This window comes from Chenopodium quinoa, unplaced genomic scaffold (assembly GCF_001683475.1).
Source record: "Chenopodium quinoa cultivar QQ74 unplaced genomic scaffold, ASM168347v1, whole genome shotgun sequence".
Classification (NCBI taxonomy): Eukaryota; Viridiplantae; Streptophyta; class Magnoliopsida; order Caryophyllales; family Amaranthaceae; genus Chenopodium; species Chenopodium quinoa.
The window spans coordinates 15,557,114-15,617,595 of record NW_018742204.1 but is presented as its reverse complement, the minus strand read 5'-3'; the positions used below and the strand labels follow the sequence as shown (position 1 = coordinate 15,617,595).

At 34.3% G+C, this 60,482-nt stretch overlaps 5 protein-coding genes across 7 annotated transcripts; 3 read left to right on the top strand and 2 right to left on the bottom strand.

The window, feature by feature from the left end:
* The first annotated feature begins 10,138 nt into the window (after nt 1-10,138).
* LOC110719717 (14-3-3-like protein) lies at nt 10,139-14,784 on the top strand. Of its 3 annotated transcripts, none has more exons than XM_021898707.1 (5): nt 10,139-10,295; nt 10,917-11,408; nt 11,499-11,621; nt 14,197-14,313; nt 14,439-14,784. In XM_021898707.1, exons 2-5 carry the CDS (start codon nt 10,926-10,928, stop codon nt 14,499-14,501), a joined length of 786 nt encoding a protein of 261 aa, XP_021754399.1. In that variant the 5' UTR covers nt 10,139-10,295; nt 10,917-10,925; the 3' UTR covers nt 14,502-14,784. The 3 variants fall into 3 exon arrangements, with proteins under 3 accessions (XP_021754399.1, XP_021754406.1, XP_021754412.1); XM_021898714.1 differs by having other exon boundaries at nt 10,146-10,295; nt 10,922-11,408; XM_021898720.1 differs by lacking the exon at nt 10,139-10,295 and adding an exon at nt 10,576-10,594.
* A 4,306-nt stretch (nt 14,785-19,090) lies between these two features.
* LOC110719702 (transcription factor PERIANTHIA-like) lies at nt 19,091-23,474 on the top strand. Its single transcript, XM_021898687.1, has 9 exons — nt 19,091-19,221; nt 19,339-19,545; nt 20,488-20,559; nt 20,674-20,733; nt 21,795-21,872; nt 21,957-22,011; nt 22,177-22,448; nt 22,554-22,799; nt 22,985-23,474. Exons 2-9 carry the CDS (start codon nt 19,483-19,485, stop codon nt 23,129-23,131), a joined length of 993 nt encoding a protein of 330 aa, XP_021754379.1. The 5' UTR covers nt 19,091-19,221; nt 19,339-19,482; the 3' UTR covers nt 23,132-23,474.
* Nucleotides 23,475-23,680: 206 nt separating this feature from the next.
* LOC110719707 (protein PLANT CADMIUM RESISTANCE 3-like) lies at nt 23,681-26,136 on the bottom strand. The gene is made up of 4 exons (XM_021898699.1): nt 25,608-26,136; nt 25,341-25,412; nt 24,220-24,426; nt 23,681-24,071 (listed from the first exon to the last, which is right to left on the bottom strand). Exons 1-4 carry the CDS (start codon nt 25,708-25,710, stop codon nt 23,992-23,994), a joined length of 462 nt encoding a protein of 153 aa, XP_021754391.1. The 5' UTR covers nt 25,711-26,136; the 3' UTR covers nt 23,681-23,991.
* A 10,335-nt stretch (nt 26,137-36,471) lies between these two features.
* On the top strand, nt 36,472-38,361 carry LOC110719692 (probable carboxylesterase 6). The gene has a single exon (XM_021898675.1). The coding sequence runs from the start codon at nt 37,044-37,046 to the stop codon at nt 38,100-38,102; it is 1,059 nt and encodes a 352-aa protein (XP_021754367.1). The 5' UTR covers nt 36,472-37,043; the 3' UTR covers nt 38,103-38,361.
* A 642-nt stretch (nt 38,362-39,003) lies between these two features.
* Nucleotides 39,004-48,762, bottom strand: LOC110719684 (serine/threonine-protein phosphatase 2A 65 kDa regulatory subunit A beta isoform). Its single transcript, XM_021898665.1, has 13 exons — nt 48,617-48,762; nt 47,588-47,998; nt 46,785-47,031; nt 44,502-44,614; nt 43,930-44,009; nt 41,609-41,750; nt 41,418-41,498; nt 41,034-41,138; nt 40,375-40,557; nt 40,068-40,160; nt 39,669-39,808; nt 39,520-39,586; nt 39,004-39,422 (listed from the first exon to the last, which is right to left on the bottom strand). Exons 2-13 carry the CDS (start codon nt 47,978-47,980, stop codon nt 39,303-39,305), a joined length of 1,764 nt encoding a protein of 587 aa, XP_021754357.1. The 5' UTR covers nt 47,981-47,998; nt 48,617-48,762; the 3' UTR covers nt 39,004-39,302.
* Nucleotides 48,763-60,482: the final 11,720 nt, after the last annotated feature.

The window sequence follows — 60,482 nt, the reverse complement described above, 5'->3', positions numbered from 1 at the left end:
CATGTGTCAGCCCAAGGATGGCCCAAAGCGGACCTATCCCAGCTTGACACGTGTTACTCCAGAAACCTGGGAGGAAATCGCGGCCTTCAGGCCCAAATCCCGAGAAAGCCGCAATGCGGCGCAACCCACCAAGGGTTCAGTGACCTAATCAAGGGCACAAATCCCGAGGACCCTATAAAAGGGAGATTCTCCTCTTTTGGAGGGCACGTTTTACCACGATTTACCATTTATTACAAATTGTCCCTGTGATAGAGACATCTGAGCTTGGAATCCGAGCAGATACCCACCTAGATTTCCGCACCTTTTTCTCTTCCTTCAAGTTACTAACTTGTTCGTCGGTGGCGGAGCACCACCCAACCGTGTCTCCGTTTGTTTTGCAGGTACTGGCCGCACCGGATCAGTCTTCGTGTTGTAACTCTCCCGAGGGACAAAAATACCCAAAACATCAGCCAACAAAAAAAACTATCAAAATTTATATATATATATATATATATATATATATATATATATATATATATATATATATATATATATATATATATATACATACATACAGCTAAAATAATATATTAGCCAACACGAAAATTATATAAGTCAACAAATGAAACATGTCAACTAACACATAAAACATATAAGCCAATAAGTAAAACATATCAGCCAAGCCAGACGCACGAAAATTTTGCGGGCATCCGCACGCAATAGCTTCTCAAACTTATATTATCTTAACTTAGTGTTTTTTTAATAGTAAAATTAATTGATTAATAAAAAGTCATAGGACATCAAAGTAAAATACATATATTGAATTAAATGAAAATTTCCTTCATAAAAGCTACAATCATCAAGCAGATTTTGCAATGTGGAACATCTTCCACTTATATCGCTGAAATATACAGCCTTAAGTGTAGATTCCTGAATCAAAAACACTTAGGGCATGTTCACTTCGGTTTTATTTCAGTTCAGTTTCAATCAGTTCACTTCAATCCATTCCTAATTTCATTCTCTGATAAACAATTCATTTCTCTTCAGTTCAATTCAACTCTAATCAGTTCAGTTCAGTTCCATACAGCTCAATTCAGTAAATCAGAATAACCTTTAGTACTAGGGGTGTCCATTATTTGGATTAAAACCAAAATCTAATCTAATCCAAACCGAATTATCAATTCGGATCGGATCCGAAATTTAAATCAAAAAAAAAAAAAAAGATTTTCGGATTGACCCTAATTGGATCCAATCCAAACCGAAAACCGAATTGTAAAATTAAGCTTGCATAAATATGTATTTCTTTAATTTTTGAAGTTTAGCTCAAATAGTTACTACTACAAAAAAATATATTAGGGAGACTTTGTATTAATTAATTAATGACTTGATGTTGAACTATTTATTTTAATAATGATTTTGAAAACTTGTAATAATATTAAAGCTTTATTTTTATAATAGTATTAGGCGCAAAAATATATTGTATTATAATTCGGATTTTCGGGTCGGATTCAAATAATTGAATTTTAATTCGGATCTTTACTCGGACGCTTTTGTTGGGATTGCAAAATGCGACGGTGTAGCAGATGAGTTAAGTTAATGGTAATGCCAACTAAGAAAAAAACCATATTTGTTGGAAGACAATGTGATCTGCCAACTTTATTAAGATAACATAATACTTTTGAAGACAAAGTTGTCGGCTAGGGGATTTAAGTTTGTATACCAACCTGTACTAAAAAGTACACCTAACTTACCATGAATTCTATTAATATGAATACATTTACAACTCATTTCCAGTTGAGTTTCCTTTGGCAGCACATAGTCACATACTGAGATTATGGGATAGATCACAACTTAACATCAAGTTCTTTGAATAAATACACTTTTTATAAATGCATGTCTTTTACTAAGATGGATCAAACATACAAGTATATATATTAAGAATACTTTCATGGGATACCCTAGATTGAGATGGTAGGTGTTCGAGACATGTTTGTTTCGGTTTATAGCAACTCTTGGGTCATTCAAGTCGAGGCGAGTCAAATCAATTTATCTTTTAGATCGAGTTTAGGTTCAAGATAGGGCAAGTTAAATCAATTGCCCTTTCAAAACCAGACCAAGTGCAAGTTGAGTCTAGCTTAGATCGGGTTTAGTTAGTGTTACTGGTTAGGTTTAGGGCAGTTGTAAGGTTAGTAATGATGATTTGAGCCCAAAACTTATTGATGATTTTTTTTAAAACAAAAACTTATTGACGAGTTAGGTTACCATCAAATGTGTTTCTTGGATTTTGGTGAATTTCAAACCAGGGTAAAGTCAAATTTATATATTACGTTTTTTTATACATATAATTCAACCATGTATTATCATATACTAATATACTCTTGTATTATTTAGTGCCCGACTGCCTATGCAGCTTTGCTAACACACGAGACATAGATAATGTAAGAATTCATAAAGAGTTGTACATACAACAATTATTAAATTTTGAAAAATATTTTTTGTAGGATCAATATGCACTCGTATTAATGTTGTCACTAAATTTTCACCTAAAGAATGAGATTTCAAATTTTATGCACTTAAAGAACGAGACAAATTTTACACTCATAAAAGACTCCATATATATATATTCACCCATCCATATATTAAAACATATACACAATACAAAATCACAAATTAAAATAATAAATTGCATGTAACAAAAGGAAAGAAAAAAGTACAAACGTAATTCATGATAATTTACCAAATTAATGATTTAGGGTCTATTCAGATTTACTGAAAATAACTGAACTTATTGGGGCTGAACTGAACTGGATAGAGTTGAAATGAATTGTTTATGAGAGAAGGAAATTCCAAAATTAGGAACTAAACTAAATTGAACTAAACTGAAATTAAGCTAAACTGAAATTGAGCTGAACAGAATAGGCATTACTAAGAGCAATGTCAACAATGATCATTTTTTTCCTCATGAGGAAATTTGATCATTTTGGACATCACAATAATGAGGAAATTGGTTTTTCCTCACCACTTGCTACTTATTTAATTTTTTTGCATGCTTGCTATGTTTTTATAATGTGAACTAGTTTAGCACCCGGGTGATGCCTCGCATTTTGTTTAAATACAAAATGAAAAAATTACTTTGAGTTTAAATAATAGGGTAATGCTATATAAATGCAGCCTTAAGGGTTAGGGTTGCATATAAGCATTTAATATACTTCATTTTTTAGTATTAAAATAGAAATTTATCGACAATACACGAGTAAATCGGCATAATAAATGTTTACTTACTGTCAATTCTTTCCTAAATAATATATTAGAACCAATACCTTAAGTTTAAATAATAATATTAAAAATAGTGAAATTAGTTGGGGATAGAAAGAGAAATTCAGTAGTATTGGTTTTACAATTAAGTAGGGAACTACGTATAATGCTTAAAAACTTTTAGAATCCTTAAAGAAAAGTTACAATTCATATATGAATGTTACAGAGTAATTAAGTAATAAAGTGACATAATTGTAGAATAGTGGTAATGAAAAGTTGGGAATTTCAAGGGAAGTAATGGTTTAAATCGAATCCAAATATTAATGTGTTGTCATGTTATCATATACGTGGCGCTATGTCAAAAATTTTATGATGACAAAGTTTGACACATGTCGTGAACATGTTAATGCGTTGAGTTTTAATGATATTATAGATTATAGATATAGTGATTTATAAGAGAGGGAGAGAATGTTTGTGGGGTATAGGACTTTTTTTTAATTGATTATTGGCGGGATAAAATTTCCTCTACAAATTTCCTCATGAGAAAAATGAGAATTTTAGAGAGAGGATGAGAAAACCACTTTTTCCTCATTGTTGAGGCTATACATACAATTATTGTATGTGGTCCCTATATACAACTCTCATTTATCTTGAATGATGTTTAGATGCAATATTACAAGGGGGGGGTGAATTGTAGTATGGAGATTTCTAGTCACTTTTTGTGGAATTAAAAGAAACTTAACGCAATAGAGAAATAGTGCAAGAGAGATTTTACGAGGAAAACTTCCTAGGCCAAATATGAAGTGAAAAACCTCGACCCAAAGGGATTTTGACTCAAAACATTCCACTAAAATAGGCCAACGACTCTGTTACAACCTATGAGGAACTTGAGCCTCTACCGAGTTCCTCAACGAACTCATATCCCCAATAACTATTCCCTATAATAGTTGCAGCTCAAAATCTTCCCTCAAATACCTCTCTTATCACTCAAGACTTCCCTCAAAGCCTTACTCTTTCTTACTCAAGCTTTATCTACATACAAAGAACTCACTCAAGTTCTCACCTCAATACAAGAATTCACTCAAACCCTTATTAATTCCCCATTACAAGAGTTCACTCAAACCCTTAAACAACTCTCAAATACATATAAAAGATATAATGTATAAAACTAATACGTTGGACACTTTGAGAGATGTAAGGAACTTGGAACCTAGAGGAACTGGCTCACCAACGTGGAGAGAAAATATATTTCTTTTCTACTGCTCTACCACTTGGGACAAACTCCATTATGGAATTACTCACTTAAGCCAAACAGTTTGGAATGAATGAAAACATCTCTTTTTATAGTGCTTTAAAGACAAACCCATTCTTCCCATGATCTTCAATCATAATAGTAGTGCTTCCTAAATTCTATGCATTATCTCCATTAACTCCATGAACATAAGAAGTAATGGAAGACATGGATTGGAGTAAAAAAACATTTTCTCCATAATCTCCTTATTTTTCTCCTATAAAAAGTTGTTTCAAATTAAACGTGAAAAACAATTTTTATTTTTTCCAAAAACTTAATAAATAAAAATAGAAGTTACAAGAAAATAAAATACTAACCAAATCAGATTTTTATCAATTAAAAACTGATTCGGAATTTATTCATTAAGAATAAATAACTATCCTATTTAATTTGAAATATTAAACCAATTAGAAATTAGATAGGAAACAACCTAAAACATATCCCTAAAATATAGGAGAAAATAAAGAGAATAAAAATATCATTTTGACTAAAAAGAAAATCAGATTTTATTTTTAAAAACTTATCTTTTATAAAATAAAATCTATTTAAAATAAATTATACCAAGTCAAAACTAATTACCTAGAAAGTAAGCAAAGATAATGCAATGACTACTAACATGGAAAACTGACTTCAAGTGCTGTGTAAATGTGTGTTTCTCTTATACACGAATTTTAGACTCACCCGTAAGGAACTGGCTGGTCAGCAACACCCAATTCCTTCCAGATTGTCAGTTCCTTAGAGACTGAAGTTCCAATTTAGTTTCATAGGCATGTTCCAAACAATTTCTCGTGTCCAACATACTTACATGATTCCTAGAAAAATATACTTCTATTTTTCTATCTTCATGTTTCTCTGATGAAGCTTCTACTCCGATGAAGGAACTTCTCTTTACTTATTCCCCCTCAAGAACTGCTTCTCATTCCTTGCAAATAACATCTTCTCATTCTTCTTAGGAACTGCATGTAAAGTCTAACAATAAGTTTGTTCGTTTAGACTTCTTCTCTTTGTGTTCCCCTTGAGGAACTCAAGCACGATCCATACATTGTAAGTAGGGAACCATCTTCAATGATGATCTAACCTGTTCTCAATCATCTTCATGCTTCATGACTTGTTCATGCATATCTCAATACACATATTAGTTAGATAATCATCATTTGTTCAAAATCATCAAAACCTTACGACAATGAATCTATTGGCTAAAATAATAAGCAAAAGTTCCATTAAATTCAATTTATATTTGACTCCTAATTTTCTCCCATTTTTTGTTGATGTGTCAAGTTTCTAATGGTGTCGTATGTAGGGACAACATACAATGGTTGTATGTGTATCATCTCTCGTAATTTCCATTTGTCTCGGATTCTTGTCTATCAATCTATCGTACCATTAAATCCATCCTTAACAAATTTAATATATTTTCTAATTATTATTTTCTCCATTTTTTTAATTGACACGTTTCTTTAGTCACGTTTGTTGATGCACAAATTCAACCGTCAATATCTTTAATTACTGATCATCAAAAATTATAAATAATTTATATTTTGAAAATATATATCGTGACGAATCTAACAAAACCCCTCGTGACTATATTTTTCATTACGTATAAATCACAAAATACAGTCAAAGGGAAGTGTGTGATTAATGCTAAAGTCAAAGCGTGTCAACTAAAAAAATGGAGGTAGGACAAGTTTGTCCTTGTTTGGAAATTTTCATTTACTTTAAAATTAAAAAGATAAATTTACCTGTAATAAAATTCAATTTTCTTTCTCCTTCGTTCTCCTCCTTTAACCAATACCTCAAATAAAAAAAACTGCTATATACGGACATACCTATCCAAAGAACCTCTGGGCAATTAATTTTAAATAAACTTTTAAAAAAATCGGGTGTATAATAATTATTGTACATCCATTTTAAATCTCTCTTTAAGAGATCAAAAGTTACCCCTAAAATGAATAAAAGTTACCCTAATATGTATAAAAGTAACCCAATACAAATAAAAATAATCTACGTTTTATTGGTAAAGAATCACATTTTTAGTGACTAAAATTCAATTATTAGTGATTGAAAGTAATTTTATCACCCTTATAAAACTTTTCTTGTTCGATTTATAAAAAAAAAAATATCATATTATGTTCAAAGTTACCCAAAAAAGGCAAAAAGTTACCCTAAATTGGCTTAAAGTTACCCATATACTGCTCGATGTACACTAATATTAGTGTAAACCGGATGTATACAAAAGTTTTTGCTAATTTTAATGCTAATTACTTAGGAATTTTTTAGGATATTCTATATGTAAATAACATACTTCCTCTGTTCTTTTAATATTGCACCACTTGCCTTTTAAGAAAGTTTCGCAAATATTGCACCATTTTTATTTTAGGACAAATCTGTTCACACTGTAATTACCCAACATACCCTCACTTTTTCACACTTATTATTTAGTTTATGTTTACATCATATTAGGGGCGCTAATTGAATTGAGCAGCTCGCGAGTAACTTGAACTCGACTTGGTCAATGCTTCGACTCGAATTAGCTCGACTCGAGATGTTAACGAGCACGAGTAGAGCAAGCTCTAACTCGACAATATATTTTATTAATGTAAAATTCACAAATAAAGTTACCATATCTAAACAATTTTGACACTTAATAAGTGTTAGTTTATATTATCAAAAGAGAAAGAGTAAATCTTTAATAATAAATATATTTAAAAAATAAAACAATAAAAAGTGAACAAAATTAAATAAAAACATATAATTATAGAAGGACAAAAACTTTAACGAGCACGACTCGAGTTGGTTTTATTAGCTTGAAACTTTAGCGAGCACTAGTTGAGCACATGTAAAAGTTTTCGAGTCGAGTCGAGCACCCCTTAACTCGTGAACGACTCACTCGATAAGCACCCCTTCATCACATGGGCACCTTTTTATATTTATCTTACTCTCTCTTCCTTTTTCCCACTACCAAAATTATTGTGCCCAACATGTATGATATAATTAAAAAAAAGGAGGAAGTATATCTTGGTTATTAAAATGCAGTGTGTGGTTCCTACAGGCGTGAGTACCTTGCATGGTACATACGTTTCGCAGAAATAACATAATATATATATGTTAAGAACATACAATTATGGTGAAAAGAACATACTTTTAAAATATAATGAACATATACTAATTAAAAAGAATATATTTTACCATAAAAAAGTGAAAAGAACATGCGTCCATGTTCTTTAATTGTCAGTGTAATGTACTTTTATTTGTGATATAATGTTCATTGCTTATTATAAAATGTTCTTTGAATTTTGTCTTAAAATTATGACGGGTCTCTAATATGTACTAGAGCCCACTACTTTTATGGTGGAAAAAAAATAGATATATAAGAGACCCGTTTCCAGGTTGAACGAATCTCTTACCTTCTTTAATTATTGTATATCATAGATTTATTTCAAGACTTTTTTCCCTCAATTTCCTCACTGACAATTAAAGAACATGGACGCATGTTCTTTTCACTTTTTATGGTAAAATATATTCTTTTTAATTTAGGTATATGTTCATTATATTTTAAAAGTATGTTCTTTTCACCATAACTGTATGTTTTTAACATGTATATATTATGTTCTTTCTGCGAAATGTCTGTACCATGCAAGGTAACCACGCCTGTAGGAACCACACACTGAAGTAATGTTCATTACATAGTATATATTATGTGTTTTATTAATGTTATTGATGTTCTTTAGATATAAAAGAAAAACAGAAAATTGAATGTTCTTTAAAAAAACTGATATATGTTCTTTACAAAATAATTGTATGTTCTTTACAAAATAGATACATGTTCTTTCTGCATTTTTTTGTCTGTACCAAGCAAGGTACAGGTTGCTGTACCTTAAAATTTTCAATTAAAATGACCATTGAACACTAGGCCCACCAAATCACTTCACCTTACAAAAATAAAATTTAGTAAAATTAATTTCACTTTAGTAAAAATAAATTCAATTCAACAAAAATAATTTCTGTTTAATAAAAATAAGTTCAGTTCAATAAAAATAATTTCAGTTTAGTAAAATTAATTTCAGTTCAGTAAAGATAATTTCAGTTTAGTCTAATTAATTTCAATTCAGTAAAAATAATTTAAGTTCAACATAAAAATAATTTCAATTCAGCAAAAATAAGGTGAATGAACGGGGCCTTAATGGTGAAATTAGGATTAGTGGATCAAAATTTGCGTTTTAATTTGAAAAAAAAAATAATTATATTTCTTATTAGTTTTTATTTCTAGACCCGATCATACTTAGCCCGGCCCGATTTTGGGCGGATTTTTCCGGCCTGATTTTTTTTTAGACGGGTTTAAAAATGTGTTTTTTTTATGCATTTTTAGTTGATTTGTTTAGCCCGGCCCAAAAAAATCCCGAAAACAACATAGTTTTCTCATATATTTTATTGAAAGGGGATAAGTTATAATTAATATTTTGCAGGATAAAGCTCAGTACCCGTGGAAGATTCAGTTACTACTACAGGAAGATATTAGAGAGTTCCTTCGTCTTTTCTCCTTCGTCGAATCTAGGCTTATCTATATAAAGGGCAATAGCGCAACATATTATATTGCTTGTGTAGGTCATTTCATGCAAACGCAACAAGATATTAATACTTTTTTTAGTAATATTTTTTTTTATTAATTCAAATAGGTTGGGTTGAAAGAAGCCTAATCAAGCTTCTTATATCTTTCCTTTTTAAAAAAGTATATGCTTTAATGAGTCAAATTATATGTTTTTCCACATGACGTATATGCATGTCATGCGAAGATGTGAGTATATATAATTATAGGCTCATTATAATTTATAATAGTTAAAAGACTTGCAACTTCTTTGATGTGCATAAGGGTGCTAATTGAGCGAGAGGATCACTGCAAAGAGTTGCTCGACTCGTGCTCGTTAAGGTTCAAGTTGAGATGAGTCGATCATGAGTTGCTCGTTTAAATATTTTGGTCTTTTGAATTTCAAACATTTGTTGATTTTATTTTCTTCTTTTACATAAATTTTTCCTACTAAACTGCACTCCGTACTAACTTTAATTTATCGGTTTTAAAGTAAATTTTTGTTTTTAAAGATAGAAAAATACGGAGTATTGAATTTGTTGTACATTTATCGAGTTTCGAGCTGATACGAGCAAGCACGAGCCAACTAGAGTCGAGTTTGAGCTGCTGTGCTCAATTAACACCCCTAGCATGTGCATTTAAATTAAAAGAATTCTTGTTACAAGAGCTCATACTATATTATCAACAACTATTTGACACATATTATTGTACACCCGATGCACGCAAAGATAAACCGAGTTTTTTTCAACTTTTCTTTTCTTCTCATGAAATGGACTATCTTATACTTTCTTGCAATTTACTTGTAAGTTGTAACTTTACTCATCTAATTACATAACCAAAAAGAAAATCAAATTTGTGTTCAAATTTGCAACGTCTTACCAAATACAAGTAGGCAATTACTAGCACACTTTGAGTTTGAGGAGCCAGACTACTTTGAGAGTCATTTTAACTTGTCAAAAACTGGCAACCAACGTGGCAACAAGTTGAGGAGCAACTCACGTGCAGCACGTGCCTTTCTGGGGGTTGACTGTTGGGACGTGGAAACCACCATTTTGCCTTTGCCGTTGATTCCTCAGGTTTTTGAAAGGCTCTAATTTCCAATTTTGTGTCTCTTTCACTCACTTGATAGAAAAAAAAAAAAAAAAAATAGAGAGAGAAAAAAGAGAGAAACCAAAACCCCATTTTCTGGTAATATCTAATCTTTAATCTTTGTTTTTTGATTTGTTTTTTCATGTTTGATTGTTTGTATGTCTTTGTACTTTTGTTAATTGTGATGGGCATTTTTTTTAGCGATACTGATGCTTTTTAATTCATAAATCAGTACCCTTTTCTGTTTTTTATGTAGATCTGATGAAACTTTGGGATATAACTGCTCAAGGGTTGTTTAATTTTGATTTTTGTGTGTTAGATTGGTAAATGGGTTAATGATTGTTTGATTTATGATCTGATTTATTGTTTGATGAAAGTTGAGGGTTTGTAAATTTGAGGTAAAACTACTGTTGTTAGACTTTATAGACTTTTGCTACGGTAGGATCCATAGAAAGACAGTGATGTAGACGAGATTTTATCCCGGATTCCCGGGTTTAGGGTACGATTTGATTTGCTTTTTAAGTTTGTGGTTTGAAGAGCAAAAATCAAGTGCTTGGATAGTTGATTATATAATATTATTATGAGTCATTAAAATGGGTTGTTATTTTAAGCTCTGGGTATTGTTCTTTATATCAATGATTGTTTTTTTTTTGAAGTGATGGTTCTGTTTGGTATAAATCAGGGTTGTTAATTTGACAAAATTTTCATTTTTGTTTAAAGTGAAGAACGATGTCGCCAGTAGAAGGATCCCGGGAAGAGAATGTCTACTTAGCCAAATTGGCTGAGCAGGCTGAAAGGTACGAGGAAATGGTGGAGTTCATGGAGAAGGTAGCGAAGACTGCCGATGTTGAGTTGACAGTAGAGGAGAGGAACCTCCTCTCTGTTGCCTACAAGAATGTGATTGGGGCAAGGAGGGCTTCATGGAGAATTACCTCATCCATTGAACAGAAGGAAGAGAGCCGTGGGAACGAGGACCATGTAGCTATCATCAAGGAGTACAGAGCAAAAATCGAGGCTGAGCTCAGCAAGATCTGTGAGGGGATCTTGAAACTTCTTGATTCACATCTTGTCCCATCCGCAACTGCTTCCGAGTCAAAGGTATTTTACCTGAAGATGAAGGGTGATTACCACAGGTATTTGGCTGAATTCAAGACCGGAGCTGAGAGAAAGGATGCTGCTGAGCACACCTTGTTGGCTTACAAGTCTGCCCAGGTGGGTCTATCAGCTTGCTGTTGTAGTAGTTACAAAATGGGTTATTACATAATTGAAACATAATTAATTACTGAGATATCTTGCTTGTAGGACATTGCGTTGGCTGAACTGCCTCCTACTCACCCAATAAGGCTGGGGCTTGCACTTAACTTCTCCGTGTTCTACTATGAGATCTTGAATTCGCCTGATCGTGCCTGTGCTCTGGCCAAGCAGGTTTGTACACCTTAAACATTCTTTGTTAGTATTGCATAATTGCTTCTTTACTTCAGTATTCTGGATGAAATATGCAATGTCTTACTTTCAGTTTATGGTGGTTCAATAAAAATGTCATGATTGTATAGTTCAACGTAATGACCTAATGCCATAGCCTGGTCTACCTCCAACAAATCAGTATTGACTTTCACTTGAGGAAATAAGGAATTTATTTATTATACAAAAATAATAATAAAGTTAATTTATCATAAGAAAGACACCTCTATTTGAAGAGACCCTGATTTTTTTTTTCGTAGAATTTACCATTATCCCAAGTGATTTTCTTTTCACAAATTTTCTTGCCTATGCAGTTTGCAGCAATATTAAGAGGGGAAAATTTTGAACTACCTTTTAGTTCATGGATGATACTCTTTGCAAACAATTGCCTTGTAAATTTGTAGTGAACTGCTAATCATAAAACATTCTCCCCTCCTCCTCCCCCCAAACCCAAAACAACTACCAGATATTAGATTGTTATGTCATTTAATAATGGAATCTAGGGATTTAAATTTTACAGAAGGAGAAAAATTGGGACAACTAGATGGATTTGTTAGAGCATTTGATATAATGTTGGCGAATAAGTTGTTGTCTTCTAACCTTGGTAAAGTGAGAGGATGTAAATGACAGAGTTACATTGAGATGAAATTATCATAAGCATGCAAATGAACATGGCAGGAAGAGGTAATTGAACAAGGAAGAAGGTAGTAAAGTAAGGGGAATAACAGCCTGTTAAACCCAACTTTTATTTGTTTGCATACGTTAATTGGTGATAACATAAAAAATTAGCTATAATAGGGTTTGCAAAAGTGTTACGTGAGTTAGTTCAGAAGAGTTCCAATTTTTACCTGTTATATTTTAGTCTCCCATGTCAAGGCAAGCCATGTGCTAAGGAGTCTCTCCTACACTTTCTAATTCCCTTCTCTCTGACTGACTATCTACACTTTTTACTGCCTTGAGATTGATTTCTTTTCCTAAAAAGTTTTGTATGTTTGATGGTTCTCCTTCTGGGCCTGTACAATATTTCCTTTAAGTTTCACTTGGTCCTGCACCGTGCACACTTCCTTGAAAAAGTTGTTAAGCACTTGCTCTTGTGGATTTGTCAACTAGATGCTTATCAAGAAATTAGCCTTTAGGAACGAAGTTCGATGTAAATAATAAATCCTTTGTAAACTCTTGTTGATTCGAGATATGTAAGAAATTTATCCTTTTGGGAGTCCTTGTTGCTTATCCTCTTCTTTCCATAATTTTATTTCTCCAATTGAGTGGTGGAGGGTTACTTGTGCCATCAAATTCTTTTCAAATTCCTTTTCCTTGTTATTTACATGGTAGTTGATTGTTTATCTCATTACACAAGATTTATTTGTGAGATGACTCCTCCTTTTCCCCAACACACCCATTTTTTTATGTTTAATGAGGTGATTGGCACAGGTTATACATGGATATGCATGTAATGATAGAATTGGGATGAAATTGTGTTTTGTATAATGTACCTGACACCTCAAGACTCCATGACAATACTTTTTAGTGCTGCATTTTAATTTCAAAGTATACAAATGGCTTTTAGGAAGAGAGATTATATCTATAAAGGTTGTAAATGTTATTAACCAATGAAATAGCAATTTGTTTGGGTTTTCCCCTCTTAAGTTTTTTACTTACATCGAGTAATGGCGCTGGGAATACATTGGTGTGCTTTATCTTTGCTATTTGGATACAGAATATCTAACTAAAAGTTTTGCTTCATTATGTTTGTTAATCACTGTCTTCTCATATATATGGCATTGTGTGTTTATGTTTGCAAGTATGTAGGTTGGTGTTATTAAAGTGCTCTATAGCGAATGCACTTTATTCTTGAGTTTATTAGTGCAAGGAATATATGTCGTTAGCTTCCTTTTGTATGAAATTATTTTATAAGTGACTTCTATTACAACACTTTTTGTATTGTATATCAGTACATAATGTGACCCTCAATTAATCATCATTTGGCTTTGAATCAACCATCAAGATGGTGACATCAACATTTGGTCCTTGGTTGATTTAAAAAATTAATTAGGTGAAGTTCATTGCAGGGAGGTAGTGATTAACCGATAAGTAAAGTAGAAGGTTGAAATTCTAATACAGATTGGAAAGCTGAACTTGCAAAAGGTTTATCTTTATGTCCCAAAGTTAATAGTATAAACACGCCATTATGTATGATTAATCCAATAAGATTAACATATTGACTAAGTACACCATTATGAATTGAAATCCAATAAGATTTTGCTATTTACCACCAATGGTTAATTCTAGCACATGGCAGCGACGTAGTGTATGTTTATAATCGTGATACTGAATGATTATATGTGTGGTTGGCTGTTGGCTGGTTGCAGCTATAGAATTGCTAGATTTCCCTTTGATCCTTCAATTCTTTTTCTCTTGTGTGTGTGTTTTTTTTTGGTTTTAATATTTAAGTCTGTAAATATAAGTTCTTTATGAAGCTTTTGATTTTAAGAGATTCACATTCTGAAATCAAATTTTCTAACGACACAATGCATTCCAGGCTTTTGATGAAGCCATTTCAGAGCTAGATACTCTGGGTGAGGAATCCTACAAAGACAGCACCTTGATCATGCAGCTCCTCCGTGACAATTTGACATTATGGACTTCTGATAATGCGGTACTCTCTCTCTCCCACCTTTCGAACATTCCCCCCTCCTTCCCCGTCTTCTATAGCATAGATGTTATCTTAATTTTTAGAAAGGAAATCCAACTATTGTTTTACACATATGTTGTGCAAAACAGGAGGATGTTGGCGATGAGATCAAGGAAGCTACAAAAGATGACGCCGCTCCTGGACAACAATGATTTGGTCATTTTGTTGAAGGAGTTAGATGGAATGTATTTATTTAACTTGGATATTTGTTATGTTGCTCTAGACTTTTCCCATACTTGGTATGCTTTAATGTTTGTTTGTCATCTGCAGCGTCAATTAGATGCTCTATATATCTTACCAAGACACGCTTCATTAATTATTATTGTCTACCTTCAGTTTTCAACACTTTGCACTTGAGTGCACTCGACGTAGATTCATCAAATGAAAGCTATGTAGTCCAATAATGTGTTCGAATGTATGTGCTCTTTGTTCTAATCAATTTTTAGCTAGAGTTTTTTTCTGGTCAAGGAAATTCTTCTGCTGCAATTTTTATGAAGAATCTTACATACTACATAGTTCTCTGTTGTATCTTTGCTTGTACCTAGTGTCTCCGTGGTGGTATCATGCAGCAACCCACTTTCTTACTACATATGTTTTCTGGGTTTTAACCTTATTCTCTATGAATAGCTGAATGCGATTTATTCCATGTCCCTAGACTCCTACCACCATCAACAACTATTCCATCACCATATCACCCGCCACCACAACACCCTTTTCACCACGAAATGAAGTTCACACAAGTTGCAGCCACACCACCGCCCAGTCTCCCACACAAACACTTATTGCTCAATTTACTTGTTCTCCTTTCAATCTCCTCTGCCCTGACTAAAAACCCCATGCATACCCTTTGTTGCACACTTTTCTTCTATGATTCCACCCCTTTGAATTCCTCTATACAAAATAATCAAATTAAATTTGGTTTAAAAACCAAAATATGATTTCATGCTTGATGTATGTAGTGGAAAATGGTGTGATGGGAATCATGGGATGGTGATGGTGGTTGGGAAGGAGATTGGGAGAAAACTAAAGGTAATAAAATACAGAGTACACAAATTATTATATGTGGCTGGTCTTACGCCCATACCTTGTTAAATGGAGAGAGAAAATTAAGAATGCATGTGATGTCGTGAATTCGTGATGATAAAAGAGATGGAGACAAATGACCTCTTAAATAGGGGAAAAAAAACATTTGTTGCATCTAATGTGTAGCTTCTTTTTATAATACATGTTGCAAATAAAAAGAAACGAAGGAAGCGCATGTCAATTTAGGTTACCATGACATTTCTTTATAGAACAAATATCAAATCGACTTAAAAAAAATGTTGTTTCAATAATTTTTAACAAAAATTATTACATATTCCCGTTAAAAATAAAATATTGCACATTTCGTATAAGTTTTTTAAGCATATGGGGATTTGGTGGGAAAGGATATATAAGTGGGTAACATACTAACATTGCATACATGATTTTTTTGTTTGTATTGAGAATTACATTAGATCCACCACGGCAATGAAATGATGATGAAAGGATGAGAAGCCCAACACCCACCGTCTCCGGTGCCATTGACAATCCTAGTTTGAGTCAAGTCATTCCAAAATTTGCTGATAATTTTCTCCGTTCTCTTTTAAATGCAACACTTTAACTTTTACACGGTTCATATACTTCACTCTGACTGAGCTTGTTGACTTATAATTGATGAAAAATATTGATATATGAGATCTTATTATATCCGTATTGGTTTATAGTTAATTAGTACTATGTACCTTGTATTAAATTTTATAATTTTTCCATGTCAGTAATAAAAGAGAACATTAAATATAAAAAAAGAAGAATTATATTTCAAGCAGGAAACTTCCAGTTACACAGTAGCAGCCCGTGCATGAGGCTGCATAATGCACGGTCACCCCGTATCCGAAACAATAACTTCCCCTCAAAGCGCAGTATGCCGTATCAAAAACAAGAAGCAAGCTACGAGTAGTATGAATTTCCAGTAGATAGAGTCATAGAGCAGGGGGTACACAATACGATGCGAAAACAAGGAAGTGCACGCTCGTAGAGGAGCAAGTAGCGTGAGAAATGAAGACAAAAATTAAATAAATCTGGGTTTCAAGTAGTAGAGGGTTTTTTCTGAAGTTTTTTTGGAACACTAAATTCCCAAGTCAGACGGCAATAATAAAAAGCCTGCACCTATTCTGTTTACCCTATTGCATTGATATTATAATTACCTCTTGGATCTTTTTTTTTGGGGTGCAAAGTTGTAAATCTAATGGATCCATGATTTCATATATGTGTACTATCTATGACTCTTTATGAGCAATGGTTAATTTTTGATGTGCAAAGAGAGATTTGATGAAATAGTAAATTAATTATTCAGAAGTTTATTAAGGTAATGTAAAGAACAAGATTAGGATGCTCTTTCAAACTTAATGGTCTTGTTTGACAAATGGCGGTTGCTGGTTCACTTGTCTTGTTTAAATAGCTAGGAAAAAAAAAACAAAATTTGCTTAAAAAGCCTGCTTTTTTGCTAATTGAAAAGTTAATTATACTTGTCAAAAAAAAAAAGTTAATTATCAAACACTTTTTTTTAAATTTTTTTTTTTTACTATTTGACCACATAAAAAAGGCAAAAACTAATAAAAACCATTTACCAAACATGCCCAATACCAACTACATGATCTAAAACTGCGGATGAGCGTTTAGTTGATTACTTGATTATGGTCTAGGTTAATTTGTTACTTAAATTAAACTTAACAAGTTGAGAACAACGTGAATATGTACATGTACGACCCCAATGGAGCATGGAGGGAGTATTAGATTTTTGGATTGAGTTTTAAGTTCTCAAATTCTTAACACAGGCTTAGCTAGAATTATGGTGGTGGACAAGTATATGTAGAAGAAGATTTAATTTTTATTCCTATAGCCACCTTTGTTATTAAGGTCAAGATTTTGATATTGATATTGATATTCAAAATCATCTCAATATAATGTTTCTTGAAATTGATTCAAAATTTATTATTATCTCATATGTATTTATGAAGTATTAACTACCACAATTTCATATTATGTGCAACAAAGGTCTCAACACAGACTTTCCTCAAAAAAAAAAAGGTCTCAATACGGACTTTTAAACAATTTTTGGGTGTTAATTGGAGAAAGAAAAAAAAATTCATTTGATTAGAAGAGAAACACAGAGAAACGACATATTTAAAAGGAAAGAAAATATTGTTGCATATAAAGTGTAACATTCACTTTTGACAAATTTTGCACATAATATAAAATAGAGGTAGTAATAGTTTATTTACTACTCTATTAAAGATAAACATTCATCAAAATTAGCTTTGTTGTATTGTATGTGGTATACTAAAAAGTGGCATGTTCAATTGATAAAAGATGCTCAATTTGGGATGTATAATGTAAAAGGTCAAACACAAATTCTTACATGTAGCACATAATGTGGGTCGTGTTGTCACTTCACATATAATGTAATTAATTAAATAATAGGGATTATGGTGATGAATAAATGGATTACCCTTGGATGTACATGGGTTACTTCAAAGAGAAAATGGGGTTACTTTGAAAAACAATTTTAGTTATTCATTCATTAGTTTAAACAAAAAAACAGGGATTATTTGAATGAAATGAGATTCTTTATTTTTTAATTACTTTATACTTATACTACTTATTACTTATATAATAAATTTAGAAATTGTTATATACACTCGGATTTCTCGTATACACAATTAATTTAAAGTTAGTTTTTGATTTTCATTGATGATTAAATGAATAACAATCATCAAAATGGAAATAAAATACTCATTGATTCAATGTACACTCAAGTATATTTAGGGCCTGTTCTCTTACGTTGAAATTCAGTTCAGTTTAGTTCAGCTCCTAATTTCCTTCTCAATTCAATTCAGTTCAGTTCAGCACCTAATTTCTTTCTCAATTCAGTTCAGCTGAGTTCAATCAATGAGAACAGACCCTTAACAATCTCTTTAATAAATCTGGATTACTTTTAGAGATAAAATGAATTATCCTTGTGAATAAATGAGGTTATAACTCAAGATGTTTCATGTATTTAGAAACCGAGCATTAAGATGTGCAATAATAATTTATTAGAAATTTGATAACCAAAACTCTAAAAAGACCCACCTCAATCTTAGCTGCTATGGTTCTGATACGCAATCCCCTGGTCAGAGGTCCTTTACTGTTATGATTTTACACTCCAAAAATTTTGACATTTTTCTATGCAATTATATCTTCCTTTATCCATGTTTCTGTACTTCCCTCTTTTTTTCCTTTCTCAATCATTACATTTCCCTATTTTCTTTTTTTAAATACCTCATTTTATTTATGTCATTGTTATGTAACCAAGCTAAGTACCTGAATTTACACTTCTATCTTTTTCAAAAATTGACAACGATAGCTCAGATTAACAGCAACAAAAATGCAAAGCTTCAGAGAATTGTATTACCACTCACCTTACATATTCAGGTCTTTTTCTTCAACCCCTCCTCTTTTATTTAAATGATGTAGACGGGATTTGATCTGGGGTCGGGTTTTATTAATGGTGTGTTCTGTTTTGTGTGAAAAACAGGGGAGATGAAAGTAATACGCGCAACATAGGTGAGCTTGAACACCCAGTTGTTTTCCACCAACAAGATGCGGTTGATTTAAGCCGAAGTAAACTCATCTTTTCTATTTAAAAAAAATTGATAATAATAATAAAAAAAAACACATTACTTTTCATACTATTTATTTTTTCTAACAACTTCCATTGTTCTGTTTCTGTTGTTCATAGGTGGTCTTTGTGGTCTAAGATCAAACAACATCGCCTTTCCTTCAAGTTTACCTTTTGAAGCCGCAAATGCGGTATTATTTTTGTAATTTCTTATAATTTATGCAAAATTAAACAACACCCACTTTTTAAATTTCATTTTAAGAATCTCTGTAATTTTTTGGTTTTTTTTTTGGGTGTTATTTTGGTAGAATAATTACTTGAGTGCAACTCCGACAACAGCGGCGACGGTGACGGTGGCGAACACTCGGGTGGTGGAAGCAGGGGAGGTGGTAGTAGAAAAGAGAGGGGTGGTGGGAAACAGGCAGTTGGAGTATTGGGGTGAGTCTGGTGCAATGGCAGATACCAGCCAACAGACTGATACCTCTACAGATGTTGACACTGATGACAGAAATCAGGTTTGTTATATTTTTTTTTAAAAAGTGTTCTCTCTCCTATTTTTTGTGCATTAAACCAACAATAGTTTTTGGTGTTTGGTTTTATTAATGTTGTCATATGATTTTGTACCTTAGTTTACATTAATATAAGGTATGTAAATGTATTATGGTGTAATGGTGTTGTTGCTTTCATTGTGATTGTACTTGATGCTAAAAAGTTTGGCTAGATTTTTGAGCTTGTAGTTTGGATTTTGGTTGTGTTTTGTTTTGGTTTTGTGTTTCTCGAATTTCATGTTTGTTTTGTCTGAATAATGTGAGTTTAATTTGGTTGTTTTTTCCTATGTTATGTTAAGGACATTGGTGGACAAATTTACTATATGCCAACTTATTTTACCTGAGACCTTGGATTTATATGACAACTTATGTTTGTTTAATGCTTCCACCACAAAGTGCTTGGTGTAGTTGGTAAGGGTTACATCGTGTGACCTTAAATTTAGAAGTTCGATTTTGATCTCTTATTACAATGCAATGAAAGGATATGGGAAAAAACTCGGAAAAAAGGAGTAGTCCTCGACCTCCTCGTTATTAGTTAGTAAAGTCTTTAAGTGTCAAGGATCGAATCACGTATACTTAACACTGTACATTGTGGTCAACTATACAACATATTAAGTTAAATACTCCTTGCATATAGCTACTTCATAATTATCGGGCTTCCTTAATTACCCTTTAAATATGTCACACAAATTTTCTTTAAAACAACTTGAATTAATAAAAGATGATTTGATATGTTTATTAGGTCCATAATTTTAAAAAGCGAACTTTTGTTATAGTAATTAAATTATACAAGCATCATGTAGTACGTCCATATGAATGCATTGTGAAACTCCAACAAAATTTAAACACATTTTTGTGTGTCATTGACCACTTTTCTTCATTTCTTTTCTATTGAATTCCATGGTTCAGTATCGAGTAATTCAGAACGGAGCAGTGGTAGACTCAACAGATCAATCCAAGGGAAAGACCGATGACCAAAAGGTTATATAGCTAGATATAACACGCCATAATTTGATAAACATGCCTTTGTTTACTCTTACCTTTGAAATTATATTGTGGATTTGTTAATCCTCTTTTTCCCTTTTATTCCGTCAGACTCTTAGGAGACTTGCTCAGAATCGAGAAGCTGCAAGAAAGAGTCGTTTAAGAAAGAAGGTAATCATTATCTAATCAGAATGCATTCTATCCTAACACCATCTTATTATATATCTTCGCTAATTACATTGCTGTTTCAGTGTTTATAATTGTTATGCTTGATACTCTCTCTGCCCAAAATTAATGGTCACTTATACTATTTTCCAACACGTTATAAAACTGTCACATTTCCTAACATAACAGGAATAATTCTTAAATTTTCCAATATGCCACTAATTAGATTAAGCATCACAAAATACATAGAAATTAATGTCAAAACTATAATCCATGGCCCTTAAGGAGTTGGGACAACGTTAGAATTATTTCTTTCCTGAATGCTTATTCGTTAAATCAGCATTTTCTGTATCTTAATGCTGTTAATACGAAATGTCGATTATCTAATAGTACAAAACTGTACTTGTCAATAATTCTTGATGCTCCAAGTACCATTTCTGTTTCATCATGTGAAGTCCTCTTGTGTCAAAACAAGAGTACCTCAAGGTTTGTTGCACACTTGCATTACTATACAGTTTGTCTATAAGCCTGTAAATCCAAGAACTCATAAATAGAATCTTTTTGTACCGAAAATTTGCATATCTCAACTTCAAAACGGTTCATCTATTTGTCCTTCTGACTTCCTGTACTTTTCCCTTTGTTAGGCTAGTATCTTACTAGGGAAATTTGTACTTCGTTTCTGCATCTTTTGGCCTTTTATTTTTTACCAGCCTGAGAGGTTATAAGGTAAATCAGACTAGTGAAAGGGTACTAGAATAAAATAATATAATGCCGCTAATATCATTTAAAGTGCCTAAGTGAATTTCTTGGCATGATAATGTTTAATTAGCTGTAAACGATTCATGATCTCGTATTCTCAGGCATTAGAAAACTGCCATCGGCCCATGTCTCGTCTACAAAGGTGCAATTGTGCTAGGGGCATGTGTTAGTGTTGCTAAGGGGGTAGCGGTGAGGGGTATACACTATATATCGACTTATATATAGTCTCATAATGGAATTTATTTGGTACCGATCATTGAATTTAATTATAAATTATATTAGGCATTTCATATTTTTGTTTCTTATAGGCGTATGTTCAACAATTAGAGAGCAGTCGACTGAAGCTTGCACAATTAGAACAAGAGCTCGAAAGAGCTCGCCAGCAGGTGCAGTTCCTGTACTATAAAATTGTCCTGTTTCAATTCTTGCTCCATACATTTTGATACATTAAGTCTGATTTTTTAGTGCAGGGTTTCATGGTCTCGAGTGTTGGAAGTGAGCCAGGTCATTCACTGGGAACTAATGGTAATTACCACTACTAATTGATAATGTTACTAAATTGTACCCCTTTCGAAATTCTGATTACTTTGCATAATGTGACTAGCCAGTAGTCACCCCTCAATAAAACTTTTTTCATTGTATTGACTTCCCTTCTTTACGTTCTCCTTATCGTATCTTTTTGAACTGTAGGAGTCGTGGCATTTGATGTGCATTATGGGAATTGGCTTGACAAGCATCAAAGGCTTATCAATGACACAAGATCAGCACTAAATTCTCATGTGTGCGATGATGAACTCCGAGTTCTTGTTGACAGTTTAATGTCACACTATGATGAACTATTCCGAATCAAAGCCATAGGTGCAAAGGCAGATATATTTCATTTGCTGTCTGGCATGTGGCAGACTCCGGCTGAGAGGTGTTTTATGTGGCTAGGTGGATTCCGTTCTTCAGAATTACTTAAGGTCATTGTCATTGAGCACCCAAACATTAGTTTCTTTTCCCCTCACTTTTTTTCAGCTGAATTAATGTGCAATTATTCATTAGTTTGTGCTGTTTTGAAACATCAGATACTAGTGAACCACCTTGAACCTCTCACAGAGCAGCAGTTGCTGGGAGTATGCAATTTACAGCAATCCTCTCAACAAGCCGAGGATGCTTTGTCACAAGGAATGGAAGCGCTGCAACAATCTCTTGTCGATACACTTTCTGCAAACTGCCTCAGTCCTACTAATACTGGAGTTGTCGCCGATTACATGGGCCAAATGGCGATTGCAATGGGCAAGCTTGCCACACTAGAGAACTTTGTTCATCAGGTATTCAATCTCATACTTCCTCTGTTCTAAATTAGATGACATGTTTTGACTTTTGACACCATTTATTTAAGATATGACAATTAATTAGATGACACATTTTGACTTTTGACACAATATAAGAGATATTGATTGCCGGATAAAAATAAACAGTAATGCTCTAATTTCTAGTTTATTCTTCATGTTAGGCTGATCTTTTACGACAGCAGACTTTGCAACAACTGCATCGCATTCTGACAACCCGACAAGCAGCTCGAGCACTTCTTGTTATCCACGATTATACTACACGTCTTAGGGCACTCAGCTCTCTATGGCTAGCCCGTCCTAAGAGCTGATATGCGTAAATCTTGGCCTTTGCTGCTATCGCCAACTTCTTACTTGAGGGTTATATGCTACTCGACTTAGTTGCTGCTCCTGCAAGCTGCAGTGTTTAGATCAATTCTGACAACACTAATTTTTAGTGTGCACGGCTATGTAACGCAGTACTATACGGCTATGTAAGCTCCCTTGCTAACAAGAAGCAAGGCATGCAAGGTACTATTACTAGTTGCAATGCATTGTGTAAACTATGCTAAAATAGTGATGATGTCTTGGGTTTTTTTTTTTCCTGGGTATCCTTGAAAACTAATGTAAAATTATAACGCGTAAGCATCTTTTATTCTCGGTTGCCTTGATCTATATTTTATCTTATTTTGGGGTGGTAAGACAGTCTCAATATCATTACTCTTTACTGTATTAGCATAGGTGCAAGTGCTTGACATATATGAACATGCGAGTCTATACACAACCAGTGTACGAATGATCGAGGTTTAATCCTAAGGGCTCATAGACATACCTTTCAAAAAAAAAAAAAAAATGCAAGCAATTACATGAATCATAACAGATTGAACAAAGTGATACAAGCCATAAACGGATACCATATATTTTTAAGAATTAGAGTCTTACAATACATAATTCATATTTTTAAAATAATACATAACTAATTTGACATTTGTAATTTGTACAACTAATGACTGCTTTGCCAAACAAACCATTGAACCAATAGAAATATTAAGCTTCATGTTTGATGACTTGATCATAACCAAACTAGTTAAGATAAAGTAATATATCACACATTTATACATAAATTAAACAAACAAGTAATAAGCGCGATTACATTTGTTTGTACAATGTTTAGGGAATGAAGCAGGGCTAGCTAGCAGCGAGCCATGCGAGTTGGGATTGGTGGCTCTCTGAGTCCTTCCCTATTCCATTTCTCCACATTTCCTTGCCAACCTATTCAAAAATGTTGAGGAGAAAGAAGAATGGATTTCATATTATACTCGATAAAACATATAAACATATAACACTACTAAAATCATGGTATAGTTTTGACCAGGAAGGGTTATTGATTCAGGACAAAGGGAGTATAAGGTAAGCGTACCTAAGGAAGGATCAGCTCCACGATTCTTAAGCTCGCGGTACTCTTGGGTAAGGCCGCACACACAGCAACATTCATGAACTAGACAATCATTGTGTGGCTCCTGTGGCAATTTAAACATTTCCCTTAGTCTTCTCCTATATCCAGCTGCGTACATTGCTTTCCATCCGGTTGGAAGAATAGTATACATGCAGCATGCTTTCTGCTGGGCTATATATAAATTGTAAGTTAACCATAAAATCATCAACAGTTCTTTTTAACCATGATAGACAGAACAACTATCAAAATATCAAGTTTGTTGTTAAATACGGGTCTGGGCTATACCAGCATTAAGAGAGAATCCAATTTACAAGTCTAAGGTGGTTCCATCATAAAACCATATGGCAATAAAAGGTGTAGCTTTAGCCTTATTAAGTATTTTAACTCTCTATTCTTTTTTTAACGTGGGATACTTGCATGTGTTGTTTGAGAAATTTCTACAACATGCGCAAAGTATAATGCTGACTTCAAGTACAAGTGCATGCACCTCAATCTTGAGCTCGCAAGGCTCATGTGTGGCATCACACATAGCGCGTTAATTATTGAATTCTAGTAAATAATTTGTTACATCAATTTTCTTTCAAAAAAAAAAAAAGAAAAAAAAAATTTGTTACATCAATTTATTTATTATTTATTTTTTTAAAAAGATAATAATTTGAGCTAGTTCCAAGCATTTCTTGAGTATTGACTATTGACCAAGTCTATAGGTGATGAACTTTGCAACAAGACTTCCACGTTATGTAATTAACTATTGTTCAAAATCTTCTAATAAACTAAAAATCATCATTATCAAGTAATTATTATATAATCTATGACAGATAGAATAGCAAATGAACGTGAGAAAAATAAAGCGAGAAAGACGGCAGATAGATTATTAAAAAAGAACTATACAACATGCATGATGTAACGCAACCGTGACCTACTACTACCTCCGTTTCGTATTATTAGTTGCAACTTTGGAATATTTTATATCTCACACATAATGCCCCAAAATTGCAACTAATAAGATACGGAGGTAGTAATTAAAATGTCAAAGATCAAAGATATATACCAAACTAGTCGTAGTACAGTATTTTATTGCTTACTTGTTGTGCCTCCATCAATAATTTCTGCAATCTCTCCCATGGTGATCATAGGGCAAAAACATGTCTTCAAGCCTACAAAATTGAACAATTACAAGTCATTGATTAGACGAGATTTGATCACATGACTGCCCCACTATACAAACTTAGCTAGCTGATATCGACACAATTTGTTACACAAGTCATACAAATATGAAACAATGTAAATAAAGGAAAATATCACAAGGAGAAACAAAACGAGGAATTGAAGGAGTTGAGCTAAAGCATTACAAAGATTGCGATCAATGCAACAGTCATTGAAGCCGGTGCTCCATTCTCCTTCAGGAGGATACTGGGATACCTTAGGATGGGCTTGAATGTTGTAGGAACTCATTGTATGTATCAAAGAAAGAGGATAAAATTAGGCAAATATATATATTCTTCTAATTGAATTGTAGCCTATTAGCTTGTAAGCTTACGGCTACGTTATGTTATTTGCAGGGGGTTTATATATAATATGTAATGGATGTAACGAAATTCCATGGAAATGGTGTTAATATATTTATTTAATATAAGTTATTATGTGGAATAAAGGAATTTAGTCAAAGCAAGTTAATATACGAAGTACAGCAAGTACTACCTGTTTTATTTGTTGGGAATTTTTTTTTTTTTTTTTTTTTGTCTAACATCTAAGTCGTTAGACTAAGCATTTGATAGCGACTAAGGTTTTATATACATACATATAGTATAACACATATATAAGTGTATAAAATGAAGACAATGACAAGGCTGCCACTAAGAGAATTGCATTTTACATAACCAAAATCAGAAAAAGATTTTAATGAAGTAATGCTTTGATCAAAGACTTTTCTTTTTATTGATAACAAGCATATCATTTAATTAGCTTACTAATAGCTAGCTAGCTCTATAAGACGTGATGCATCATGCATGTAAAGTATTTCATCAATCAATTATGATAGCTAAATTGCATTCATGTTAATTCTTAAAACTTTACGCATATGAAGACTTTTTGGTGGCTACCAAAAAATTATAGCCATTGTATTTGTTTTATAGCTTACTCGACGATTATTTTAAGAGAAAAATATTGGATATATATGGATAATTTTATTAAAGTAAATCAATATCCGTCAATTAATGTGGTAAAAACTTTGAAGGAAGGTGTCTAACCATACAAATTCAAAGCAATTAAGGTATGACAATGTATTACCCGCCCTTTGAACATGGCTAAAACTAAAATGACACTAACTCGTTGATTAATCTTGCAATATCAGATCATCATAAAACAACAATCTATCACTTTGACTCAATAGCATATTTTTACCAAAACAAAAATATACTCCATAACCTACAAAACTGAAAATTTCTTGTGAGAATATATAAAATTACTAATTTTAAATTAATGGAGTACTAATAACGGATATATTGATGTTTGAATTGAAATAATTTGATTGCTTATCAATCCAGATAATTTTGACTATTCAATATTGTATTATTTTGGTTATTACAATTATATTCATTAATCTATTATTAGAAAAATTCAAATGTAATTATGTAACTCTGTGTTTCTTGATAATGATATAATGTACACTTTATTAGCAAATATTCAACGTGAATATGAATGGATGTCTCCCTTGGTACCATTACTAGCATACCCATAAAGGCCATAATATATTCCCTATCTTGTTGGTCGTCTCGCAGAAAAGTCAACCTATGGAAACCGATATTCTTTGATCAAACATGTTACAAATACACACTTTTAAATTGGGTAATGATATATGTAGCTCTTAGGGCTATATATAACCATTAAATATACTTCCCAAAATGGAATTAAGTTGGTAATACATGACAAAATCACGCGCAAATCGTTGTATTAAATGTTAATCTTCCTCAATCTTTTCATTTTAAGCTTCTTATACATAGCCCTTAAATTTAGGGCTATGTTTATCATTTTTCTTTTAAATTTGTGCTAAAGAAATACTCGTTATAAGATTATTTATTAAAAAAATTATAATAATTGGATACTTTGACGTGCAAAAGATGATAATAAAGGCGTTTGGGTGTGCGAATGGCTACCCCATTTGGGCGTCTAAATGTCCAAGGGCCCATGTCAAAGTCCAAAGCTTATGTTGAAGTCCAAAGTAACGCAAATTATAACATGCACCCTTGTGCATGTAGTTCAGTGTGAATCATTAATTAAACGATGCGTTTAATTGGGTAATTCACAAAACTTCAATGTTCTTCTGTTCCTTTTCTATTTTGTGCGTCTTCCAAGCTCTTCTATTTCCTTATTTATATCTGTCCAATTTTCTGATTTTCTGTCTTCTCTTCTTTTTAAACTTTCCTCCACTTTCTCTCTCCTCAATTTTTCTTTCTCCTCTATACTTTGATTGAATTCTTTCATCACTTTGTAACTCAATAAGTTGATCACTCTACTTGTATGAATTCGTTCATCGCTATTAAAATACTGAGCACTATGGAAGGCAATGTATATCTGATTTTTTTTTTATTACAATTGATATTAATTTCTAATTAGGTCATATGTTCTTAATGCATTTAAATGATTTTGCAATTGAAATGGATTTGATGATTTGGCAATCTAAACTACGTACTCTTTCAATTATTAGTTGTAATTTGGTCTACTTTCTTATAATCATTTTTACAATCAATTAAGCTTTGATCTAAGGATTGATGAGTTTTGTTTGTTTTTAGTATGATTATGAATGTTCTGTTCATAATTTGGTATTTTGAACATTTTTTGTTAAAATTATTAACATTTTATTTGAAGAAGAAATCTACTCTAACTCTATGAAGAACAAGTCAGAAATAGGAACTTATAAAGAAAACTTTTGAGCTATAATGGTTATTCTTTTTTTATTTTAATTGCTTTTTTTTCCAGTTTCATTTATAATTTAATTGTTGAATTGATGCTTTAATTTGTACTTAATGAATATAATTTGTTTATATCATGTTTTTGAACATTTTGTTCATATAATTCGCACTTTTCATTTTATTTATTATCAAAATTGTTATTAGTAGTATCATATTATGAACATTGTTTATATTTTTATGAATACTTAGGTTACTTTAATGAACCTTTGCGTTTTACATAATTCTTTGAGTATGTATATTTTCTTTTTTAAAAAATAATTGTACACGTAATTATGAACATTTTTTCCCTGTATTTGAACTTTGTCGTTTTATTTTTGAACTCCACTAATGGTAATTATGAACTATGTTTGTTTATTGCAGTTAGAACGTATGAATTTGTTTATAAGGAAAGTCTAAAGGCTGAGCAGCAGTGTCTTCACGTGCAGAAGTTTTTGAAGGGTATTTAGTGGTTTGTGGTTGAGGTTCAGAAGTTGTTGTAGGGGGTTCAAAGGTTTGTGGTAGGGTGTTCAGTGGTTTGTGGTAGGGGTTTAGAAGTTTTTGTACGGGGTTTAGAGGTTTTTGTAGGGTATTCAATGGTTTGTGGTTGTGGTTTAGAGTTTTTTGTAGGGTGTTCAGTGGTTTGTGCTTGGGGTTTAGAAGTTTTTGTAGGGTATTTAGTGGTTTGTGGTTGGGGTTTAGAGGTTTTTGTAGGGGGTTCAAAGGTTTTTGTAGGATGTTCGGTGGTTCGTGGTTGAGGTTCAGAATTATTTTTAGTGTGTTCAGTGGTTTGTGGTTGGGGTTCAAAAGTTTTTATAGGGAGTTTACAGGTTTTTGTAGGGTGTTCAATGGTTTGTGATTGGGGTTCAGGAGTTTTTATAGGGGGTTTAGAGGTTTTTGTAGGGTGTTAGTGGTTCGTGGTTGGGGTTCATAAGTTTTTGTAGAGGGTTCAAAGGTTTTTGAAGGGTGTTAAGTGGTTCGTGGTTGAGATTCAAAAGTATTTTTAGGGTGTTCAGTGGTTTGTGGTTGGGGTTCAAAAGTTTTTGTAGGGGGGTTCAGGTGTTTTGGTAGGGTGTTCAGTGGTTTGTGGTTGGGGTTCAGAGGTTTTTTAAGGTGATTTAAATGTTTTTGAAGGGTGTTCAGTGGTTTGTAATTGGGGTTTAAAAGTTTTTGTAGGGGGTTTAGAGGTTTTTGAAGGTGGTTATTTGAAGGGAGTTCAGTGGTTAGTAATTGGGGCTCAAAAGTTTTTGTAGGGGGTTTAGAGGTTTTTGAGGTTGGTTTAGTGTTTTCTGGTGGCTTATCAGAAAATTCTTTGGGCTTATCAGAAGTTATAGGGGCTCTTGTGTTGCTTCTAGTGTTTTATCATAAGTTTATGGGGGATGTTCAGAAAATTCTTGAAGGTGTTCAGTAGTTGGTCTATAATTAAATATTAAACAACAAAAGAAGAAAATACACAAGATCCAAAATCAATTATTATTTCATACCAAAATACTTGATAAATTTTTACACAAATTATTATGTCATACAACACATATATATGGACATAAAAGACAACATATGTGAACATCATACAGGAAATATATGGACAAAAATATGAAGGTAATGAATATGGAACGATTAACATTAGATTTGCTAATTTTATTGCACAATCCACCAAAATTAGTCAAAAAGCTAAAAAAAAAACCATTTTTTATTTTACAAAATACAACAAACTTTATATTAAAGTGGATAGAGAAAGTAGAGTTCAATTATTGTTGAAAATTTTAGAGCTTCTAGTAGTTTAGAGATAGAAGAAAGGGACAATCAAAATTGTCAATGAGGGAAAAAAAATAATCTTAATTAAAAAAAAAGATTAAATACGAAAAGGTTGTTGAAAGTTTTAATTTAGATTTTCAAAGAAAAAATATAATATCAAAATTCAATATAGGTTAAAATAAATAAATAAATAAAAGGGCTGGGCTTCTTACTATTATATTGGGCGTGGGCTTCTTTATGTTGGGCACGGAGGGGCACATATTGGGCCTGGTGCACCTATTTCTAGGTGCACCATGGTGTATGTAATACCAATTGCCAAAGTAAATCGTTAATTAGATCAATCAAGGCGGTCCAACGGCCCAAGATGCCCAAAGCACAACTACCACATATTTATGACATTGATGCACATATATCGAAAAGATCATAATGTCTCACAAATTAAGGCATTTCCCGTATGGGACTGGGGACTTGTTCTCTTCAACTTAATTTCAGTTCAATTCAGTTCAGTTCAGTTCATTTCAGTTTTTAAATTCCTTCTCTTATAAACAATTCAGTTCAGTTCAGCTCAATTCAGTAAATCAAAATAGACCCTGAGTATTCTAGGACACATCTCAGCTCAGTTTACAATATTTATGTGCAGGTAAAATGAGGTTAAGATCAACATATTACTTAGATAACAACTCAAGATACACACCCCTTAGCTAGGTGATTGTCCCTATATGTGAAACAATACGAGTAGATAAAGCTAACTAATTATAAGTATTGAAAACCTTGTTAAATTGTGACTCGAAATCTAGTAGGGCTGACTTTGAATGCTTATGTCTCTCAAACTACAACTGATTTTGAGGTGATTCAAGTTGGAGGTGATAGCTTGTTTCAAGATCTTTCCAACGATAGGTCATATGCCTAATTCTGATAAGAAACGAGAAAGTTATGACCGTTTTACGAAAACCTGTCGAAGCTGAAAATTTGCAACGAGGCTGTGAGCTATAGCTCGGCCCTATGAAGACTTGTGGCAGGCATGAGCTAGCTGCCGAGCTATAGCTCCTTAGTTAGGTTATTCTAGGATAATTGATGGAATATTTCCTAAAATTATATCTTTTCTATGACGGCTATTTGAGTATACTTGGGGAATAATCTTAGGGTTTTATTAGAGTTTTCTTGTGTTATAAAAGGACCCTTTAGTTGATCATTTAGATCATATCTTTTGAGCCATTAGATTTAAGACTCCTTGTATTATTCTCTTGTTTCTTTCTCCATTATAGTGAAGAAGCTCTCGAATCCCCCACCCGTGGATGTAGGTCTATTTTGACCGAACCACGTAAGTCCTTGTGTTCTTTGTTTATCTTCTTTATTGCTTTTTCTCATTTCTAAATTCTCATTGATTTGTTCCGCATTAATCAAACACAATTACACCCTTATTTCCTAACAAACCTTAAATCAAAATTACGGAAACATAGAGAGAACAAGCATGCAAGAGAGAAAATTGTAGGGGTCTAGGGGATATGTCAACAAATTGCTCATGAGTGAGAGCCAAGTAAAGCTTGATATAGTGAGAAAGTTTACCTCTCACAATTATAAGGTTGTGAGATTATATTAAAAAAAAAAATAGCATGCAAAGAAAACTTCAGGGGGGTTTATTAGTCAATTGCTAATGAGCAGGAATCAATTAAGGCTTACTGTAGTAAAAAAGTTTGCCTCTTAAATTATGAGGTTTTAAGATCAAATATATGGGGATATTTGGTGTGAAGACTCCCTAACCCCCCCCCCCCCTTCCCAAAGGTCCAAGCTTGTTAATTAAGGCTAAAACTGACTCTCATGATTTGAAATGTAAGAAAGAGTTATTAAGCCTTTTAAGACCTTTTCAGTGTTAATTAAACTGACAAATAATTCAATATGTTTTAGACTAAAATTTTCAAATAGTGCATTTCTCAAATGTAGCATTTGAAGTATTATAATGTACTCATGTTAATACACGGGATATATATTTGCAAAAAAAAAAAATGTAGTTGGCGAAGTTAGTGGAGATGGATAGTTTTTAAGGTGGTAAAATTATATTGAATTTAAGGGTCAAGCATTAATACTTTTACTTTTTTAGTATTAAGTTGGAAATTTATCGACAATTCACGAGTAAATTGGTGTAATAAATATTTATTTATTATCAATTATTTCCACTTTTAGCTTCTTAATAGGCATGCATATATCTTTTTCCTTAATTTAATTGTTTAAGGCTAAGTAGAATTTGAGTATTTGAGTTTTGGAACAACGTGGTCAAAATATACTTTTAATTTGGTATATAATCCGTAGATTAAATGCCGCAGCATAGGCCAAACACATAAACCACTTTATAACCATTATTATTTATTCATTTTTTTTTTCCAAATCATATATACTGTAGTTTTGTTGAAGCAACGTTTGATTATAATCAGAAGTCCATAAACACAATAAGATCTCTGGTGCGAAAAACGAAAAAAGGTTTATTGGATACATGTATTACTGTTAATCTCTCGGTTTTATAATGTTAATCCCTCCGTTTTATAATGTTAATATAATTTAGAATCTTTTAACTTTTAAGAATAGAGGGAATCTTTAAAATTTCTCTTTATATACTCCCTCCGTAAACCGTTATCTGCACCAATTGTACTTTTTACGGAATCTTAGGTAAAACTTCTTAAGCATGATTATTGAAAATTAAGAGGAGAGAGAAGGGATAATTAATCCAACACCCACATCCACGCAACCCCCACCACTGACCCAGAACCACCACGCCACCCCATGAAACACTAACACCCACGCAACCCCCACCACTGACGTAAAACCACCGACCTCAGACCATCGAAACCACCACGCAACCCCCCACTCACGGACGCGAAACCACCGAACTCAGACCACCGAAACCACCACACATTCCCCATTTACGCATCCCCCACTCACGTACCAGCCCCGACCCACGAACTCAGACCACCGACACCCACCACGAAACCCACGACCCCAGGTCTTGAATCGAAACCCACCGCCCAACCCACGACCCCAGATCTTGAATCGAAACCCACCGCCCAATCCACGACCCCAGATCTTGAATCGAAACCCACTGCCCAACTCACGACCTCAAGTCTAGCCACAAAACCCACGGCAAAACCCACGAACTCAGATTATAAGCGGGCTTGGACAACCATTTTGAAAACAATTGAAAATTTTGGCGGGCTAGGCCCGGCCCGTTAATATAAATGGGCGGACACGGACAAGACAATATGAACCGTGGGCTAGCCCGCCCGGCCCATTTATTTCAAAAAGCTATAGTTTAATGATTTTTTAGTTAGTTGATTATGTAGTATATTTTAGAAAATAAACACAAAGAGACTATATTAGACTCTAACCTATTATTAGTTACAACTATTTATTTCAATTTTATATTTAATCATTATACTTGTATCAAATAAGTTCATTCTTTCCTTTTTTCACTAACATATGTCACAAATTAAATATGTTTTTTTCTAGTATCATTAGTGATCAAGAAATTTTTAAGATAACTAAATCAAAATAATATTAACATATGTAAATGATAAAAAAAATAATTAGCGTTAGATATATGTAAAACAAATATTTTAGGCCCGTGAGCCCGCGGGCAAGCCTGACCCGTTAATAGAGCGGGCTTGGACAATTTATCAAGCCCGCATAAAAGGGCTCGGGTTAGCTACAATTAGCCCGTTGAACAAAAAATGAAGTATAGGCACGACCCGTTTCCTGTCCAAGCCCGCAAACGATCACCTATATAGTGGTTGTGGCGGAGTAGTGGGGTCTGGTCTAGGGTGCGGTAGGGTCTGGTCGGAGAATGGGGCGGCGATCTAGATTGTGGTCGGAGAATGGCGCGACGATGGGGTATAGTTGCGGTGGGGGTGGTGCTCTGGGTTTGTCTGGTGGTAGGCAGGTAGAGGCGGCGAATTGGCTAGGGTAAGGTGGTATTAGTTGGTAAGTAAGTGTAATTATATTATAAGATGTTAAACAAAGTTTGAAAAATAAAGTAAGGGTAAGATGGTCATTTTATTGTATAAAATTTACTAAACATGGAAAGAAAAAAATTTGTTGTAGATAATAGAAGCTTCCATTTATGGCAAATGTTGCAAATAACTATTTGCAGATGGAGTATAATAACAAGAAAATTTTGACATTTGCTACCAGGGAAAACACCTCACTTCACATTTGCTACCAGTTTATCATTTATTTATTTAATTATTTATTTACTTTGCTACCACCTAAATCAGAATCTGTTAAAAATCACTACCACTTAACGGAATCTGTTAGGATTCTGTTAAGTTTATTCTGATTCCGTTAAATTTATTAAAAGAAAAAATAAAAATAAATAAATAAAAACCAGCCACCTTAAAACACCTTGCTTCTCCCGTTAGCCACCCTCCCCCTCCCCCTACTGACGCCACCCTTCCCATGGTCCTCCACCTCGTCGCCGGAAAACTACATAAAAACCGCTCTTCCTCCTCCTTCACCCACATTCTCCACCAAACAACACCTTGACGTTACCGCACCAAACAACATATTCTCCACTCTCATTACGGTTTAATGTTTTTTAGATTTGCAATTTGCTCAATTGGGGTTTTTGGCTGGGATCGAGGCGGGTTTTCGAGGGGAGGGGCTTGCGAATTTGGGTTCGATTGATGCGACTTCTCTGATTGGTTGCGGAGCTGGACGGCGTTGCTGCTCCGTGCGGCGGCTGGTGATGGCTGGGATTGGTTGTGGTGGCTGTTGGTGCGGATTGTTGGTGATGCGAGGGAACAGGGGAAAGGGGCAGCGAAAGGGTTGGTAATTGATGGTGGTTTGAGCGGTTGAGGAAAGGAAGAAGGAGTAGGCTAGGGAGTTGTTTGGGTGGCTGGAGTCGCGGCAAGGGATTGGGCAGCTGGTGGGTGGGGAAGGAGTGGTGGCTGGACGGTTGTTGGGTGCTGGTTGCGGTGGGTTTGACGTTGAACAGTGGCAGTGGATTGGGCAGCTGGTAGGTGGGAAGGAGTGGTGGCTGGACAGTGGTTGGGTGGTGGTAACTGAAATACTAACGATGTAAAACAAGTGGTAGTGATTTTTAACAAACTCTGATTTAGGTGGTAGCAAAGTAATTAAAAATGAATAAACCGGTAGCAAACGTAAAGCGAGGTGTTTTTCCTGATAGCAAATGTCAAAATTTCCTAATAACAAACATAGTGATATAAGATCTACTTTAATTGCTATCAATGAGTACTTAATTAATAGGACTAACATATTTACAATAAAAGATTTGCATGATATACAAAAATAGGACAATAATAAGTGTATCCAATAATTTTTTTTTTTTCTTGAAATAAACAAGTTAAATGATGGACTTTTGCCTATTATATTTCCTCCTAATCGTTAATGCAGTTATGCAAGTAACAATGTAACATGACTCATGCGCTTTATTTATTAATTGTTAATTATCAAATCTCATACATCATGATAGCACCTTATTTATTTATTTATTTATTTATTTTGAAAAAGACCCAATGCTTAATAGTGAATTTGTTTTTATTTTACTACGAAGTACTTCCTCCGTTTTCTTTTAGATGCAACACAACTTTTAGCGCGGTAATTAAGAAATGTGGGGTTTGCATGATATAATAAATTTTAAAATAGGATGAGTGGTTGTTAGGAGTGTAATTTAGTGGGTCCATTTGCTTTAAATAAGAGAAATAATATAGTTTTTTCCTAAAGTAACTTTCCTTTTTTTATAGTGTGTTGAAAGTATTGTGACATTTCCTTTTTAAGAAAGTGTTGCAAGTAAAAGAAAAAATATATTTTATTTTTGTAAATGTGTTCAGTATTTTACTACTCCGTGTTTTTGTAAACTTACAAGCTATTGGAGTGATGCTTATCGTTGTTCTGAATTTGTGACCCTACTCGAATACATAATAATTAATTATTAAAAACGTGTGGTTGAAAACAAAGAAATCAGGAAATTAATGTATGAGTTGTCATAATCAAATGTTGATATCTATAGTCTAGGTTCACACTCTCACTAGCAGTTAACTGTAAAATTTTAAGATAATACAAAACGGTTTGGGCAATCTAATCAAGGAAGTGGAGATTTCAGGTTTGTAAACAAGATTGAAGGAGGTTCCATACTAAAATCAATTGGTGATATATAGTACGCATGACGGCATGAGTAACTCCAATAGAAAGACAATCATAATTTTCAAAAATAATCATAGGGCACACATTTACTCGAAAGAAAATTAGATTGTGACGCCCATATTGAATATATTTCATTTATAACTGATTTTTTTCGAATTAATTGGTATTGAATTGATGACATGACTCCAAGTAAGGAAATATTTACCTTAAATTATGCAATTATGACTTGTGCTTTCCTAATAAAAAAATCAAAAAAGTTAAATAAGGTAAACTAATTATGAATTATGTTGCACTTTAATGTTAGATTCCAAATATATATATATATATATATATTTTAAGTGGTTGATTCCATATGAGACTAATATTATGAAACGGAGGGAGTAACATATTTGGTTTTTCTAAATCACAGGGACACCTTTTTAAATCCACCTTTGACATACTATTAAGTTTAACTAGTTTTATTTTGACGAGATTCAGTTTAACTAGTTATTAAATATTATTGAAGGTCAAATGTGTATTATTGAAAAATTATATAATTATATGAATTAATGCTTTTCACGTTTTACTAGTAACTGTAGAAAGTTGATAAAGACAGCAAGCAATGTTTACGATAGGAATAAATTAAAAAAGACTAATTATGCAATTAAAAAAACAAGCAAGTATAAAGTGGAAAACATGTAAAAATGAACAAACCGAGTAAACCCACCAATTAAGAGACCTTCCTAGAAACCTCATCACAAAATTCTGGTAATTGTTAGCTAAACATTTTACAGATGGCAGTCAATAAATGGATGATATTTAACTAACTCATCTAATATATAAATTGCTTATTCTTGACTTAGCTTATAAAACATCTCCCCCTACAATAAAAGGGACTTAATTCACACCCTTTTTATTTCTTTTTTTCAAACTACTACTAAACTTTTTTTAACAACCATGGTTGTGTCTAAACCTGAAAAGATGGTAGCCATGGCCTTAGATCACAACCTTAGTCTCGAAAACGGCACGAAACCCGAGGATGATCATCGAGGCTTGATAATCGAAGAAGTCGAAGGGCTAATCAAGTTGTATGAAAATGGTTGTGTAGAGAGATCACTTAAAGTTATGCCTTGTGTTTCTCCGTTCTTGGCTCAAGATATTGAAGTCAACGCTCGAGATGTTTTTATTGATAAAGTCAACAATATTTGGGCACGTATATATGTTCCAAAATGTAACGATTATGAAAAATGTAACAAGTTTCCACTTATGATTTACTTTCATGGAGGTGGGTTTTGTGTTGGTTCAACTTCATGGAAATGTTATCACAACTTCCTTGGTAAATTATCATCTAAAACACGGTGTTTGATCGTGTCGGTAAATTACCGTTTAGCCCCTGAGGACCGCCTCCCGGCGGCCTATGAAGATGGAATGAAGGCCCTGATTTGGGTAAAACAACAAGCTATGATGAGTCAATATAGTGAATTTTGGGCAAAATATTGTGACTTTTCTAGCATATTTTTGGGTGGGGATAGTTCTGGTGCAAATTTGGCATATAATGTGGCCTTAAAACTTGGTACATCTGATATAAGTCCCCTACCTGTTAAGGGAATTATCTTAATACAACCATTTTTCGGAGGTGAAGAGAGGACTAACTCCGAGTTAATTAAGGTACAATCGCGTAAATCAAAATTGAGTCTAGTGGCATCTGATACGTATTGGCGATTAGCATTGCCCTCGGGGGCGGACCGAGACCATCCATGGTGCAATCCACTAGGGAATGGTACAAGAAAATTGGAGAATATGAAGGTTATAATATGTGTTGCTGAGAAAGATATACTAAAAGATAGGAATTTGGAATTATGCTCAGTTTTAGCTAAGAATATGGGCAACAAAGTAGAGCATCTAATTTCTGAAGGTGTGGGACATGCATTTCATGTTTTGGATGACTCCCAATTCTCAAAAAATCGTAAGAAGGAAATGGTTTCTCATATTGTGGACTTCATTAACCAAAAATAGATATTTAACTCAGCAATTATTGTTAGGAGTAGAATTTACATAAATTTAAGGGTAGAAATTTTTTTATTACAATATTTATATTTTTCAATTGTATTGTATAGAACTTTGTAGAGTTATTGAAATATAAATAACTATGCACACGATGTCCCTTAGACATAATGTTAAGCTACTATTTTATACACCAAATAAGCTTTGTAATACTAATACTTGTACTATTTTATAGGCTACTACGGAGTATCTTATTTTTACATATACTCTATAATTTCCATGTACTAATGAATATCAATTCCTAGTTCAGTTTAATTGGTTCCCAAAATTTCATAGTTTAGATCCAAACCACTTGTCAAATCTACCAAAATTTAGGTAATATGTAGTAAAGGATTATCTAATTGAATCTAATTATGTTACATCTTTGAGTTTAACCCAATCAAGATTGAAAATAGGTAAAAAGGATGAGAAAGAAGTAGAAGAGAACTGTAAATCAGTTAGTATTTCGTTTGCCGATTTGTAACGAGATGCTAGTGAGGGACAAGTAGTGAGGTACAAGTTCTGTTTACTCTTGTGATGCCGAGGAAATACAAGACGATCAGCCTGATCGACTTGTAATGCACATCAGGTGGCATTTTATGTAAATACTCGACACGGGTTGGGGTATATTGTTGCAAATAACGAAACATAACTGGATTGTAGAATGTTTCCTACTATTCAAGGAAGGGCAAATTTTCGTTAAGGTAATACGACATAAAAGATCATAATTTACAGGTACCCTTACAATCAATAACATCATGTAGGAACTACGAACTTTAAATAAATACTTGGTATTAATACATTATGGCACTATAATTGGAATTATGGAACTTTTTAACCAACATAAAACAGGGCCACCTAAATTGCGAAGATAGGCGCAGATAAAAGATCAGCAAAATTCATGAACAAACCAGAGGCATGGTTTTCAACTAGGAGTATTATTAAATAATTTGTACAAAAAACAAAGAAAAAGAAGGCCAAAGAAACGGTACAATTAATAAGAGTGCACTCTGAGAGCTCTCTACGGTTATATAATACTTAGACACGCAACTAGCAGAACCTAAAACTCATGATTACAAGAAGATATGTTTCATCTGAATGCTATAGAAACTACAGCGCCTTTCTGCAGACTGAAGTATACCAACCTTAAGAACCTCATTCAGCTAGCTTGCCTTAACTAGACATCATCACATGATCAATGGATTGGAGCGCTTGGTTTGCAAAGAAACGAACATCAACATCAGGGTCCTCATTCAACTCAACTAAACAGGGCCGAATTGTTTTCTCTACCACCTGCATTAAAAGTACACCCTCATGTATAATCAGGTATGCAGCTCAGTAGGATAAGATTAAATGTTAAAGGTATGACGTATGAGGTGCATCTACTTACAGACTGATCAACAATTGGTACAAGGGATTGCAGCACCTTTGCTACGTTGAACTTTATGTTGGGAACCCTAAACAATTATTACAAGAATTCGTCAGGAATCCAACACCTAAATAAATGTAAGAATATTTTACTACTGATGGAGTTATTACCTGTCTTTTGAGGCAGTAATCACAACTGGCAATAACTTTGTGCACGTAATTTCAGAACCCAAGACAGGAGCAAGTAGAGAAACTGCATGCAAAATTGTCATCCTGTACAGATAGTGTGGATTACTCATCATCTCCAAAACCTGCCAGTTCAGATCAGATTGAAGAGTAAAGCTCAGCAAAATGTGAAAAAATAATTTGAAAACATTGAAGAGCCTAGTATTTTTGAGGAATAGTTGAACATTCAAGATTTTTGAGTAATTGTTGAGGTACCAATGGGGATGAGGTTCAAGGACTGCACCAAACTGCCAGGTGCAAGGCGAGATAAACTCAGCCAGTGCCAGTAGGCAATGGATAATTTTGGGGAGGAAATATGAAAGAAGATTAACTCAAAAGCTATACCTGTGGAACAATGTGCTGCATGGCCCACTCAGGACCAAATTCTTCTGCAAGGCGCTTCACATTATTAGCAGCAGCATCGCGAATAGAGTACACCTACAATGTGGGCCTTGTCCATTATCACTCATATACTTGAGACCAAGCTAAATATACAATTTGTGAATAGCATGTTCAGATAAATAGGTGACTTGCTAATGATGTATTCGGTCATTCGGTGGAATGTAGCGGATGAGAAAAACCTAAGTTTTAATTGAAAGATGAATGAAATCAGAAGAAAATTAGAGAACGGATCAGAAAACTTGAATCTAACCTTATCCTGCAACCATTGCATACATAGGGCGCCAAGTTTATCATCAAAAAAACCAACACCCAGTTGGCTTGCAAGTAATGGTATGTACTCTATAATTGCGAGCCGGACTCTCCAATGTCTATCTTCAGCAAGCTCCACAATGGCAGGCAAGAGGGATTGAGACAATAGATCAATGCCAATAACCTACAAAATAGCTTTAACATGATTAGAGGCAGTAAGAAAATTAAAGCAAATAGAGGGTAACATTTTCTACACGCTAAACAAAATATACAAGGCCACTATATATTTGGGTGTCGTGTCATGACGAGGGATCCAACACACTAAACCCGACATACAACAGGGTGAACAGCCCTTAAGCTGGCATTGCAAGACATGTAAATCATGTTATTAAGCACATTCATCTTAAAAACATGATTTACATGTCTTGGAATAAAATTCACTGGCAGTTTTTGGTTAATAACTTAATATTCCAAATAAATAGCATTTCAATCATGAACAGTCCTTAAGCTGGCATAAGTCAAGCCCTTAGGATATGTGCTGGTCAACCACCAGCACAGCCCACTACCAAATCTAGATTTGCCATATGTACATTCTAAAGGATATACAAACATAACAGGAAGTAAGGGAAAAAAACAGCAAAAATACACTGTTAAACAGACCTGATTTACTTGATCGAGCTTGCTGATTATATTAAGACGAACATCTGGGAATTCATCCTTCAAGAGGGAAAGAAAGATTGGAAGAAGTTGCTCAATTGTAGCATCCTGCAATACCAACTCAATTCCATTCAGAAAGTGGTAAAATTTTCAAGCACACCAACTTGAGAATCATACAGAAAATTTCTCTAATTCATATAACTGGAATTTCATAATGAAAAAAAAAAAAACAATCAAAGAGAGAAAATTGCATGGAATATTGACTTATTGAGTACTAAATAAAAGAGTACTCAAATGAAACAAAGCAGCAGAATCCTTTAGTCTTCCATCATAACTGGAAGATAAATTCAGTAAGCAGAGTAGCAGGCTAATCCCTTATATTTTTACCTTTCCTAAAACAGGGGCCATTCCCATGATCACAGATGCCAAAGCAGAGCGAACATGCTGAGAAGAATCAGATGACAAGTCCTGTACAATAACATAAAAACAAATTTTAAAAAAGCATACCTACCATTAATAAAAAATGTTCACAAATAACAAAAGTTTACACATAAAAATAATTTAATATAGTCATATACCTTAACACAAGGCAGAATATGTTGGATTGCGAGCTCAGGACTCAAAATCCGACAAAACTTAGTTACTTTACCAGCAGCTGCAATACGTACTTCAGCTTCATTATCTCTTAGTAGTCGCACATATGCAGGAACTAGATCCGTCCTAAAACAAATGTAGGTGAAGGATTTATGTTAATTAAAGCTATGAGGGGTCCAGAATCAACATGTTACAGATAAGATAAATAAAAACATAGAACGTAGGAATAAAATGTATAGACACACAATGTTCAAGCCAAAAAAAGGAATAAAGGAGACAAAATTAATATAGCTCAAAAGTTGTAAATAGAAGCAAAGCAAATGACTCCAAATATACACAAGCCCCTTATATCACATCAAATACCCAAGACAATGGCAGAAGTATACTAGCACCAAGTGTGACCACTCTCCAAAATCTAACAAGCCATTCTCAAGCCAAAGATCACACAAAGCCTGCTAATCACCCATTGATAACTAAAGATGGTGAACTTCAGCCACTTAAATCTTACAGAAGAATATCCTGATGAAACTGAGCCTTCCTAGGAATCCAGCTTTCTTGTGATCCTCAATAGATACGGTAGATCATTGTAGCTCCTTCATCCTTGAAAGAGCATTGAATTAATCCACACAATATGCCTTCTTAATTCTAACAAAACATCAATTCTTATTTTCTAGCTTAAAGCCAGATCAGCAATCCCCCAAAAAGCTAACAAAAGTTATCAATCTTTTCACAGGACCAATATTATTACTATCTGTGTGAAAATAATTTCAAGCCAACTAATTTACTCAACCGTCTGCCATTGATATTTGAGAAATTTAGAGATCCCCAAAGACATTCAGAAACACAGAATCACCAATAAATAGCTCCTCCTAAAATCTAATAACAAAAACCAGCATAGTAAGACAACAATATACAAAAAACTGATGCAAGTACTTCCTATGTTCCATAATGATCTTCACTCTTTCCCTTTCATGGCATTCCATAAAGTCATAAACCTCATTCTCTAAGTATCACATTCGCTCTCCTATTTAGAAAGCAAAGAACACTCACTCCTTCCATTGGCTTCTATAACCACAATAAATATGAAGGTCATTATTATACAAAGGGAGTACCATACAACCCATATGTTCTAGGCTCCTTAGTACTCGCTGTGAAAGGATAGTGCATATATAAACTTCAAAGCAAAACCCTAATGATAAGCTCCTTTCATTTCATAGAATCTGTCTAGTTAACCTTTTTTCTACATCAATCACTAAAAACATCAATCATCTATTGAATCTCAACTGATACTTTTTGTCAATTATAAATGCCAATAGCTACTAACTCCTTGGTATGTGCACATACCCTTGAAAGTATCAATCATATCAGTCACATCAGGTAAATTCAGGTTTGGTAAAAGTCAGTTTACGGGTCACTTTAGAGTCAAACAAATTTTCATTATATTCATATATTGATTAAAATACTGGGTTTAACACCCTCCATGATCTGGTCAGGTTCTGATAAGAGTAAAACTACTTCAGACTCACTCAAAGATTACTGATTTGGAACAGAGGCAGTAAAAAATAAGTACCACCATGAGGTTATGGTCGCAATTTTGATAAAAAGAATGTAACACAAATTAATATAACCAATACACTGAATGATTAGCGATTATAGATCCCAAGTTCAAAAAGCCAGCTCATTTGAATAGGTCGTAAGAGAAGTTGGGGAGACCACCCAATCCCCAAAAGTAGGATACATGAAATGACTTCATGGAAAATCTTATAGGATTAGATATACCAAAAAAATTACCAGAAACAATTGATAATGCAGCTTCCTCTTAACTAGACCAAAACCAACTGGGAATTACTATCCAAATACGATTTGTTAAGGATGTTGACCCATCCCAGAACTCAAAATTTCACAAACAACCCTCATATTCTTAGAGCATCAGATAATAGATTCGACTGCAAACAAGTCTTGTCGCTAATGAAACACGCAAAAACATACAGACACATCTAGGTGGGCCTAATTCCTATAAAAAAAAATTACCAATATGATTCCAATCAAAGCCATAATCCTGGTGAAGGCATTACTAACAAAGTAATGCAGTTCATAAATAAATTTGGAAGAAGCAAAGATCAAAGAGGGAACAAACTCCCCATAGGTCAACGTATCATTGTCTTTCAATAACCCAAGAAAAGCAATATAATACAGGGGTCAAGAACCATAACCAACAAAGCATACTCTTCCAATTCTATACAAGACGCTTTCTGAAATTAAGATTTCAACAAAACTAATAGAGCAGTTAAGATCCAATAATCACCTTGTCGGCTCAGGGCCAACAGCTTCGCAAAGTTCATACAGTTGATTGGCAACCATGTACCTCACACGCCAAGACTTATCCTGCTCCAGCACCATAAAACAGAATAAGGTTACCAATAGAAAACTGCTTCCCAAGCATAATCCATACACTAACTTGCATGCTCTTCATTCAACTAGATAACAAAGTTTGAAAAGCAAGAATATTTTCAAAGTACACAAGAAATCTACCTTAAAAACAGCGTTCAACATTCTGAAACAATTACATTCAAGTATGTAATTCAATATAAAATACACATATATTCCAAAACCTCTTAAACAATTTATTGAAATTTTCAGATAAAAGAAATACTGCACATGCACAATCATGAATAATAGTATGTTCCACTGCACCTTCTCAGTAACCTTCTCCGTAAAGGAAATAATGGGCAACAAAAGAAACAACCCAGTAGAAGTAACAGCCACTTACCCACAATTGAGATTTGAGACCATGATCAAACCACAGTTGAATAATATTGCTAGTGGAACATTGGAATACATAGTCATACAGAACAATAAAATAAAGAAGTAAATTACCTGAGAGAAATTAACTATAACAGGAAGTATATGTGCAATACAGTCCTGTGGCTCCAACAACTTCCCAAGTGCAGCACAACCCTCAACAGCTAACAAGCGCACAGAATCCTGATCTATAGTGAAGAAAATTCAAATAAGCACTCATAACGGTAAAGAATGGATGTTTTGAATACAGAAAAGGACGAAAAAAAATTTGCAGAATGCAAAAGATGCGAGTTTAGTCTCCTAATTACCAATTCTAACATGTTTTCAACCTTTATCTACCAAGATGATCTCAAACTTTTAACAATTGGGGATTTCAGTAACACAAGCCAGACACGAGGCAAGTAGCCACCCTAAAATCACCCCTATTCTACATTCTATTCAAGCTAGTAACAGAATTTCACTCCAATATCCCTACAAGGAAGACTTCCAAGATGCAGCAAAGTCAAATTCTTCATCCACTGTCATTGATATAAGTTATAACACTATCGGTAGTTAAAATAGTGATAGTAATGAGGATGTAAAAAGCCATAGTTCTAACCGGAGTAGGGAAGTGAAGTGGAATTATGTATAAAACTGAACAATTTTGAGTGTCTGTAATTTGAGTAGTATGATTCTCTACCCTTAGTGGTGCACCTGTTAAAAAGATTTTCGTCTTATCTATTCCAAATTATTTATGTATCTAGGAATTGTAGGCTCTATATCATCAAAGTAGCAGACCAACATAGTAATTTGGCTAATACTAACCCTTTTGGATCATTTAATGAAAATGCATAAGCACCAAGCTACTATCATTTGATTAGTTCTATCCAACATCTATCAAGTATATCAACTCCTAGATATACAAGGCATGTCTGCATGTAGCATAAAAATTTGAACTTGGTTTCATAATCCTCAACCCTAACATTCTTCTCCATCTATAAACCATTATATGCACCTTATGGCTGTGCCCAAAAGACATATGTAATCTACATTGACGTTCTTTCACACTAAGGGGACGTTTTGTATGAATATTGGAAATGGAGTGGAAAAGAAACATATACGAGAGAAGAAAGGAATTATTAAACTCTTACCTTTTTATTTGTTTGTTTAATCACGGAAAGGGCCAAAGGGGTCACTTAAATCTGACTCCCTTTCTTTTTGTTTGAGGAGGGTAAGGGTAATGGTACCCTACAGGTTTTAAAGAGCTAAAAAATAGGTGGAAACCATTACCCCTAGCCCCCTAGGTAACTGTAATTGTTACTCAAACCTTCTAACCAAACAATTGATAACGGTAATGGTTTAATTGAATCTGTTTCCAATCCAAAAAACACTCTTACCAAACATGCTTATAGATAAGCTTGCAATGGGATTTTTTTTATTCTATGGCTTTTCAAAAATCCTTACAGATTGACAGCAAACAAACTAATTAAAAAATTAAGCCCCTCAAAGAATCTGAGTCTATATTTCTAATTGGGTTATATTGTAGAGGTGATGCAAGAGCTTAATCTCACACTTTGATTTGGTCTTAACAATATATCTATCCTCATCCTCAACACAAATCAAGAGTCTCCTCCATACAAAATGTTCTACAATAATCACCCACTCCAGCTCTTGCACTTCCTCCCTCCCTCTCACAATTCCTATATACTATTATCATCATCAAAATGATTGGTAATTTCATTGAATTGTTTATTGCAAAGTGAAGTTAGTTGAATGTTATTTAATTCATAGGAATAGTGCATTGGTCATTGTAAAGTGAAGTTAGTGAAATATTTGAATGAGGGGTGGGGATTATTTTAATATAAACCTTAAAAGTGGTGGGCCATTGTGTAAGATAGAAAAACAATTAAATATTAGTGGGTCATTGGCATTTTTAGTAATGTGTCAATTATTTAAGAATGGAGGGAGTATTACCGTATTATTGCACATATACTAGCTACACATACAATTTTATATCAAGGTACAACCACGTAACATATTTATTACATAGCTCACCCCAGTAATTTGCTAATAATTTGCCTATGGTCTACCTTGCTTTCACACATATCCATGGCTATCTATTACTAAATCAACTAAAGTAGCTTTAAAGTTTGATTAAACAATCCTCAATTCAGCTAGAGTCTTCAAAAGAGAAAATTAAAAAAAAAAAAAAAAAAGAAAAGAAAAAGAAAAAGGATGTAAGAGACAGGGGAGTCAACAAATCAGTGTTATGTGACAAACAGTTCCCTCATTTCAAAATTAAAAGAATCTAAACAGATTCTTGTGTTGGGATTATTACAAAAAGATCAACGAAGAGGGAAACAAGTGAGAATCACTAACCATCTTGCGTTAGATCCTCAAACATTGCCATAACATCAGTCTTCAGATGAGTGGGTTCTACAGTTGCGGCAAACTTCCCCAGATTCGTGGCAGCAGATCTTCTCACCATTGGCATGTCATCTTGACATAACTGGTTGAATATTGACCTTAACTCAGTCTTCAACATATCAGAGGCACTTGGATAAGCAATGTGAAAAAGTCCGCAAGCAGATACTCGGGCTGTAAACCATTCTCCTGCTGCCAATCTCTGTAGGTGGAAATGTTTAAATTGTGAGTTTTCAAAGCGATACAACAGCACATTGCCATGTTTTACACTACAGCATCATAATTGATCAATAAGGAAAGTGACTGTGTGCATGGCATGATATATTAAAAGAGAAGAAAAATATTTAACAGCAATCACAGATACATCAGCTCAAAGCAAAGAGTCGACATGCACTTTCATTTCTTTTTCAAAGTACTTCAATTCAGCATGATGGGGGTACTTTACTTTCCCTTCCAGAAAGAAAAAAGGACAACACATTCAACGAGCTCATATAATTATTCCCATTAAGGTAGAAATTTGGCCTTGATCAGGGATTCAGGGTGACGTAGACTAATAAACATTGGACAGTTATACTTATGAGATACGAGTATAAAACTAAAGAAATAGACACTAGGGAGCAAACACTAACTAGCACGGTACCAAACCCCACATTCAATGAAATGCCTAATCCAATTCCAACAAATAGCTTCGATTTTCAATCAATACAAAAAAAGCACCAATCATGTAATAAAATATAATTATAATAAAGGAAATGTACCTTCACTAAAGGAATGAAATATTCAACCAAATCACTTTCCCTCATCTGGGATCCAATTCTACTCAACGACTCGACAGCTTTATCCCTCACACAAGTCTCCTCTACCGTGCAAAGCGTTTCCAAGGGCGGAAGCAAAACGTGGGCATGCTCGACACCACCAACATATGGTATAAATACACCCAATTCCTCTGCCATTGCAAGAAGAACCTCATCATCATCATCATTATTCTCACTCAAAAACGGGATCAACTCTTTCCGGGTTCGCTCCTCTCCAAGGGCACGAGCAATTGTAGACAGCCTCCGGATAGAATTCAATCGTAGCTGTATATCATCATTTTTCAACTCATCTATCAAAACAGCAATTGGATACAATGGCTCATCCATTGTAGACATTCTGTCACAAAAGTTCTCCTGTATCCCAAAAGAAAAAATCACATCAGAACTCACGATATATCACAATTGAACTTCATAAATCACAAGAATTGTAATTTCTGAAAGATTTGATGATCATAAGTCCAATAATTTCCCCCAAAATTTCTCAAAATACAAATCAAAAAAAAAAAAATGTGCGGCAGAAAATTCTAAAGCCCAAAAGGCGGAAACAAGATTGAGATTCAATCATTCATATTTCCATTTTTCAATTCATGAAATCATAAAAACAACACAAAAAGATTAAGCTCAAAAATCTACAATCGGAAAATGGAATCTAACGAAAACCCTAGAATTCAATTCCACCACATTCGAAATTCGTGCTCAATCCAGCTGAAATTGGGAGAATTGCATGAAATCAACGATAAAGAAGCTCAAAAATATATGAATCTCAAATCATATCTAACATTTGCAAGCAATTATACCTCTAAATCAAAAAATCGACAAAAGAAAATAAAAAATAAAAAAAAAAAAAAAAAAAGTGGGAAAGAAAAAATCAAAGTATTTTATATAAATCTGAATTAAATTGTAGGAGATAAAAATGAGAAATTGGATAAGAAAGAAAAAAAAAGGGGGGGAGGAGAGAGAAAGAAGTAAGACCGGTTGGAAAAGGTGATTCCCGCCGGCTAAGGGTAAGATTCCAAGGCGCGATCTTGCGTTTGCGCTCCCTAACTTCGGTGTTTAGAGAAGAGATTGAGGGGAAATGGTGAAATCAATTTACGAGCCCACATTTTTCATTTTTCTCTCTCTTTTTCAATTTTTTTTTTACTTTTATTTTTAGGAAAATTTGCCAAGAATAATACCACCTTTCACCGGTCTTCCAATAATAGAACCACCTTTGAATTATCTCAAAATAACACGACCTTTGACATACATCTTCTATAAATAGAATAAAAAACCGGTAACCTGTTTAATAGGTTACATTGGACACGTGTCGCGTTGTAATTTGTTAATTTTTTTAATAGAAAAACCTTAAATTTAAATAAATAAAAAACCATCTTCCTGTTTAGTAGCCCCCCTCCACCTCCACTCCCCTTTCCCCCTCCCCCGGCCTCCCTGTTCAGATCCTCCCCCGTTAGCCTACCACTCACCGAGAACAACCCCCCCTCCACAGCCTCACCCTCGAAACTGCCCTCCATCCCACCCCCACACTCGAACAGCCACGTATCCCCACCCACACCCTCGAAATCGCCTCAAAGCCACCGCCTCGCCCTTAAAACTATCTCAAAATCATCGCCCTGCCCTTGAAACCGCCTTAAAACCACCACTCTGCCCTCGAAATCGCCTCCCAAACCATTTCCCTCACTTACTGGAAAATTGAGAGAGGTTAAAACCTTTTCAACCACCTGCCGGAAAAGAAAGAGAGATCGAAACCTTATCCCCTACCAACCGAAATAGAAAGAGAAAGCTTGCATGAAGGGGAGGGGGGGTGTCGAAATCTGGGTAGGGAAGGGAGGGGGTTCAGAATCGGGAATAGGGTAGGGAAGGGGGACCGAAATCGGGGACGGGGTAGGGAGATCGGAATCGAGGATGGAGAGGGGAGGGGGCCGGAAACGCGAATGAGGACGAGACGGGGGAAAAGAGGGGGCCCCACGCTGGTGGTTTCCGATTAGGGGGGCTATTTTAAAAAATGGAAAATTGATATAAAAAAAAAGACTAATCACATTGTGACACATGTCACAAGTAACCTATTAAACAGGTAACCAACAGGTCACGTTCTATTTATAGAAGATGTGTGTCAAAGGTCGTGTTATTTTGAGATAATCTAAAGGTGGTTCTATTATTGGAATACCGATGAAAGGTGGTATTATTCTTGGCAAATTTTCCTTATTTTTATCCCTTTTTTACCATTTTCCTTTAAAAAAAATATACTTTTCCTTCAAAATTAATAAAAAATAGGGAAATTTTTTTTGATAACACTAACTTGAATCTTTTATATTAAGGTCATGTTTGGCAAAAGTAGCGGTAGAGGGTAGCTTTTAGTGGTGGAATAGAGGGTAGCTTTTAGTGGTGGAGTAGTGGATAGCTGTTAAGGTAGCGAGTTGCGGTCAATTAGTAGTAGGTAGAGGTTAGCTGTCAAAGTAACGGTTGATAATATGAGTGCTTGGTAAAAGTAGCGGTTGTAATACTAAAATATATCAAATTCATATAAATATTGTTTAAAAAGTACTCCGTAATAAAAATAAGTCAAACGCTACCCGCTAGTTATAAACGCTACCTGCTAGTTATAAACGCTACTTTTTTTAACGTTTGAGAAAAGTTACCTAAACGCTACCTCTATCGTTAATCACTGCTAGAATCGCTACTTTGCCAACCACTCTTAAATTTTTCTACTAGTGTTTTGACTGGTCAAAACGCTACTACCAAACAGGGCCTAAGTAAAATATAACATTAACAATAAATTTTAACTAAATATTTAACTATAGTTATTTTTTTTTTATATATATATATTTAAATGAGTTTAGAAATAATTTTTTTTATTGAAAAAAAAAAACCCTTTACCTAAGCCTCCAGCCGTCACCTCTCCCCCATCTCCCTAGACTAGCACCCCTCTTCCTGGAAACCAACTCCCCCCCCCGAAAACCGTAACAACCTCTCCCTCCTCTCAAAATCCCTGGTCGACCACCGGCGACCTTTCCTTACCCTCTCTCCTTCCTCTAACCTCACCATCATAAAAAAAAATACAAACATTCGAACCAATTTGCGAATTTTTTAAGCGATCGGAACCCTAATCTACATAATTGAATGTTTGGATGCAAGTTTCGGATGGGCAAGGGGGTCGTGGTTTTGGAGGTTCAAATTGGGAAGATTTAATTTGAGGGATGTTAGGGAGGGGGATTTGGGCAAGGGGGTGGTGTTCTGGGGGAAGGAGAGGCGCAACGGCGAGGGAAAGGTGGTTGGTTGGTGGTTACGGAGGATGTTGCTGATTGGTTGATTGCAGTGGTGATTGATTGCTTGCGGGGGTTAATTGATTGTGGTGTGGTGAGTTGCGGAGGGGTACTTGATTGTGGTGGTTGGCTGGTGGTTGCGGAGGGTGGGTGCAGTTGATTCAAGGGGAAGGGGAGGCCGACGCGCCGGTGACGAAGGGGCAGGGTGCCGACGTGGGTGGGGACAGGAGAGTGCAGAGTGGTGGCTAGCTGGTGAGTTGGGAGAAGGGGTGATTTTTTTTTTTGTAAAAAAATAAGAAAATTTTGAATTTTGGTACCTCAAAAATGGACCCAATTGAATTTTCGCACTCATTTAAAATTTATTTTTATTTTAGTACCCGTCAAATTTAAAAATTATAGGTTTTGGTACCTCCGTCCATGTTCTGTTAAGTTTTTCGTTAGTGGGGCCTAGCCAATAGCCATAGTCCTGCCACCTCCCAGCCACCCTAAGCCCCCTTCCCCATGTGCGGCTGCCGGCAACGTAACCTCGAGAACAACCTTCTAGCCACCAAAACAACTATTACCACCCCCGAAAACCACTTTCCCTAAGTAATGAATCATGATCTTACAAAGTTAACTTTGCCAACTTCCCTGCCTTATTTTAATAATAATATGCATCATGGGAACACAATGCTATTGCAACCTAAATTGATCGAGTACAACAGTGATGGAGCTACATAAGCTATACACTCATACTAATCCATGAATCTATGATACAATTACCGAAACTTGAGCTACAAACTCACTAACAAACACTGATATCTTTATTATTTCATTTTAAGAAATTCTTACATGCTAGAAATTATTTTCTTTTGTCAAATTTGAATTTATAAAATTTCATAACCCAAAAGTGGGAGGCAAAGCAAACTTGACACCAGCAAATCCAGCTGCTTTGGCCAGGGCCTCAAACTCTCTTACAGTCTGAGTTTGGTTGTTGTTCCTCTTTTGTCTCGCTGCATCTTAACTTTATCAGGTATTTCACATTTAGTATTATCATCCTCATGCCTGCTCTGCAAATATACTTCTTGAAGTATAATTGTTCAAATTAACATAACATAAAGCATAAAGAATATGACTAAAACGGAAAATACCAGAATTCAAGGCATGATATCTAAGAAGGCAAGAAGCATGCATGGAGGGCAGTTATCAGTAAGCTATAACGAGTGCTATATACATAGACACTAGGAATAACAGATTTTAAGCTATGCACAGTACATATTAGAAAGAATGATGACAAACATGGCTTATTCCTTATCTTTAGTGTTAATCTTCCTTACATGCGTTTTTGCGATTCCTGAACTTGAAAAACCTGAACTTGAGAGCTACTACAAAACAATAGTACGACAACAAGATGAGTCAAACACAGAAAATTCCAAGTATTCCAATTAATCCCGAGAAATAACTCTAGACAAAAGCCAAATCAACTCCAAAATACGCAACAAAAAAGTGGATTTGGAGCTGATAGCTCAGATTTCCCCATTATAATCGACAAGCAAAAGCACTATCGTCGAGGAAAAGGTGGAGGGAATGATGGAAGGAAAGGTGGGGAGAATGATGCCCTTAACGGCATTGACCTCCATCTATTGAATTTGACAATATTCAATGCCTTCGAAGACCTCAAACCAAGATATAAGCTTCCCCTGTACTTTGGTAACAGTGGGCCTATGGAGGCAAAGCTGTTGAAGAATCTTGATGTTGATCACCTATCCAATGCAAGTGCCGCAATATCATGTGGCTCATCTCTGTCGGGGCCGGGGGAGACCTACAAATGCGTTCAGTCTAAAACGGACACTAGGCAGGATATGACTAAAACAGAAAATACCAGAACTCAAGGTAGGATATCTAAGAAGGCAAGAAGCATGCATGGAAGGCAGTTAGTAGTAAGCTATACTGAGTGCTATATATGTAGACACTAGGCATAACAACAATTAAGCTATGCACAATACATATTAAAAAGAAGGTTATTTTGACTTTTACCACCCGACAAAAACCCCAAAATTGCTTTTACCACCTCCACAATCAAAAGTTTTATTTTACCAGCTCAAAAAAAAATAAAATTGAAGTTAGATTTTACCACCATAACCTAACTCCGGTGACGAAAAATTTCTGGAGGTAAATGAAAACTCAAGTAAAAGAGAAATCTGATATCCTTTTGTGATTTATGGACGGATGTCATTTCATAGCAAACACCATAGTACGTCTGGTTCCTTTGGTAGGTGAGGACGGAACCAGAGTAATTGCGGTAAATGTTTGTCATATGAAGACATCTTCATGGACTCGAATTCCCTCGTATTCCAACTCATCAATGCCAAACTTGGCATTCCTGGTCTCCCAACTAATCATTCAACATGAGAAATCCAATAAGCGTTCATTTAAATATTTATTGCAAAATAGATAAATAAATAAATGCATAGTGATCCTAGTATGACCCTTTAAACTTGGTAGTGAAGCATCCAATAATATTCAAACTCCAAGGATATCTTAGCATCTTTGGTTCTGTCTTCAAAGAAATATAATATAATTTATATTATATAATTTAATGTGATTATATATAATATAATTATTATGCATGGGTCCAATTTCCAAAATTACATAATATGTGCAAGCACACTTACTAGTTATTATTATATATTGACAGGCATGACATCTAAGAAACATGCAAACACTTACTCTTAACCATATACTCAAGCATTACAACAAGCTTAAACATATCAATTAGAAACATGTTTCCTTAAATTAGCTTAATTTAATAAAGTAGATGAGCGCTTACCATATGTAAGTAAATACACAAGATTCTTTAACTCCTAACCTAGGGAATACATAGATCTCTCAAGTAACTTATAAAATGAAAGTAGTGTAATTATATCTTAGATTTTTCATCTAAATACACTAATATACCAAATAGCAGGGGCGGAATTAGGGGGCCTGGGTGGGCCATGGCCACCCCCTTGGCCCAAAAAAAATTTAATGTTGAGCCCAAATTTTATAAAAAAAAAAAAAGAAAAGTAAAATAAAACCCCACAAAAGCCACAATTAGTCGGCTATAATATCACACAACAAAAAAAAGGAAAGAATCTTTGACTCCACTTTCTTATACTCCTTAAATATTATTTTATTACTTTCCTATCAAACATCATAAAGTGAAAAGTACTTTTCTCTATTACTCAATATATATATGCATATAAGATTAAGTATTTTTTACAATTATTGAACAACTTTTTACCAATTGGATAATTCACAAGTTCACAATACACATACATGATACATCCCTATTCCCTAATCCTTCAATTCTTCAGCTTGTGTCCTTCGTCCGGGTACGTTTTCGGTTTTTTTTTTTGGTTTATTTTTTGTGTTTTATTGTTGAAGTTTCATTGTTGAAGTTTTATTATTTTATTTTTAAATACATGTATTAGTTTTCATAATCAAACTTAAATAATTAAAATTAGATTATACAAATAACTATTATAACTCAATTATACTATGCATTATTTTAGTGTGTAACTGATCAAAATAATATTAATTTTTCTAGGTTGAAATATGAAGAGGAAAACAATTGACTCTTATTTTTCGAAAGCAAAACCTCCTTCCGAATTAAACATTGAAGACCCATCCCCTAACGTGACTGTCGAAACGAATGTTGATGTAAATCCGGAGACCCATAATGAACAATCAACAAATCCATCTACAGTTCAACCTACATTTAATATTGGAAATACAGTTTTGATGCGTGATCAGGCTCTACGTAAATCAACCCACATTTTTCATTTTCTCTCTCTTTTTCAATTTTTTTTTCTTTATTTTTATCCCTTTTTTTTTAACCATTTCCCTTTACAAAAATATACTACGTACTTTTCCTTCAAAAATTAATAAAAAAATAGGGAAATTAATTTGACAACACCAACTTAAATTGAATTTTTTATATTAAGGACTTCTTCCTCTTTTCTTTTTTACTTGACCTGTTTCTTTTATCACGCTTGCCAATGCACAAGTTTAATCATGAATAATTATAATACTCTATAAGTAAAAATTATAAAAGTTATATATTGTGATAGTACTTATTCAGACGATTCTAAAAAGATCCTGCATGAATATGTTTTTCTTTACCTATAATTCACAAAAGACGGTCAAAGGTGGATTGGTGAATAGTGTAAAAGTCAAAGCGGGTCAAGTAAAAAATAATGGAGGAAGTATAACATTAACAATAAATCTAAAACAAGTCCCTGTCTAGGGAGAGTAAGTCCCGAGTTAGGGTTTGAGGGTTTCTTTCAATGTTCTGCTAATTTTGCTCAAATTTCAATCTGTCATCAGCCAAATCCCCTGTTTTTCCTGTGATTAATGAGACAATTTATTGAAAGATTGGGAGAAGTTGCAATTAACAGACGAGGAAGGTGTGGTTTTAGGAGGTAATTACGTAGAGTTGGTTAGTGACGATACGTAAGCAAAAATAAATCTCACTTTGGTGGGAAAATTATGGACTGTAAAACCATATAATCTGGAAGCAATGAAGAAAACCCCAGCGAATGTTTGGAGGTTGAAGGAGAAATTCGCGATTAGGGTTGTTGAAACAAATTTGTTCATGTTCCAATTCCTTTGCGAGGATGATAAAGAACGTGTTCTTGAAGGGCGACCATGGTTTTTTGACGAGAAATTAAAAAGAATGGAAATTTGGTATTGCTTTTCAAAATATGTCATAATAATAGAATTTTGGAACATAATTAACTAAAAGTAATCTATTAAGCTTAACAAAGATAAATTCATAATAATACATTAAAATCTTTGTAAACGCATAATTTGTAATCTAAAATAGAGTAAAAATGATATAATAAAGTATATAAAATATGAACTTATCAGACGACCATGATTTTTTGACGAGAAATTACTCCTTTTGCAAGAGGTTATTGGCGACGAACAACCCTATGATATTGTGTTCAAGTAGACGCCAATGTGGGTTCGTTTACTAGATGTGCCCCTTAACAAGCGATCCATAGAAGTAATGTATGATGTAAGGGAGTTCTTGGGGGGGGGGTTTATTGAAGCTGATGAATTTGACCCTATAGGATGGGGAGATAGTTTGAGTATATCAAGGTGTTTGTGGACATTAATAAACCTTTGCGGAGAGGACTTTTCTTATCTACGGGGAAAAATCATTCTCGTTGGGTGGACATTAAGTACGAAAGGTTGGTTGATTTTTGCTTTTGTGGAAGGCTTCAACACACAGAAGAGAATGTCAGTTCAAAGAGCAAGAAAAAGGGGACGAGACGAAGATGGTGTACCAGTACGGGCCGTGGTTGCGTGCGTGTCCAAAAAAGAGAGTTAAATTCGATATGGCTAAATGAGAAGTTGAGAAAACTTGGGTTGAGCGCCTCAAAAGCTCAACAAGGTCAAAGAAAATTCCTACTTATAATGATCCGGGGGTTATTAAACAAGGATCTATTGGGGCTGCTAGAAGACTCACTTTTTCACCACCGAATGCTCATGGTGATGGAGAAAAACAGGCATCAATAAAGAATAGGGAAGCTAAACTACTTGTGGTGCCGGGAAGTAGTGGAAAAACGTTGGTGCTTAGAACAGTAGGAAAAGTAAATTGCAAAGAGAATGAGATAAGAGAGAAACTCCAAAAAAATTTAAATGTGGTGAGAAATGAGGAGAGTGAAAGAGGGAGTGAGGAGGGGAAAGATGGGGTGGGTTTAATTGATGGTTTTAGTTAGGAGGGAGTGATGATGATGAACACCATGGAGTATAGTGATAAAAATGTTAGCCATGTTATAATAAGTGAGACAAAAAAAAAACAGGGAAGTGAACTAGTAGGGAGGGTGAGGTAAAAGAGTGTGATGCGAAAATAGGAGAAAAGGGGAGAGGTCTCAGGAAGGTTAACATTATTAAGAATGTTAATAAGGGAGAGGGGGATGGTATGACTTTGAGTGGAGGCAAAAGGGGATTATAAGAAAGTGAAGGAAAGGATTTAGTATGGCAGTAAACGGAGAGGAAGTTGATGTTACTGCCAAGAAGCGAAAGAACGTAAATTTTGTTAATAAGGTGGCGGGCCCACACAATGGGCTCGTGGTGGACAATAAATTACGCCCTTTCTTGGAGTTGTAGAGGTTTAGGGAGTACCTCGGCAATTAATGCACTGAAAAATGTCACTATTCTTGAAAACCCCCTAATTATGTTCTTGTCGGAAAGAAGATTGAAAAGCCATGAGATGGAAAAAGTGAAAAACAAGCTAAAGTTCAATAATATGATTGTTGTTATTTGTGCACGGAAGGGAAGAAAACAAAGTGGAGGGATAACCCTTTTATGGAAAGATACTCTGGAGGTGGAAGTTAGGTCGTACTCCTTGAATCACATTGACTCATGGGTCAAAATAAATAGTAAGCATGGATGGAGATTTACGGGCATTTATGGATACCCGGAGGCTGAGAATAAGCATTTGACTTGCATTTTGCTTGAAAACCTGATTGGTGATCCGAACATTCCATGGATTTTCAGAGGTGACTTTAATTTGATGTTGATGTCGAATGAGAAATAAGGAGGCAGTGACTTCAATTTGGTAGAAGATGACATCTTTAGATAAGTTGTGACAGCGTGTGGGCTATTGGATTTAGGCTTTGTTGGTCACGATTTTACTTGGACTAATCACCAAGGGGGCGACAGCAATGTTCGAGAACGTTTGGATCGTTTTTTTAGCAAACTAGACATGGAAAGATCTCTTCCCTGGATTTTTTGTGTCACATTTGTCAAAGAGAAAATCAGATCATTTGTCCATTCTGCTTTATATTAATGAGGGGGTAGGAAAAATAAAAAAGAAAAAAAAAATACAAATTAGAAGAGATGTGGCTTAGGGACGAAACGTGTGGTGAAATATTGAAGGAGGCGTGGGGTTGGGGAGGTGATATATATTCAAAAATTGCTCACACCTCGGGTGAAAGATTGCAGAGCTAGGATGGAGTGCTTGGAGTAGAAAAAAATTTGGTGATTTTGTGAAAGAAATGAAAGATTGCAGAGCTAGGATGGAGAGCCTTATGGGAGAGATTCAAACCGAGGAGATTATAGCTCAGATACGGGCTCTAGATGATAGAATGGATGAGTTAGAGAGAAGGGAAGAATTGTATTGGAGACAACGGAGTAGACAAGATTGGCTTAAAAATGGTGATAAAAACACTATGTTTTTTCACACAAAAGCTAGCCAGAGAAAATTTAGAAATCACATTCAAGAGGTGAAGGATGCGGCTGGGAATGTTTTTCAAGATGAAGAGCAAATTTCAGAAATTTTTGTGCGCCATTTTGACGAATTATTTGCATTCGGTGTCAACGCGATACGGAATGTGTGATTGAGAAGGTAGATTCTATAATTTCATATGCTTAGGTTGCCGATCTTGTTGCCCCTTTTAATGGTGAAGAAGTACGAGAGACGCTTTTCTAGATGCATCCTTGCAAACACCAATTTGTGTCTCCCCAAAATCAAACCAAGTGATGAGTACCTTTCATGTCAAATCGTAATCGAATGAAGTGAAAGTGTGGAAAGTCTAGTGTTGCAGATATTTTTTATTTCTTTTCTTTCTCTCTTTTTTGAAAACCTATTTTAAGAAAACAGCCAATCCAGTTTGGTTTGGTCCATGTCAAGGGTCCAATAATGGTGTGGTTGGGTCGGGTTCAAAATGTGCTTTCCAACGATATATTATAATCCCAATTCCGATGAATAATGAGGAAGTTATGGCCAAATTACTAAACTAGGCCCGGTTTGATATTTATATGCGGCCCAATGATCTAGAGGAGGGACTAATATTGATTTATCATTCCTAATGCGATTAGAATTGATCATAGTCTTCTAGATTCTTCTATAAGGTTCTTTTGAATCCTAATTTAATTAGCATAGATAAATTGACTTTAGTTGACTTTTAGAGTTTTAATCAGAATAAAAGAAGTGTTTTTAAGGAAAATACGATTTTTCCCTCTCGTACGGCTAAATTTTATCAAATTAAGAAAACGCGTGGAAATTTATTTCCAGCGTCTGGCGACAGGACCAGCGCATGGCGCCATACCTAGCGACTGGCGCTAGACATGGCGTCTGGCGCTAGAGTCTAGCGTTTTGCGCCACGCACGTGTTTGGCGCTGCGGTCGTGTTTTATTCTTTTCGAAACTCTGATTCGTTTTTATCACATCCGGCTGATTTTCTCTATAAATAGCCTCCTAAAAATCATCAATTCTTCTCATCAAATCTCATCAATTCTTCTCATTAATTCTTATTCAACAATCACCAATTCTCATCAAGAATCTCTTGATTACTTTCTTCTCTCTCTCTTTTCTAAACTAGCCTTTTGCATACAAAATTCCGCATTCACAAGATCTAGACAAACCTAGCCAAGTTCAAAGTTGCCTTCGCCCTAGACGTGAAAGGTTTTAATTTCTGAGGGTTTGGTCCCAAATCTAGTCTAAACCTTCTTTGATCTCTATTTCAATTATTTAATTTAATTCTTTGATTTTATTGAAGTTACTAACGTGTGTATTTATTAGAAAAAGGTACGAGGCATCCAAGTAAGTGCTTTAATTGATTTATTGATATTATGATATAGAAATCATGTCTAGGTTGTTATTATAATTCCTAGTATCATGTTAGGATGCTTGATGTTTTGAATGACAACAATGATTCCTAGTATCACGTTTAGGGTAATAATTATAATTTCTAATATCAAATATGCTTATTGTGATTCCTGCGATGCTTCCTACTTTCTTTCCTAATATTTATGTTAGTATCATGTTAGGATTAAAGCTTTGATTTTTGATGTTTAGTGACATGGTAGGGTTTGTTATTAATCTTGTTACTATCATGCCTAGTATCTTGCTATTTTTAAACTTTAACATGATTAATTTAATTATTATATATGATTATAATTGCTATTTTCATAATGATTGTTATTATTGTTATGTTGCTTGATTATATTTATATTATATTTTATTATTGTTATTGCTTGATCACGCCTTTTATGCATGTTTAAAGGGAATTGGTACTTGTAATCACGCTTAATAAGATAATTAATAATCTTGTTTAGGTTAATATGATTATAATTCAAGTGATCGCCAGTAATAGTTTTGTTGTTCATTAATATTCAACCAACATAGATAAACAGGTTTAGGGTTAAACCTAATGTTTGCATGTTAGTCAGAAAGCGTACATGAATACGATCAGAATAAAGTAGAGGTCTATTATTAGGGCAGGTTCAATCTCTTTTAGGTTGGATTTGTACTTTCATCCCCGAACTACCAGTCATGGTTCCAGACCTATTGGAGTTGACAATCTCCTAGATCGTTAAGGGGTGTAACCTTCACCCTGTGAATGGTTTACAAGTTCCTAAAACTTGTTGGCGACTCTTTTGCTCTAGCTTCCTTCCCTTTGGACGCCACCGTACTTTAGTGTATGATCACACTGGGGTTCAAGTTTGGGATAATGCTTGAAATATTCCCTACAACCCTACTAAAGCCCCTAGCCCGGATGGTATGTTTGCTATTTTTTTCCAAAAATTCTGGAATTTTGTTGGTAA

Coding starts and splice junctions, on each gene's coding strand:
- LOC110719717 (XM_021898707.1), top strand. CDS start 10,926: ATGTCGCCAGTAGAAGGATCCCGGGAAGAGAATGTCTACTTAGCCAAA. Junction 11,409..11,498: donor TGGCTTACAAGTCTGCCCAG/GTGGGTCTATCA, acceptor TCTTGCTTGTAG/GACATTGCGTTGGCTGAACT. Junction 14,314..14,438: donor TATGGACTTCTGATAATGCG/GTACTCTCTCTC, acceptor TGTGCAAAACAG/GAGGATGTTGGCGATGAGAT.
- LOC110719702 (XM_021898687.1), top strand. CDS start 19,483: ATGGCAGATACCAGCCAACAGACTGATACCTCTACAGATGTTGACACT. Junction 20,734..21,794: donor AGAGTCGTTTAAGAAAGAAG/GTAATCATTATC, acceptor TGTTTCTTATAG/GCGTATGTTCAACAATTAGA. Junction 22,449..22,553: donor GTTCTTCAGAATTACTTAAG/GTCATTGTCATT, acceptor TTGAAACATCAG/ATACTAGTGAACCACCTTGA.
- LOC110719707 (XM_021898699.1), bottom strand. CDS start 25,710: ATGAGTTCCTACAACATTCAAGCCCATCCTAAGGTATCCCAGTATCCT. Junction 25,413..25,607: donor TTGCATTGATCGCAATCTTT/GTAATGCTTTAG, acceptor TCAATTTTGTAG/GCTTGAAGACATGTTTTTGC. Junction 24,427..25,340: donor TATTGATGGAGGCACAACAA/GTAAGCAATAAA, acceptor ATTTATATATAG/CCCAGCAGAAAGCATGCTGC.
- LOC110719692 (XM_021898675.1), top strand. CDS start 37,044: ATGGTTGTGTCTAAACCTGAAAAGATGGTAGCCATGGCCTTAGATCAC.
- LOC110719684 (XM_021898665.1), bottom strand. CDS start 47,980: ATGTCTACAATGGATGAGCCATTGTATCCAATTGCTGTTTTGATAGAT. Junction 47,032..47,587: donor ATTTCATTCCTTTAGTGAAG/GTACATTTCCTT, acceptor TTCCACCTACAG/AGATTGGCAGCAGGAGAATG. Junction 41,499..41,608: donor ATATTCTGCCTTGTGTTAAG/GTATATGACTAT, acceptor GTTATTGTACAG/GACTTGTCATCTGATTCTTC.